Below are 71027 nucleotides of genomic sequence, written 5' to 3'. Positions count from 1 at the left end.
CTGCACTTCTGCTGTACCCAGCTTCCTTCTGGAACTGAGTGGCATTTTTGGGCAGGTCTTGGAGTTACTAACCCTCAGCAGCCCAGCTCTCCTGCTCTGTTCCCCTCTCGGTATCCCTTGCTGGTGAGGTCTGAGGGACACTGGTATAGCTGAGAGATATCTCTTTCCCCACTTTTCCTCTGCCAGCTGTCAATCATCCACCTGGCACCTAAAGTCAAACCTCCCCATACCAGGCTCTCCCTTTCTTCCTTTTCTGTCCCTCTATCTGCCTCCTTTAGCCACTGATGCGGCCACACCAGCCCTTGGAACATGCCAGCATGAAAATCAGCTCTTTGCACAGAGCTCCCTGCAAATGCAGAAAGCTGTCCAGCATTTTCATACGTGCCTGGCCCCTAGGCGGAAGTAGAGCAGGCTCAGCTAATCCTGAAGGGAAATGATTAGCAGCTGTAGACTTAGTGGCACAGGATTTGGGATTCATTTTCTTAAAAAGTGCAGAGCTGAAAGCTTCAGGGTGATCTGGGGCCACTGGAGAGCCCTAGAAAGGGGGCGATTCTGGACCTGCCCAATGTGCAGAGTGCTCCATTACACCAGGACTTTGCAGAAGGATCCACAAGATATTCCTTATTTAAAATGCAATTGGAGAAGGGAACGCTGCATTGGCAGACTCATCTAGCTCCACGTTGTCAGGATGTCAACAGCAGTGAAGCCACAGCAGTGTGGTCTAACTAGCTTGCTCAAGACCCTGATTAGACTTGACTGGCCTTCCTGGAAGTCTGTCTTGCTGTTACTTCATCCTTGTTAGAGTTTACATACAGTTGCTATGCTGGAGTTAAACACTGATGCTGTGGTAGGCATGCCCTAAGTGTGATGGCGCCTGAAAATTTGGGAAGCAAATTGACCTCAACTAACTAAACTGACTCCAAATAGAAAGCAATAAAAGACAGAAACCCCTTCCCTTCCCAGATACCTTATTTAAGAAAGAAAATCCAAATTCTTCTAACAGTCCCGTTATAGGAATGAACTGTACCAACGATGACAGGTCTTTAAAAAAAAAAACAAAAAAGATGGGCAAATATATTGTCTTCTCTCAGAGGGCTTATTTGCAAATATGGCTAACCAGTTCCCTTTCCTATAGTCTGCAGCAATATTTTTTTTCCCTCAGATCAAGGAATCAACACTCAAATACATCAGCTTATCTCAGACCCTGGAGGCAGACTAATGTACCATCTCTGCTAGAGCATTATCCCCACAGTCCACTGTTTTCAGGTTCCTGTTAAACATTAATAATCAAAGAGCAAACAGCTTTTGTTTTGACTCTAATACTGATTCCAGCCTGGATCTCTGTTTAAGCAAAAGCAAACCAAGCGAGTGTTCATTTGTTTTGAGAACTACTGGTTCCCAGGAAAGAGGACAAATTTCTCTTTCCATCTTCTGGATAGTTGGTGTGGGCAGCTCTGTGCCCAAAAGGCCTTCATGCCTCCATGGCACAGCAGCTGGGACCTGGAGCACGTAACCCTGTAAGACAGGTCCCTATCCTGCAAACTTAGAAGAAATTGTTAGGAAAAGAAGGCAAGGTGATTTTCCCATAAAGGGCACTAACCCATGGCTTTTCTGGCAACATAAGGCCCTATCTGTTCTTTACAATCATCCTCTGCAGGTTCCCAGACTGGGTATCTCTGAGCTGAGGATGAGAAGGGGAAAGGAGACCAGTACTGAAGCGCTTATTGCTCCACATTGGTTTCTGATATCTCCTACCCTTAGCTTCCACTGTTGCAAAGCAACATAAAAAGGGTATCTGGCAATGCATTCATGTACCTGACCTGTGCAGTGACTTGAAGAGGGAGATACAAACTGTTCTGTTACGGAAGACATGGCAGAGGTCCCCCTAAATGGAGGGCAAGTCACTGCTAGGAGACTGTTTTGTTTTTCCTGGCAGTTCCTTCCTGGCTTTGTAGGGTCCTTGCCCATAGGCTGTTTTCCTGGGAGAACTAGAGAGGTTCGTTTGATTTCATCATATCCTGTTTTCACTGGCTTCTAGAAAATAAAGCTGTTGTGAGTGTGAAAGAAAAAAATGGGTTGAGCCCTTGAACAGCAACCCGTGGAACAGCAATAGCTTCCACATCTATATGTGCTCCCCAGCCATGACAGACCCTCCCTGCTGCACAGACCCCGAGGAAGAAGGTGCAAGAATGTTCAGCATCCTCCCCCTAGCACAGAGACGGGGACGGGAAAAGGTGTCCAAATATCTGCTGTTGCGTCACCAATAGGTCACAGCCATCACTGGCTCCTGCCTCTTGGGTGCATGAGCAGGGCAGCAGCTCAGCTTTCCAGGTGTTTTCTCACTCTTTTACTTTAGCTGCAGGGTGCTGTTATCCCATCCTCTCCCCCTTTGACTTCAAGAGGAGGAAAATGTGTCCACCAAAGCAAAGACACACTGGCCAGAGTGAAATGCTGTTGGTATGGGAAATGTGGAAGCCAGCAGCCCCCTCTGCTTAGGGCCTCACACTTTATTCATCCTCCCTTGCTCTGAGTTTTGGGAATATAGATCCAGCCAGCTTTGTCTTACAGCTGGACACGGAGAAGGGTCATTTCATAATCCTTTGGAGCCACTCTGGGTTCGCTGGCCTCCAATATCTGTCCCATTGCGTATTCCTGACATCCCTTTTCCATCTGAACTGCTGTTCCATGTGTGATGCTGCCATCATTACTGATGCACGCCTTGTCCTGACTGCAGTGTGCTGTTGTGCAGAAGCTAGTGCCTCACTACTTCAGCTAAGTTCAGTTCCATGTACGTTCCTCTTGCTGGTGATTTCCTGGATGACAAACATTTGCATGAATCCTGGCCCTCATGTTTCAAAAGGCTCAGAGGTGGAAGGCAATTAATATTATCCTCCTGTGCTTCCTGACCTGGAGGAGCTGCATGGACGCCATCAAACACTAAGGCAGAAGGAAGTTATTTAGAGTTTCATACATTGTTTGGAGAGAAAAGCATCTCCCCTCCTGAAGTCTGTCTAAACCCTTTGTATCACAAGAAGCCTTGACACTCCAGGCTGCTGCCCTGGATGCTGCTTTGTGAGTTCCTTCAGCAGGGGATTAAATGGAGAAAGATGCCACAGAGTATCTGCGATGGCTTTTCTCAGCAGGAGACCATCTTTGGCTCTCTTCCCAGGGTCGCAGTGAACTTCTGGAGGCAGTGGTGGAAGCTGAGAAAGCACAAGGCCTTTGTGGAAGACCGTTAGTACATTATTCCCCTCTTTCCATTTCTCCTAATGCAACTGAGTATGTTTAATGGCATACACATGAGGTTAAAAGCATCTGTGGCTCCAGGCGAGCAGACCCTGCAGGTGCAGGCACTAACTATGTAACGGAGTGTGAGTGAAAGGAAGGCCTGGAGGTTGTCCTTGACAACCTTGTAATGTCATGCCCTTGACATGAACCCCTTGTAATCAAAACAACTGGAAGAAGTGACATGAAGGGGAACCAACTTGCAAGGTTCAGCCTCTTCCTGATGGGGTCCGGTGAGCCCTGGGAATCCTGCCGAGTCTGGCAGGGCAGGAGCAGCTGGGCCATCAGAAACACACTTGAGTCCATAGCTGGCACCATCTCCCAACACATCCCAGCCTCGGAGAGCTCTTCAGTCCCAGCAGCACTGCCTGCCTGAGGAACTGCTGCCCAGGAGAGCAGATGGGGGTGTGCCAGAGCATGCAACTCATTACGCACAAAAGCACTTCACCAAAACATAAAGGAACAAGAGATTAAAGGGGAACAGATGTTGGCTGATCTCGTCCACCCTGCTCCTGGGAGGCAGCCCAGTGCAGCTGCTGTCTGCCCCAGGCTCTGCTAGCTCAGGGTAGCAGGGCTGGGATCCCTGCAGCCTTGCACTGCTCTTCCGAGGACAGTACTGAATATGGCCCTGCTGGTACCCTTTTCTGCTGTGGCAGATTGTTTCATGGGGTGACCTTTCTGTAAAAATTCATTTAAATGAACCCCTGTGATCATAAGACATGAGCATTTAACTGCAAGATGCTGAGCCCCACTGAGGTGAACCGTCCAATCTATAATGGGAAAGGAGATCTGAACCACTGGGTCATTAGTCCCAAGCCACACTGAACCATCTGTGATGCAAAGCTTGCCTGCCTAATGCAGAGCAGAACATGCCAGTAAGCTCCGGCCAAATTCAAACCACTAGTTGTAATGCGCCTACCACTATAGTATCCGCAAATAGGTGTGAAATGCCAGAGAATTAAGCTTGAAGACTTAATGGCAGAAACCGGCCTCTTGATTTTTATTTGCATATAATAGCTCACTCACACGCGTTTTATAACTGAGGAACTGCGGCTGTAACTGTGCAGTGGAGCTCATTGCCTTCCAGCCCGTGACAGCACTTTCCCCACAAGTGTATCACTGGTCCTGCCTTCCCCATCTCCTATACATTCAGAAACAGGAGAGGGGCTCATGCTTGCTGGTGCATCCCTTGGACTGTCTTTCCCCACTCCTTGCCTCATGCTCCAGGCTGTCGCGCTCACAGGGCTCTGCTGAAAGCCCAGCGACACAGAGCTACAGCTCTGAAATTGCACCGTGCCTTCCCTGTGGGGTCACCTTAACAACTTGCCGCGTACCCCTGCTCGCAGCTGGGCCTTCCCCAGTGCCCATCGCCACCAATAGTGCCTTTCCTGTGTCTCTCCTGATACAGCATCGTATGCTACCTGATCCTTGCAAAAAAGAACATCGTTCTCTGCAGGTGTCCTGAGCCCCCCAGGAAGTGTTTGCTGTTCTCTGTTTACAGATCTCTTCTCATTTATCAGGCCAGCCTGGTCACTCATCACCTCCTGATGTTAATGCTGGAAGATTGGGCCACTGAGTGCAGGAGTGGCAAAGCTGTCATGCTCCAGCTGGGCAAAAGTGGAGCCTCACTCAGCAAATATTGACACGTCTGCAAGCAAACAGAAGGCAGCTTTCAGCAAGCAGCTCTCTGGCTCCCTGAGCTGATGCTGGACCAGAGACGCTTGGTGCTTTGTGGTTATGAGCTGCTGTTTACAGAGGGCAGGATGCAGGAATGGATCTCCAGCAGCTGTGATGACAGTAGCAAATTGATGGGCTCACAGGAGCCACCAGCTGCATGCCCACTGCCCACCTGCAATACAACAAGTGGCTGCAATCACTTTGTCCTCTGGAAAAACAAGCTGTCTTTTCCATCCCTCAGCAACATCCAGACAGCTTTTCTTCAAGAGGATATTCAAGACAGTCTCCATTAAAAATAGCACAAAACAGAGACTTGTTCCAAGCCTTTAGTTTCCCTGATTTCCTGTCCTAAAACACCTTAGTATTTAGGTGGTTATTGCACCTTCTGTAAATTGTCAGATTTAGGCAAGTCACCGGTGCAAGCAAGTATAAACACAGAAATAATCTGATCGAGTCCTTCTCGTGGATCCATGGAATTGAGTAGCCAGTCATTGGCAGCATCAGTTCTTACAGAAATCCCAAAGTTTAGTTCTTCTAAAACTACAACTTAACTTATATTATATATTATTTTATATATATATTATATTATATATAATCAGAGCCATGAAGATGATTAAGGGGGTGGAACATCTCCCTTATGAGGAGAGGCTGAGGGAGCTGGGTCTCTTTAGCTTGGAGAAGAGGAGACTGAGGGGTGACCTCATTAATGTTTATAAATATGTAAAGGGCAAGTGTCATGAGGATGGAGCCAGGCTCTTCTCAGTGACATCCGCTGACAGGACAAGGGGCAATGGGTGCAAGCTGGAACACAGGAGGTTCCACATAAATATGAGGAAAAACTTCTTTACGGTGAGGGTAACCGAACACTGGAACAGGCTGCCCAGAGAGGTTGTGGAGTCTCCTTCGCTGGAGACATTCAAAACCCACCTGGACGCGTTCCTGTGTGATATGATCTAGGTAATCCTGCTCCCCGGCAGGGGGATTGGACTAGATGATCTTTCGAGGTCCCTTCCAATCCCTAACATTCTGTGATTCTGTGATTCTGTGATTATATCCTAAAATGGGGGGTTTATGTTCCCTTTCAGCTACTGCCTGGTAGCTAAATGACCACATTCCCTGCACAAGTGGAGCAGTCCTTATGCAAAGAAGAGATGGGATTGCAAGCAAGGGGTCGTGACGGATTGGGTTCACTTCCTGGCCCACCCTCGCTATGACTTTGGGCAAGTTATTTGATCTCTTAATGCTCTGGTTCCCATCCATGAAAAGGAGGTGATAATGTTTTCTCTCTCCAGCCATTTCTTTTACCTACTTAGACTGAAAGTGACTTTGCTTTTTTCTGTGCTTCTGTGTTTGCTGTTTGTTTATATTCCTAGAACAATTAGATTCTGATCCACAGCAGAAGTTCCCTGGTACTGTTGTAAATGCAAGTAATTATCTGTTCTCATTTAGAGTCTGTGGGCACCAACAACAGCCAATAAACAAGAGGATGACTCAGATCCTTAACTGACACTGTATGGATCTTATAGAACTAAGGAGTGGGACAGTAAGTTCAGAAGTACATCCCAGGAGTCACCATGCGATTAGTTCCTTTCACCTCCTTTTCTGAACGTCCAAGTTCTTTCTTTACACGTTTTCCACTTTCTAGTTTGTTTCTACTACCTGCCTCCCACTTGCAGAGTAAAGACAACAGTTAATCTCCAGTTCCTTTCCCCTGCATGAAATAAACACCCTAAGTAATGTGTGTGCTTTGGAGAGAGGGCAGATCCCTGACACAGAGCATATCTTCTCTCTTCTTCCTTGCTGTCTCTTGCCATTCTTCATTTCTAAATCACACTGACAGTTTCTTACAGCACAGACGTTGTCTGTGTCAGGGAGCACTGTGTGCCCGTAGTACTGCAGGACGTTTGACAGGCTGTTGGTGTAGACTGTACTAGGAAGAGTTTCTTATTTATTAATTTCCTAGAGTCAATCAGTCAGTGAAAGTTTTCTGTCACACAGCTCCTTTGCTAAACCAGGTGTTGGGTGATGACAGGTACCAAAACCATGGAAGAGGAGGGTGGAAACGGCAGCCTAAGGACAGTGGAAGAGATTCCAAGGGTTTGGTTGGTGCAAGACCAAATGTCTCACTGCTACAACAGCTACGGCCCAAGCACCAAGCAGGGCCGGAAGGCACCTAAGTGCTGCTTCGACAGAACCAGTCTCCTGATCCAAACCTCAGCTTCTACAAAGCAACTGTTTGATAGTAAATAATTTCAGCTGTTCCTCTCTTTCGACCATCCCTGCTCTGTGGGGCCTCTGCAGAGCCCCGCAAGGAAACCCACAGCTCCAAGCTGGGGTCAGTTCTTTTGCCAAGATCACTGGAGATCACATCTAAGCCAGTGCCAGAACTGCTGTGTGCCTCCAGCACTGGCAAGTCTACCAGTACAACTGAATTGCAGGGAATGAACACAATAAGGCACATCATTGCTGGAAATCTGGGGGAGGGACACAGAGAGAAGAGGGAACACAGCAAAGGGCAAAAAGAAAAAGAAAGGGACATAGCAGACACAAAATGAACCTGAAGGTAAATTATAAGGACAAACTGGTGATACCTTTTGTTAAATATTCATTGAATTATGGTTTGCACAATCACAGCCAGAAGCAACATTACAGCAGGCACTGAAACTTCCCTGTGCTGGCAAGCTGTGTTCCTCTTCCAAAAGTCACCCATCTCGACCACTGCAACTGTATCAGTGTAGAGCTGTCAGTATATATGATGCTGAAAATTATGCCAGGCAAGTTTTTCCTACAAACTCTGCTTCCAGTATAAGAACATACAGGTAGAGAAGCTACACTGTATGTCACCTATGCATGGAACACAAAACAAAGAATCCTGTTATTTGGTGGCTGGTCGCCCCACTCGACACTGGGAAAAGCAGGCTTGGACTGCACCTCTGCCTTCTGTGCCTAGAAGAGGATGAGCAGTAAACAATTTATTTGGAGGCTTTTTCTGGCACAGACATATGTGTATAGACACAGAAAGGAAACATTGCTTGTGGAAAGGTCAGCATATATTGGTTATGAGCAGGGGAATGTTCTCACAGGAAACACTGAGGCTGTGCAGAAGTAAACATACCTCCAGTGTGGAGCAGCGTGGTGATCCAGCTGAGTCCCTCTCCGGGGACTAGCTTCCCAGGGATGATGCACAAGGCCCTGGAGGTATTTACACAGCCCGTTCTCTAAAGACCAGCTGCCACTCAGCACAGTTTATCTTCTTTTCCTGATTATTCAGTTTGTGTTTTCTTTGCTCCTCCTGGCTGCCTCTTCCTCCAGTTCCTGGAACTGCGAGGAGCTGAGGCCTCTGTAGCACCTGCGTGCGTGCGCCAGGCACAGCTGCTGCCGCGTCCCCGATGCCGAGTGCAGCCCATCCGCCGCACGCATTTCCACACCGCTGGGCAACGAGGCTACTTCCAGACCCTTCCCATGCAGGTTTGTTTCTAAGCCCAGAAACTTAGTATTTTCCTGCAGCAAAGAAATTCTTCCCTTAGCCTCTGGCACCTTCGTGTTTTGTGTTTCTTTCAAACAGGAGGGGTCCCCAAAAAGAGTCATCTTGTTGCTACCAAAATGAGGAGAGGAGAGACAGTTCCAGTTTGTGACAAGCCTGGCAGAGTATAATGAGCACGGGGAATATAATGAGTGAGGATCCCTGCATTTGGGTCCTGCAAAGGCTCCAAATTCCAAGAGCCTTTCAAAAGAAACAGCGCTTGAAGCAGATACAGTTCTGGTGCTCCTACAGAGGGTCAAAGACCCTCTTTATTTCTGCTGGCAAAGGCTTGCGTGTCCGTGTCTGCTAGATCTCCCTGCAGGGACACAAAAGTCTATGCTCAAATATTTGTTGCGGTCTCCACTTTGGGTTGGAGGAGCCTTGACTTGCACAGGATTTCCAAACGCACAAAGATTAAGCAGGCCAGGCTGAACGGCTGGCATCTCTTCAACATACTTAGCCAAAATTTTGCTTACTTCTTGCAAGGTTCAAAGGCATGCATTCTTCTTTGTGGAACAAAGAGGGCACTGTCTACCAAGCTTTTGCGACACAAAATCGATTCAGTGAAATCCACATTCGCTGCTTGCCCACTCCCTACTTTCACAGGCCTGCTGTCTCGACTACCTTCACTAGACCCATTATAACAATAAAAAAAAATCGACATGAGTTGCCCATAGAACACAATTCACATCTGTTTCTGGAACACAACACCTAAGAGAGGGACAGATTTCTTCACCCACCCTAGGTCTTTTCTGGAGTCATACACCTGCAGAGAAAGAATCCTTATAAAATATGATTTAAAAAAGAGAAGTACTTACTAAATGCACAAACAAAAGCTTCCTTTGCTACCTTCAGGTTCTATTAGTGTTAAATCTCTCAGTTTAAAATCAGTGGAGGAGAGGAGAAATGAGAATGTTACTATTTGTGAGTTGTTCTTAGCACCCAAGGAGATGCTGTTTAAACTAAACAGAGAAGACATTTCTTGCCTGCTGCCTTCTCCCAAACAAATTCTATTTGTAGAATAGTAGGGTAGGAATGAGTGACTTGATGTTCTTACTACAGACTGAGGGAGCAGGGGGGCTGCTCTGGTGGGTACGAAGTCTATGAATGTTTACAGGGTAGGAATTCTACAGCATACAAGGGAGCTAGTCATCAGCCAAGGTTACTTTTGCCTTAAGCAATCAGTTCAATGGACTTTAGCATTGTTATATAATTATAACCAGAAATCCTCTGGGAGTTTGAACTGTGCTGCTGTGCTCTCACAACAAGTAATTTGTGAGGCATCTCTCCCCTTAGGAGTCCACATTAGTCAGTAAAGTGGAGCAGCTGTGAGCTTTCTTTGGGACAGAGGTACTCCCAATGACCAGAGCCCAGGTCATGCTCTAATCATCTCTCATGATGTTATCTTACAGCTTTTCTTCAGAGCAAGCAGCCACCTCACAACCACTTTAACTTTCTCATCAAGTTCATATTGTAGGTTTGTAATTTTGTTTCTCCGTGCAAAACATCGAGCGTCATACCCAACCTTACCACAACTGTTATACTGCTGTTTCTGCTACTGCTTTTCCATTGGCTCCTCATTTGCACTCTACAGATGAGATCCTGATTCAGCAAAATCAATAAAAGCTTTGCCACTGACTTCTGCCAGACCTAAGCTTCAACCAGTAGCCTAGTTGTCGCTAAACCTGCATTTTAACCCAGATACCATTTCTGATTTCATTTTTTTTTTCACAGCACAATTCTTCCAACCACTCAGCAATACACACATCTAATAGCCTACCTGAGCTCCTATTTCTGCTTACATCAAGTAGATAATGTTTTGAAATAGGCTGCAGCTTTCACCTACTCTCAGCCAAATTCATACAGCTGTGGCCCATCATTTCAAAGATAAATGATCTCAAGCTGCCAAGATGTGATTCTGGGTTAACAGGGGCAAAAATAAAGCTGTGGTCAAATGAAGAGGAAATATTAAGTTGTTTTGTATTTTAAAACTGATTAAGCATTTATACACAGAGACCCACTGAAGTCCTAGAACTAGGCATCCAGATCAGTCAGTACTGACCCGGACAGCTCTCACCCAAAACAATCACACCTTAACTCATCCCTGCTGGCAGTGGGTAGCTGTAAAACAAACAGTGCTTGAGGTTGCCTCGTGGTGGTTCTCTGGGAAAGGAAATTTGGTTCAAAAGCACTGCTGTAGTCCAAATATGCATATCTCAGGTGCTCAGAAGTTGGCAACAGTCCATCCCACAGTGATTCTACTGTGCCAGGTCAAGCTTTGCAATGTGTTGTTATTAGTCTGAGGTGAACTCTAAGAAACAGTATGGCTGTCTAAACCAGAAGTCCACCACAGCAGCCACTCCCCTGCCCTCAATCCTAGTTTTATTTCCAATGGAGAGCAGGAAGCATGGCAGGGAGGAGAGGGAAGAGAGGGCAGATCCAGGCTGCATCCTGACAAGCAAGCCGGATGTGACTGCAGTGCACATCTGGGCCTCCGAGCTGGAAAACAGTCCCAGGCCTTGCCGTTCAGCTGCACCTCTATGCCTCAAAGGTTACTGTGAGCATGAAATTGCCCTGTGGCTGGGTATAATGCCCAAACTGCCTGTGTAAGACCCACCCTATTTTCCATTGGCACAGTGCTGTGCTGCTGCATTTACAAACTCACAGTGGGGGCTTGGGCATGTTGTTGAGGAAACTTCCCTGTCTCAGATCTGCAATCACCTCCAGACCTTGCTGGACAAGGACAAGGTCACTGTGCTGCAGGAAATTCTGAGGTAGGGGCTGGTAGATGCAAAGGCAAATATAACAGTTACTGCAGGAAAGCAAGCTGGTAGTCATTATTATCATTATTGTATGTGACACTACTTGTATTCCTGTACAGACTAAAGACCACAAGTGAGATTGAGAGGAAGATTAATTCTGCTAGGTGCTGAACAAACCCAGAGTGACCTTCCAGCCTTGCAGTTTACAGGTGTAAGCGGGGCTCACGTAAAGGAAAATCTCTAAAGTTGCAGCATTTACTTGTTCACTTTTTTGCTATAAATCTTTTCACTTATTTAAAGATCAGAGAACTGGAAAAGAGATCAAACCAAGAAAGGTTGGAGTCTGCAAGGAACAGTGTGGCTCAAGCCTACAAATTATGATTTTATAGAGTTAATCAGGTTTTGGGAGTGATGCAGACAATGATAAACAAATCAAGGCAAGAAGAAGAGAGGCAGGAAATAAATTTCGAAGTATTATGACTCTGGATCAGGTTATTAAGAAGAGTCTTCATGCATGCCTATGAAACCACAGACTGCATTCTCTCTTTAGATCAAGTAGGAGTCTCTAAGCAGACAAGAAGCAAAAATTTCTCCTACTGGAGCTCTGTCAATAAAGAAATGTCAATAAAGGTTCAGTTGATTAAAACAATTTCCCAACACAGAAGACAAAATACATTTTACAGGGTGGTCTATTACTTCTTTCAGTGACAACGCTTCTCCTCTCAGTTTCAAATGATTACTGAGCTTTTCAATAGCTACGTTGGAGGCACACATCCACTTAATATTTGGAATTTTTCACATACAATTCCCTTCTGAGTGGGCAGTGTGTGTTTAAGATTTTACTAAATGAATAGGGACAAATTCTGCTCTTTGAAAATTTGACATAAATCCGAAGCATCTGCCCTAATATAGACTTACACTTGTTAAATCAGAGTAAATGAGAGCACACTGGCCTCATCATATCCAGCACAGGGGCAGGAATGTAATACAAGAAAGGGTTACTTTCTAACTGCTTGTAAGATTTAAGGCAGATAAATAAATAATAATAAGTCTTTGTTTCTGAAAGGAGATATTCAGTCTACCCAAAGCACCATCCAAGTCATTAAAGGATTCCCAGGTGCCAGTATTTGGAAAGGGTATTAGCTATTCAAACAGTTTAGGCAGAGGTCTCTGCTGTTCTCTCTCCTGGGTCATCTCAGATTTCCTCAGTCCCTGCCCAGAACTGAGCACAGGCGGGAAAGAAAGGCTGGAAATTTTAGAGGAGTAACTCCTTCTCCAGAACTAGAAAGAACATATTTTTCAGTCTTGCAGTAAAAATGAGGAAAAGCCTCTTTTGTCAGCACAACTGCAAGGCTGTCTGGGCGAGGGCCACACACTGCATGTGGAGGGATAGACTCTGCAGCAGATGCTGTGGAAGGAGCCCTCTTTTCGTCCCTTTTTTGGATATAACTTACCTGGCTTCACTCTATTACTGGGAAAAGAAGCCACATAAAAGTGTCAGCACGACACAGCTGGGTTGTTCAAACAAAGTAATTCAGCAGCAGGTGGCAAGAGTGAATCCACACAAAGGCAAAAGGCTTGCTGAGGAGATGGCTGAGCTCTGCTGACAAGAGTCAGTGCCCCAGAGATGGGGATGCAAACACCTCTCTGGGTGTTTGATGCTTGAAGGGCACAGAGAGTCATCTGAAGCCAACTACTCCACCTGAGTTGGTCTCTGGCTTCTGCACATTTTTAAAGGTTAATAGTTCTAAACAGGTGCATGAGACCAAGCAGAAATTTCAAATTGGGAAGTATTTTCCTGAGGAAAAAAAAAAAGGTGTTGGAAATAGCAATCACTATAGAAAGTGACAAGAGAAAAGGCCAGTGGTGTCTGACTATCTGTCAAAGGGAGAGATGCAGATGTCTCCAACGGGAATAAGCTCAGCCTAGATAAAAGCAAAGCTTACTAGAAGAAGGATGTTTTCTGAAAACATCATCTTTAGTTAATGAGATCTGCCTTGTCAATTGTTCTGATCCCAGAGCTCCCCTGGATCCACTTCTTCATTTCTGCTCCGGGTTCTCAGGCAGTATGTCAGAAACGCTCATCCCACCATCAGCTTGCCACACGCTTTTCTCACACATCACCCAGGTCTTTGTTGCCCCTGTGCTTAAATGGTTTAGAGAGGTTCTGCCTGGAGCCACCTGCAAGCTGCAGACTTGTTGGGCTTTCTTCCAAGGACAAGTTGATTAAACCTTGTTACACCAAGGCTGTGCTTACTGATGTCTGCTGATTCATTCCTCTCTGCGATATGTAGTCTTGGTCATGGCTCTGAAAAGCCTAAATCATTCAGGTCCCTGCTGCTATAAGACATGCTCTTCCACCGTTTTGCTATAGCAACTGCAGCTTGTAGAGACAAGATGAATGCCAGTCCTAAAAATTCAACTCGTAAAGACCAGGGATCATTGTCAGTAAGCTGCATCCAGGGAATCACCAAAACAATTCGGCAGTCTTTCAAGCAGTGCCTATCCTTGCTTAGGATGTCTAGAAAAACCTGTATTAGTTATTTGTGAATATATTAACTCTTAGTGCCAAGACATGGGCAGCCTGAAATGTGGATAATACCTATACCAATGCATTAAAACCTCCTGAAGCCTAACCACAGTCAGGACTACACTTACATAGCAGTTTCTTACTGCGCTGTTTTGTCTTTCCCAGGGTTCCTCAACAGCATCCTACTACTCAGACTGTTGGCAGTTTGACTGGCAGCATGGTGGATGCAAGGTCAGAGGGCTGCATCTCACCCCTCTGGGTACCCGAAAAACACAAAGACAGGCGTGTGTGTTCAGTTGCCAGCTGGAAGAACCACAGCTACTTATGTGATGCCTAGGCAAGATGATATAATCAGCACACTGGTACTTCTTACCCCAGTAAACTCTTTATCTGCCCCCTGTGCCAAGAGCAGTCAGGGAGGTAGATGCTGTTAGGGGAGTGATGAAAGCATGAAATGAACCTTAAAGACATAGAAAACTTTATGTCACTAAGTGACAACGCTCTTTGGCTCTTGTGCCTGTCTTTTCCTGAGTAGGGCAGGATAACCACTTTTTTGGGCATATTGCCTGTCCAGGATTATGCCAAAGAGAATCTTCAGGGAAGGCTTGTCACAGCCATCCCGCAGATCTCTTCTTTATCTCAGCACAGCTGTTCCCATCCTGACCTACTAGCCTGGTTTCTTGCTGACTTGTTACTGAGAACGCTACTGCAGGGATTCCAGATGTGGAGGAGCCCAGCCCACAGCAGACATTGCACCTTCACCCCTTCCTCTCCGAGTCTCCCACTGAGTGCACACAGCTAGCTCAGGTCTCACTAATGGAGAAAACAGCACCGGTCCCGGACAAGCCAAAAGACCCACATCCTTTTTCTTTGAACAGTTTGCAGTCAAAGTATTCCCTGAGTTTTGCCACATCTAGTAGAATCTTCAAGATAGAGGAAAGTGCCTGTATTCTACCAGGTAGGGATATCCCTGGTTCCTTCTGTTGCTGTTAAACTGTTACTTGGCTCCAGTTCTTTACTTCATGCTCAGCATTGCTCAAGGCTTCACTTTGCAGTTCTTGAAGTTTGTTCAACTGTTTGTCATCCACAGTCTCCTCCCCTTCTGTCAAGCAGCCATCTATCATGCCTTCCTCATTGAGAAAAACCCTGTACTTTCCTTTCTTGTTTACTATCTTTTACTAGCCTATTCACCTTATACAGTAATGACCTACATATAGGAAAATGATTCAAAGCCGCAATGTTTCTGAAGCCAGAGACAGTCTGAACTTTTGAGATAATTGGGAGGAAAATCAGACTTTACATTCAACACACCTGGGAGGAATAACCCCTATCTATTTCTTGCTGCATCAGAACCAACTGCAGACTGTTACCACCACATGTAGAAGTGACCTGGATGATGGATAGCAGTATAACTTGTGTGCAGTGTCAGCCTAATGCATGCTAAGGACAGTGCTACAGTTGTCCTGCATGAGTATTTTGAGGGCAGACTTCTTAATCTGTACCAGTAGAAATGGTGACATGGATTAATAACGATTTTTCTTTCTCTTGAGATGAGGTATACTAAAGAACATGAAGGAAGATGAGCTCACTTCCTACTACCTCACTAAAGGTATTTTTAAATGTTTTATAAAGCTTTGCAAGGCATACAGGAGCCACTGTGCACTCAGTAGTAACTTACGTGTATTTCAAGATGTTTCGTGCTGCAAATTCCTCTGTAAGTGTCAGTACCTTGCCCAAGATGGGTGCAAGGGAAACCGAATTTGGTTTCTCATCTAAAAGGATGCTAGCTCTAAGGGGGTGGAGCTGAAGCCATTTGGCACACAGGTACATGCCTCTTTTGGGCAAAAGCAGGAGAGCTCAGTGCTCTGATGGGAGCTGCTGGGGCATGGCACCTTCCCTCCCTGAAGCAGGTCCCAGAGAAAAGCTGCCTAGCCAACGGCCAGCTGAATGATGCCTGATGTCTCTCTTCTTCCCGACTGCTGAGCAGATCCTTGTTTGAGCCTGGGATGGCAGTGGATGGGAGAAACTGCTTTCAAACTGTTTAATAACAGTGATGGTAACCTTTGACCTTGCTGAATAGCAGCGCTTTTGACCTTTCATTTGTTAAATAATGCAACCACTTACTTCCCGATCCTTATCAGTGTTTAGTAATTGGGGTCAAGACAAAGCAAGGCAGAGTACAGTTACCCACCAGACTTTAGTGAACCAGGAAGAATTTCCGTAAGCTATAGATTTCCTTTTTGATAATCTTCAGTCAAGACAGGCAAAGACTGGAGACTGGGTGGCTTAGGAGATCCATAACAGGCTAAGGAGCCTCTCAGCTGTTAGCATCTGGTTTGAATCCAGCTGTGGTTGACAGTGGCAGAAATTCATTACAGTCTCAGGTTGCCTCTCTGACTTGTATGAAATGAGTTTGGCTTGCAGTTCTACAGTTTACTGGCCAGACAACAGCCATAACATACAATATTAACAGACAGTTCTAGAGACATCAATGATTAAATGCGTTTACAAAGCCTGAAAATTCCTATTCCCCTAGAGAAAATCAGACTATGGCACAGTGGTAGGTGACAGTGTGGACAAAAATTTTGCGGTCACTTCTGCATGTTCTGCCTGATTCATGTCAAAGAGAGGTGGTTAACCTTCAGGAATCTGAGTTGCTTTTTGTGCGGCGTAAGTAAAACTAATGGGTCAGATTGTGTGCTGTACAGCTCATTAAATATCTCACTTGACAGACAAGCAGGTGATGACTGTTATAGGCAGTGGTCCCAGGATCAGTGTTTTCCTTAGAAGTGAGCAGGGAACAGATGAAAGAGAAATCCAAGAATTTATGATGTGACAATGGATTTAAATATAAGTGCATACACATATATTTATTTATATAATGCACACATATAAAAGCTTTAACTTCCTGAATACGTCAAACAGAAATTCTATTTGTCTAAGCAGCTGCACAATCTCATTACTTATTTATTGCATTTTGTATTAAGCCAGATTGCAATATTTCTAGGGCAGGAGCTGTTTCGTGGATGTCTGTCTGTATGTGATTCAGCAAAATGAGCCCCCAAAGAGTGATCCAAATGCTGTAATTTATAAATAAGCCATTTATTTATAGATGTACATGAGCAAGACAAGATCTGTAAAAATGACACTGTAAGTAGTGAGATTCAGAGGGGGTTTTTTTGCTGCTGTTCATGCAAGAAATGAAGAAAATGGAGCAGTTTGTGGTATCCCAGGCAATACAATTGTATGCCCTTCTGCTTTTTGGACTTACTTTTGGATTTAGGCCTCTCGAAATTGAGGAACACCAATGCAGGACAGCCACCCCTGACTGCAGTCTTAATGGGTTGCTGCTTGTCAGTGTCTCTGGGTCTCGGGACAGGGTTGGCTTTACACAGGGCTGGCACAGCCAGATCTGCCTGCACAGGCAGCTGCCTGCAGCCTCTCCAGGGCCCTGCTTTCTCCTTCGTTGCTCTAGAGGAAGCCTCCGGCTGACCCACGGACGGCGCACACCCCCTCGCCGTGACTGCCCTGCTCTCCTCAGCGCCCCGCGGAAGAAAGGTCCGGGCCGAGGCGGCGGTGGAACAGCAGGGGAGCTGCCGTCGCCCCGTGTCTGTTCAGGCGCTGAACTACTGAGGCCGCCGTCAGGCGCCCGCCCCAGCGGCACCCCTCCCGCCTCAGCCGCCGGGCCTGCCCGGCTGCGCCCTCAGCCCGGGCCTGGCTCCAGCCCCTCCGCCCGGCGCGGACTGCGGCGGCGGCAGCGAGGAGCTGCCGCCATTGTCCGCCTGCGCCCACCGGCGCTGTTTCTATGGCAGGGGAGAGGCGGGACCCGCCGCTGCCAGGGCGCTGACTTTGATTGACGCTTCGGGCCGTTCCCTGCAGCGGAAGCACGCCGTCACCTTTGACCCCAGCGCCGCGGCAACCGCCAGCCCCAACGACAGTTGCCCGGCAACGGCGACGCGGAGCCGCCATGGAGGCGGCGTCGCTGCCCGCCGCGCTGGAGCTGACGGCCGGCGGCGGCGCGGGGCTGAGCGCGGAGAAGCGGGCGGTGCTGGGGACCTCGCTGCTGCTCCTCCAGCGCGACTACCGCTTCGAGCGGGTCTGGTTCTGGGGCCGCATCCAGGGCGTGCGCGGCGCCTACTACATCGCCGAGGGGCTGGGCCCCGACCGCGCCGCGCCCCGCAGCCGCCTCTACAGGTGCGGAGGCCGGGCCGCACCGCCGCACCGTGCAGGGGACGGGCACCTCCCTGGGGACGTGGGACCTGGGAGGCCGGTTTTGGGGCTGAGGGGAGAAGAGAAGGGGCTGGGAAGCCGTGGGGGAGATGCCCAGCTCTCCCGGAGGGAGCCTCGCTGTGCCCTGAGGGGCCTGGAAAGGCTGTGTCGAGCCCTGTTCTTCAACGGGCTCGGGCCTGTGTTGTGCTTGTCGCTGGCAGCTTGAACTGCATGGAGTGGAGCCTCCTGCCACCAGCGACCAAGGAGATGGTTGCTCAGGCTGAGCAGCTGAAGGGCCGTTTCCAGGGGGATCCTTCTTTTGAGTACAAGTACAGTGAGGTAGATGCAGAAGATGCTGAAAGACCGATTGAAGATGGTAAGGAGGTAAATACAGCAATACACTTTCAAACTCTCTTCGCTACATTTGTGCACCTCACACTGGACAGGTGGTGGCTCCTCCTCCTTGTTTGTCAGAAGCAGCCTGAGCCTGTGCTCAGGCAGAAAACACACAATTTCCTCTTTGCTGTCATTGTGTAGCAATGGCTTCTTGATTGAACTCTTACTTCCGTTACTCCTGGAGTTAGACACAGCTTAGAAATATTCTCTCTTCTTTATGTTTTATTATGCACAATTGGTACAGATCCTCGCTGCTGTGTCTGAAGCTTTACATAGGACCTGCAGGTACCATTCTTTATAACTGAATAGACAGTCATAAGTAGCTTAACTGAGAGGGAGGAAAGGACGGATGAAGGGAGGGACAATTAACTCTCTGAGTCTAGACTATCAGGTCCTACCCACATTTTTATGAGAAGAATGTTCGATTTGTGGTCCTCCTTTTAGTGCCATCGGGCTCCAAGCTGATGAGTCTGTTGTGGTTTCTATTGTTACTTCGAGTTTATTTTCAGAAATGACAACAAGAAAAGCCCTGCCTTTAAAATTTGCCTATTTTTCTTTAAAGCCTATGATCAAGGAGGAGGCCCGCCTCGTAGCTACCATAGAACAGATAGACAGAGCAGTTGGTATCATCCCCCGAGGGGCATTTGTGAAGACTCCTCTTGGGCCTGTGCATGAAAACAGAAACTTTGAAGGTAAATTCTCATTGTCTTTATCAGGATCAACTGTACTTTGATGATAAAGGCTGTAAATTAAGATGACTTTTTCTCTAGCTGCTGTTTTGACTTTAGGTTTATTTCTTCCTTGGGTGAGATGAACAGGGAGGAGAGAATCCAATGCCACTAATGTTCAGGTGCATGATTCAGCTCTGGAAGGTGGGAGGAAAGTCAGTAATGGCTCTTGAGTCATTAAACCTCTAGTTTAATTTGTCTGTGTATAGTTTACATCAGTGTTTAGCAAGTATAGCTGCAGTGAATTCTCCATCCACATACGGGATATAACCAAATGGGCACAGAGAGTTGGTCTCAACTCATTGCTTACCTGGGACTGCAGTTAGCATGTCTGCAATGCACAGCATCAGGGAGTACTGCCACCCATTTCTGGCAAGTCTTTGGTCTTCTGTGTAGTCCACTGGAGAAAGATTGTGATTCTGTCCTATGCTGTGGGCGTTAGAGAAACAATATGACATTTGATGGTATAATGTATGTTAGCCCAGCTCACTGTATTAATGGTCACCAATGGATGTTCACAGGTCTTTCTTTGACGGAGGCAAAAAAGTTAAGTTCCTATTTCCATTTTACTGAGCCTGTTAACCTGAAGAATAAAACCCTGCTGGAAAAGGCTGACCTGGACCCATCCACTGACTTTCTAGACTCTCTGGAGCATGATATCCCACAAGGTAAAAGTAGTAGAATCAAGAGATGCAATGAGAGGAAAGGCAGTCTGAGTAGCCTGGGAAATGCCGAGGTGACAAGGTGTGGGCTACTGTGGAGTTGGTATGCTTGGGGGAAGCTCCTGCGAATCTGTAAAGGAACTTTATCTTTTACTACATATTGTACTTAATTCCTTTTTTTAGGTGATTATAAACGCTTAGAATGGTAAGATGTAACTGTACCAGGGCTGTCACATCCTCGTAACAGGTCTTCTGACCGTATCAGCAGTTACCCCCTCTGTCTGAGTGCCCTATTCCCTCCTGACTTCTGTAAAGCCTGTGACAGCTGATGTCCCTAGCAGGAGAGATAACTCCACCAGTGACAGAGGGAATTTATGTGGTCTGAAGTATTTCACACCTCTTCTCCTACCCATTATTGCTCTTCTTTATCTAAATGGGCTGTCATTAACACTAAGCTGATATATCTGAGAGGCTGAATTCAAACTTTCCCTTGATAAACTGTGTTAGAAATGCTGCAGTGTGGAGTAATCTGCACTCTAGTGGGATTACACACTGTGGAAGGAGAAAGGAAGATGTGCATACTGGAATGTATCTTCAGTTCACATCTCTACGGTTCTGCTGGACAACTGTTAAATATATTTAAAGCCTCTTCCAGGGATTCCTCTGGTGGGATATTTCTCTAAAGAGATGGGAATGACTTGTTATTTGTTTCTAACTGCTTTTTTGCTGATTTGCTGCATTTTTTGGATTGGGCCAAGCATTTCCACATCCTGCTGTCTAGTAAGATTCTTGGGACACAATCAGAACTTAGGTTTGCTATTTTATTCCTATCCTGGACTAGCAGGATAGGATAGTAGGAGTCCTGTGCCAGATCGAATTGGCTGGAAGGAGAGTGAATTGCCAGTGTTGTAAATAGCTTTTCAGATTTTGTCATATCTCTCCCCGCTCCCCCCCCGCCAGTCTTTCCTTTGGCAAAAAAGAACTGAGAATGAACTTAGTGAGCTCCTGCCTGAATTCTGAACATTTTTGACTTCTCAGAGCATAAACAGCGCTAAAGTCTAAACCATTGTTCAGCTTACTGGGAGTGTCCTTGCTACAGTCATTTTCCAGAGGTGTAGTCTGGAGAGACTGCACATTTTTACATACACTGGCTTATTGAGTTGGACCTTTTGACTCAAAAAGGAGTAATGCAGGGGGGGGTTAGGTCCTAGATACCTCCTAAGAAAATTTTAGCTGCAGTTTCCTATGGTAGTTCAGGCATTGCTATTGTTTGCATATTTTTTTTCCTCTCTTTTTTTCTAGGGCTTGTGGTAAGGAGACTTTTTAATTTTGTGAGGCCTGAAACCACAGAGCCACACTGCAGCAGGACATAAATCTGCCATGCTTTCTATGTTTCCACTAGAAAACTGGCTCTAAGGGCTAAGAGCCTGAAGGCTAGTTTACATCACAGAGTTGGTTTTAGCCACCTTCAGCTGTGACGGAGTATGGCACCTTTGAAAGATTACAGGTCTCATACTGCAGTGTTTCTCATCTAGTTCAAAGGACCAGGCAACTGGCAGGTCATGCTGTATGTTAGATATGAACATGGCAGTTTTGTGGAAGTCTTCAAATCAAAATTGACTTGTAGCTGTATTTTACCCAGTGGCAGATAGAAGGTGGGGCTCAGCTGTGCCACTGTCATGTTTGTCTTCCTGTGGCAACCTGAGGTCTGTGTAAGCATGAACCTTTGCCCCTTTCCTGGGAGGTTTTTGCTGTTAGTGCAGATCTCAGTCTCCTCAAAAAAAGTTACCTCTCAAAGACTACCTGAGCTCAAGTGCAGCTGAGTGTTTCTTAATGGAAGAGGAGAAGATTCATCATGGTGCCTGTGCAACTCTGGCCGTATTGTCCTGCTCTTTCTTGGACTGAACCTAGGGATTGATGGAATGAGCTTGTCAGGCAAAGGAAGTAAGACAGGAACTGGTTACAGGATCAGCAAGGCATGTAGCCTTTCTAATTGCACTCTATCACATGCAGATAGGAACTCTGACATTAAAGAGAGATCAACCCATCCCCCTTTAACAAGCATTCAGGTTGGCTAAAGTACTGGTTCCTTGTGAAAATGTGGGGGAAAAAAGAACAGAGGGCAGACACAGGCTTTCTGCTGATTTTATCAGCATGGGTCTGTCAAAGTCACTTACTCCTGGTTGCAAGGCACTCAAACTCTGGTTCCTGGATTACCTTGCTTCAGCTCTGCCAGTGCATGTTGGTCCTGACACAGAGCAGACAGTGCTTTTTCTGTTTCCTGACATGTTGTTCATAGCTCTGGCAAATCCTCTCATTTTGACCTGAAGCTTTTCTTGCCTTTCCTGGCTAGATGCTCTCTTGAATAGTTATTGTCAGAGCAGAAGTAGGAATTCCTACATCTATTGCATCTAGAATTGTGACTGAAGCCAGAATTGTCTCTGCCCTCAACAAATACACAAAAAGTGGACCGAGGGTGAGTGACATCTGAGTGATGCTCCCAGCCAGCGTTGGCTTGAATTTCCCAAGTACCTTAAAAGAACTGAAGAATGGGACTGAGAGATTAAGGGCTGATTTAAACCTGTCTAAAAGTAACAACTCTGTTGGAATAGTTCTCGTTATTAATTGGAGACTAAGCATCTGTGACGGCTGTCAAGGGGGTAACTGTCATAAAATGTATGGTGTGTCATTATAGGAGAGCAGAGGTGTCTTACAGAATGGCAAGTTGGAGGCAAAGAAAAGATTTTATATGACAACTGAGAGGTGGGAAGAAAGGAAGTTAAAACTGGGTTGAATTGAAAGGAAACAATGATAAAAGCAGAGTGTTTAGTGCAAGATTGGAAAACTTGGAGTTTTGTAACAAAACTGTCTGCTACCCTTATCTTTACCAGTGATACTTGTGGTGATTGCAGGTTCCAGATTCAGTCTGTGTGTCTATCTATCAGGTTATCTGTGCATTTTAAGAGTTCAGAATATGTTGCTGCTCTTCCCCTAACCATACTGTGAGTCTGTCTGTTTTTTCTTGGTGTCTCAGCTCCCAGAGGCAAGTGACTGTGTGACTTAGCTTTTATGAAAAAAATAATTCTTTTTAGCGATTGTAGAGAAAAGCGGGAGAATGTGAACCTTGTCTCAAAAGCAAACTCAAAAAAAGTTTGTCTGCTTTAAAATCTCCAGCTCTCTGAGCCAAACTCATGAATTTGAGTCGCCTGACTCATGATTTTTGAACATGGAGGGGTTGCGATACTGATCTTCTGTCACCGCAGTATCAGATCATGTAATGCTTCATTCTGATCCAAATGGCCAGCTGGCCCGAATGTTGCATGCTGGGATCTGTAGGTTTTGCTGGCCATATGTCTGCACTAAAGATAAGCTTGTTTGCTCTAGTCTAAGCAGACAATCTGCTCGACTTTATGCACAATTAGATGTAGCCTTTCAGCTGCTGGCACATTGCCAGTGTGGTCCTTTCTGCTGCATGGAGTTTGGCACCCTGGATGATAGCATTTCAGGAACTAGAGTTGTGGCAGTTTTACATGTGCTTATAGATAATGGAATGGCAACGCAAATATCAAGAATTCCTAGCATGCCTACAGTATTTTCTCTTGATGACCTAATGTTGTCTAGATACGAAATAATAGTCACTTTTCAGGCATTGGCATGATGGGGAAAGTGAAAATGGAGGGGGAAGGATTATCTTACTGTGACCATGGTATCAGATCAAGCAATGGTACATTCTGCAAGGATAAAGGAAGGGGATGGGAGAAAGCCTAAGGTACTAGTGTAGAATGGAACGCTTGGGAGGAAGTAAAATAGGGGATGGAGAATTCAGTTTTTTGGTGCTTTCAAACTACAGTTCAGAAAAGCAGTAACTTGACTCTGAAGGTTTGTTACAGATTACTGACTCAGATCACATACGGAGATAAGGGACACCAACAGGGCACTGATAAAAACTGATGCAAGAGGGGAGGTATGTCAGAGGCAAAGGGAAAGAAAAATGTAGATAGGAAAAGATACGAGTGGAAACAGGATTTCTATGAGAAGAGTTTATTCAAAAGTCATGACTCGCAGTCAAGAAATAGCTGCTTTTGGCTGAAAGCCTACCACAGTTCACTGGTGGAGTAAAAGTAGGAATTAGAATTTTAAAAAAAAGCAATATAAAAGGAAATGCAGAAAGTTATGAACAATTAATGATTGATATAAATTGGAATTGATAATGAGTAGAAAATGCCAAAGGAAGCCAGGATAACCTGGAGTAATCCATGACAACTGTAAGGAGGATTTTTTCAAGTATATTGAGAGGAAAAGAAAGCATAATGATGGTACTGGAAACTGTCACTAAATGGTGATGGTAAAAAGGCTGATAAGAATGTGGAAGGGCAGATATGCTCAATAATCTGGTTTGTTTTTGGAAAGAATATGGACTCACATCAAATGAAGACAATAAAATACTGTTTCAGACAGTTTTCAGGCTATTTGCTACAGGAGGGTAGAGTTAGGCAATCTTTTCTGTTCGTCAAAAAATGAAAATGGCAGAACCAGATAAGTTACTCTTGAAATCATTATCTCAGGAGACTTGTGGCATACTTACGATGCTAACCTTTAATAAATCCCAGCGTTGCAGAGGTATTCCCCTAAACTGATTTTGAGTAGTAGTTGTGATTTAGAAATCACTGAATGGATGTATTTCTGGAAGGGGTCAGAAGGGGCTTCAGCTGGGACCAGTGCCAGTACTAATATTCTTCAACTTATTTATAAATGATCTAGAAGTAAAGGATGGGTAGAGAGACAAATAATGACAAGGGCAAGAGAGCTACAGAGATCTGGCAAACTCGGCTTACTTAAAGTACATTTTGATGTAGCTACCTGCAAAATCACATATCTAAGAACAGGGACTGGAAGCCAGACTTGTATTCTGGAAGCTGTGGCTCTGAAAGGAAATCCAGGCAAACCCACTGAACATGAGCTCCCAGTCTGATTCTGAGACTTAAAAGGCTAATTTGATCTGTAGATGTATAAACAAGGGCGTAGCAAATAGGAACAGGGAGGTGACTTTACTTTTGCGTATACTGTTAGTGGAATCAGAACTGGATTACTGCACATTGCAAAACTGGAGAGTTGCAGAAAAGAGCCACAAAATGATTCAAGGGCTGGTAAGAGACATAAACAGTTCAATCCATTTATCTTACGGAAAAGAACATGAGAATGACTGTATTACACTGTGTAAATACTCTATGGAGTTTAAGTATTCAGTACTGAAGGTCTAGTTAGTACAGCAGAGAAAGGCATAACAGGAACCAGCAGCTGAAAATTAGAGCCAGAAAAAGTAAAACGAAAAATAAGGTACAAATTTTAACAGTGAAATGATTACCAGCTAGCAAGGGCAATGGATGAGTCTGTGTCTCTTGACATCTTAGCATCATGCTGGATGTCTTCCTGGGAACTGTGTTTTAGCCAAATGCAAATATAAGTTGCTAGTCCCAGACGTAAGTAACTAAGTTCAATTAACGGGCAGTGGTATGCAGGAGTCCAGAACAGATGATTTCCTGGTATGCCTGGCTGTAAGCTTGATGACAGCTGTGGAGGGTGATATTTAGCTCAGGCTGCTTCATTGGCAGTGACAATAACACAAAAGTGACAATGCGTTCCTGAGCCAGTGACTCTAAGCGCAGGACTCGCAGTACAGCTGGCTTTGTTTCCTGAGCTATGATGCATAGGGTCTCAAAAGAGGACTCAGGAGATTCCTGACTTATCGTTATCCATTGTGGAGGGTGAACTGAGGAGCCAAGACCCCTCAGATGTAGTTGGTGACTCTCTAATGCTGGGAGAGATTTTATAGCATCAGTCTAAATGGGCAGACAGTGGCAGGGTGGATCATAGTGAGTCTTGTCCACTTGATGTTTCAAGATTCAGCTAGAGGAAGGGGAGAAGTGCCTAGACAGAAGATCATTTCTGCTCCTTTACCATTTTGACTGTGGAGGAGATGACAGTCACTCAGCCTCTAGCTCTATTTCTTCACTCAAATGTGCAGTGTTTTTGGAGCATTTCTTATATGGCATTACAGACAAAGCGATTTATGGCTATTTCCCTGCCTGAATACTTTGGGCACTAGCCTTTCTGTAAACTTGCTGAACAGTAGCATGGGTTAGAACACTAACCTCCTGTCCTCTGAGCTTCATTAGCACGCTCTTTATCAGTTTAGCAAAAGCTGGTGCTTAATAGGCCATTGAAGATGGAGATGTTGCATTTCTAAGTGGGAGATACTTTCCTTTGGCCACTCTCAAGGGCCATTTTGGTAGCTCCATCTTGGTTGCCCCAAAAGCCCAGATGCTGGAAGGAAGAAGGCTAGGAGCCACAAACCTGCTTTATCTCCATGCATTAACACAGCTAATTAACTCCCTTTCGACCCCCGCCCCCCCACCTCCAGGCGATTAATCCCCTATCAGCCTCGGTCTCCAGCCATTTGAAGAGTCTGTGTCTGCAGAGGTATTTACAACCCCCAGCTAGCCAGCAGAGAGCAAGTTGATCCGTTATCAGGGCTCTAAGACAAATGGCTGCCTATCTCCCCAGTGGCCTTGCAAAATCCAGCAAAGTGCTATGCTGTGCTGGCCACCTACTTTCACCCAGCCTCCCTTCTCTGCTAACATTTCACAGATGTGACCTGAGCCCTCCCCTTTCATTGCTTAACAATAAGCAGCACCTCCCCAGCTCTGTGAAAGCTGAGAGCAAGAGCACTTTACTTCTTAGCCTGCCAAGAGCCACACAGGGACAAGGGTTTTCAAGCTGTCTCACTGAAATCCAAACTAAAAGACCCATAATGAATGAGAGGGCAGTACTTCGTGTTAGCAAGGATAAAAAGAGGTAGCCAAAATGTAGACCAAAATATCTAGAGTGGCTCACAGCTATCCTCATTCCTAGTTAGGAGAGGTGATCCTTAGGCTTGGTAAATATGTGGAACCGAACTGGAGTATCCCATGGAGTCACCTGACATTTACACAAGCAGTTTTGACAAACGAGCTTTATAACCCAGTGGTACAGAAGGAGTAAAACAGATTAGTGCGCATCAGAACAGTTGGCTTTCAGATGTGGGAACTGAACCGAATAGCTGGCTGGGTTGTTAAAGCATTGGTACCTGAATTTCTCTGTTAAAACTGAAGTCAGCCATCCCTAGAAAGAATTCTAGGATGGTCGTAGCTGCTACCTTCCAGCAGGGCGCACTATGGTGCCAGCATTGTCAGCGCTGGGCACAGGAAAGGAAACCACAGAAAAGTAAAATGATAAAGCACGAAAAAGAGCATCAGATTGAGGAGAAGGTAAGGCCTGAGTTCCCAGACTGTGTGTGGTATACTGACCTCCTGAACTGTAGGTATGGAGAAGAGACTGTCCGTTCCAAGCTTAGGCAATTTCTGGAATGGTCACTGGACTTCACAATAGCTTTCTTAGCATCCTTAGCGATCACAGGCATGCAATGGACATACACAAATACATAAGCATGTCTCCTACATCCTTCAAAAGTAGAGACAATTTTTGCTAGTGATGTGTGGACTGTGGAGCTTTTAGAGGCTGTTAAGGCTGCTCCTGCAATGACCCAGGAGAGCTGCCTGGGAGCAATACAAGACGTTGTCCCTCCTACAGCTGGGGCTCTGCCAGCTCAGGAGTTCAAGATCAGACTGGAACCCCTCACGTGGCAGCACAGCAGGAAGATTCCAGAGCCAGCTCGTGTTACAGCTTTTGACTGGCTGTCCATGGTCTGCCTTGATATCTGGAAAAGAGTCTGTTTTCCTTGGGCTCTGTGTAATAAAGCAGTGCGTTCACTGCTTTTGGGTCCTAGGTCTGTATCACCTCAGGGGTCTTGTTTAGTCAGAGGTCTTGGATGAGTTTATACTGGAGCAGGGCTTCCCATCAACTGAGAGCTGTGGTGGAGTCCTTCGCCCTCCTAACTGCTGCAGTGAAGGAATGAGGACAGAAGCAGAGTCTTCATAGCAGCTTTCCAGGGATTGTATTTAAAGTTTTTTCCTCCTCAGTAAAAGAAATCATTGCCCACCCTGTCTCCATTTCAGCTCCTGGTTCATTGGACATGAAAGGGAGATGAACTTCGTGCTGAACTGATGGGAAATGCTGGTAAAGCCTCTTAGAACCAGAAGCTGTAGTTTTATCACCACATCAGTCAGCCTTGGCCTAACCCTTTCTCTAGGGAATGACGAAAAATTACTTGCAGGGAAAAGCCTAGGGCAGTCTGTGTGTGACTGATGTCAGAACAAGGTCAGCTTTTGCTAGGAGTAATCTGTTTCTGAAGGGGCTCCACATAAGTAGTGACAAGCTTCTGCCCGTGCAGCAGTTGGCATTGGTGCCAACCCTGCATTTGCTGTTTGCTGACCCTTTGGCCATAGAGATTTTGCAGGGAGGAAGTCAACGAGCATTGTCTTGTTTTACTGTACACAAATACCACATAGATTGAAATTCTGCATGCTGAAGGGGTGTGTGGCTGTGTGTAGAGGGAAAAGGACAGTTCATCTATGGGTATATTTGTACAGCACTTGTGCTGTGCAGAGATAGCTAGGCTATCCCAGGCATTGGAAGATGCTTAGCCATCTTTAGTGTTCAGAATTAGCTTGAATATCAACACAACGGCACTGTGCTGTGTGGATATGCTCAGTGTGACAGCCTTCTCAGAAACTGGTAAACTCTTCAGGTAATTTGGGCCAGAATTCATATATAGTTTAGTATGAAAACATCTGACAGTTTATAATCCACGCCGTCTGTTCCTCGTCCTAAGCCTTTTTAACTAGTCCTGCTAATCTGATGAGGTAAGAAGTACAACTGGGGGACTGACAGGGCTTGTAGCCATGCCCCTTCTGCAGGAGAGTGAATCGGATGTGCTCTAAGCATTCGGTGGGTTTTGAATCCCAGCATCGACTGCTTTGTGTTCTCTCAGAATTCAGAGATCAATGTGAGGTTCTTTGCCCCTAATCCAGCCCCTGTTCATCATTATCTCCTCCTCAAAGTGGCCAGTGCTTTGTTATCAGGAGAGGCAAAATCTTACAAGGTGGCCATAATCTCCTCTGAGAGTCAGACAGATATTCTCCCGTGGGTAAGAAAGTGACAGTGACCGAAAGCTCTAGGGGGAAGCAGGCTAGAACAAAGCTGTCCGTTACATCCTTTCATCAAACTGTTAATCTTTCTTTCAAAGACATCACATTTGTTTGGTGACAAAAGCCGCAAAGAAGCTGAATTGAGCCTGAAATCCTGTAGCAAGATTTAGAGGAAAGCGTCTTTCATTCAGAGTGGGGAGGGGTGAGAGACTCCTTCTTTTTTCTTCCTACCAACCAATGGGCTCCCAGAAGCCCACGAAGGTGACGGATTAATGCAGGGGCTCCCCAGGTAGATGCTACGTGACTCCTGGCACGCTCCAAAAACGTTTCCACAGTGACCAGCTGAATGAGAAATATGGAGTGTGACAGGATCCAGCATAAACCTGTGCTTTGGAAAGAGGGTGCTTTGCCACTCTGAGAGATTTCTAAATTTACTACAGAAAACCCAAGATACAATGATCTGTATTGTAGCTGTCATAATCCAAATGGCAGGGATTTTAATCAGTTGTGCCTACTCCTTGTAAGTTTTGATTGCATGTTGTCTTGCTGCTTCCTCTAGTGCACAGCCCCATTCCAAATCTTTGTTCTGGATGCTTTCTGTGCAAAGTCTGCATTTTTTTCTTAACACACAAAAAAAAAGTAAAAAGGATTCTCACTCTATTCTAATTATCAGTCGGATTTAGGACTAAAGGGCAAACTAACTGGGCTATAAGGGAAACTGCAATTGGACGTGTATTACTTCTGTGCTAGCTTTTTCAGCCCTTCCCATCCTCTGCTGCTCATTTATGTCTGTGTATTGTCCCTTCTTTTGTGTTGGCATTGCTGGCTGTGCAGCCAGATTCCAGCTAGAAAAATAACTTTATTTTTGGCTAGACTATTTTTCAGCCAGATCATTTCCCTGACCTGGTTCACTGAACAGTAAATAAACACTTTTGTGGTCTCTATGATGGAAGTGATGAGGGAGGGAATAAGGGTTTGAGGGCAAAGGCTGCTTCAACTGGATTAAGCAGCGCTGTTGTCAGATGTCTAAGTATGGCCTGAATTTCACCCAGTACTCGGAGACACCTGAATACTGTGCATCTGGGACAACACTGCAATCCATGAGTCTTCCTTGTCAGCAGGAAACAGGTACTTTGTGTGTAAACGAAAGGCCCAGGCCTGTCTTAATCATTTGTGCTACAGAGGCGTCCCCAGTGGGAGAGGATAATGGAGAGAAAAAGCCTCTGAAGTAAGATCATTTTACTTTGAGGTTTGGGCATGGTTGTATTTGTGTGTCAAAGATGTGGCAGGCATTAGGACCATGCAAGAGATGCTTGGCAGCATCTGACTGTTTGTAAGCTGTGCTTTCCTGGCTCTGGTGGCTTTTTAAAATAGTACTGAACCTGCAACCAGTCTGTGTTTTTATTTAATTATTATTAAATAGTTATACGGGGAATTGGAAATATTGACAGCAGTGTTAACATATGGGGTGCAGGTGGTGTGTCAAGCAAATGAGATTTAGTTTGCAGCCAGTAAGTGGCATGAAGGAGTTTGAGCCCCACGTAAGAGTGTTTGGATGTGTCCTTATGGCTGGTAGGTTGTGTGTGAAATGTCCGTGTGACAAAATTTGTTGAGAGCCAGAGCACAGTGACCATTCCTTACAGCTGCTCTGCTTTGCAATTTGTCTTTGTTCCCTACAGACAGCAAATTAGAGTAGGAAGCTCTTCCCAGTGTAGGGTTTTCTGTTGGAGGGAAATGGAAGCTAAATCCCATGGGTGTAGTGTAGCTTTGTCAGAGCTGAGTGCTTCGGGTCACACAGCCAAGCAGCGGCTGCTTTTGCAAAGGGAAATGGTTTTGTTGCCCCTCTCTGGGTGTTAATATTTGTCCTATAACTCAGTACTTCACTCTCACTCAGGACTGACTGCAGCAAGATCTGTTATAACCCGCTCTTGTGGCAGCATATTGTGTTAATGGTAAGTGCAACCATGCTGTAGCTGCTTTTCCCTTGAGACATTTCCTCCTTTGAAGAGGAATTGGTAATGTCACTTTTATGACCCTCTGTGAGCGTTTGTGACATGGAGTCTCTATCAGGCTGTCTAGCTGTTAAAGCTGTTTCTTCTCAAGCTTGCACTGAAATGAGGCATTGCTGAATCACCTCCAAAGCAGCAATGTTATGAGAGGTCATACTGAAAGTGGACCAGTTATGGCAGGAAAGTTCTTCTGCAAACAGCCCGCTTAAAAGGCTTTTGTTCAAAAGCTAATGTCTTGTGCACCCTATTGCCTCTGTGAATTACAAGCTTCAGCCCGTAGCAGAGACAGACATGGGGGATGAGACAGGGATTTCTATTGGCGACTGGAAAGGAAGAAGAAGCTGAGAAGGAGGTTGACTTTTGAAATTCAGCCCTGGTGTCCTGGCAGCTGTTGAAGGGCCATAAAAAAGGCAGTGGTTTAACACTGGGTGAGCATCAGGATCTTCAAAGCACTTTCTTGTTTGGGAAAGATGTAAGGAACTCCTCAGAATTCCTGCCTGTGTTTCGAGGGGTGGAGGCTGCAGCCTGATCCAAAGAGGGAATAGGAAGCTCCAGATCTTCATCCAGCGGATATTTTTCCCATGCTCTTTCCTCCCACACAGCAGCTCCCTCCCTTCCCTTCTGGAGCAGCAACAGGCAATAGTTTCAGCACAGACAGTGCTTGGCTTCCTTAGGTTTGCTGGGTGCAGCTTAAGAATTAACTTGCTCTTTTAAAAAAAATGTATTTTGAAGAATGGAAACTTCACCAGAGCAGTGTTACTGTGAGAAACCTCTAGTGTGAGAGCAATGACCTCCAGTTCCCCGCACCTCAGCGAGCTTTGCATGATGAGTGAGTTAACTCTGCTGCCTGATTTAGGGACAATATAGGCTACAGCTCACACGTAGATGGAAGTTAAAATCAGTATTTAACTCTAGGAAAGCCAGCTTTTAATTGCTGTCTCTTAGTTCTAGTTGTATTCCCTCCAATGCAAAGAATAGTTTTAAATTTTTTTTCCTGACAACTTTTATCTAGGAGTCTTGGTGTACCTTACAGACTGATGCTCTGAGCTTCCCAGCCGCCCAGTAAGAGACATGTTGTCTGACACAGGGGTGATGACGAGCACAGGGACTGCCATGGCATATTCTGAGACAATGTTAGAAAGGATTTGAACCCAGCATCCTGCTTCTGCATTTTTATAGTAATACAGACCTACACCTACCTATGCAATGGTTTTACTCCAAGAACCATTTGTAATAGCAGGGAAGTTTAAAAAAAAAAAAAGAAGAAAATATAAAAGCAGCATTTAATTTTCATAATTCTCCTCATTCCTTCTTATATTGTATTATTAAATGCATTTCTAAGGCTTTCTCTTGAAGGAGGAAAGAAGGCATATTCATTTTAAGTTTTTATTTCATACTGTTCATTAGCTACTGATTAAAGTACTTTTGGTGATTTATGACATCATTATTTCAAACTCCTACAAGAAAGATGGGCCTGAAAAAGCATCTTGTTGTTTGAAGATTGTGAGATTTGAGTTGTGATGGAAGAGAATACAATTGTCTTGGATCTTTCAAGGAGAACAACTTTCTCCATGTCTCATGAGTTCAAATACTAATTTTGTTTTCTGGACCATTTCCTCAAATGCTGCTAATGTGGTGAGGTATGGAAAAAAATAAGTACTGAGATAATGGGCCCCAATTTATTCCTTTAAAGAAAACGACCAAAATAAGCAGATAGGTTCCGGAACTTTAATGTGGTATCTTCTTAGCAGGTAGATACCAGCATTGTGTATCAAATGCAATTTCTGAATGGGTTTTGTGTGTTGCAAAAGTCCAGTCTGGAAAAGTATGCTGAATAAATCACCTTTGATAGCTGGGTTAGAAAAATGTCCCCAGTGATCAGGTTAGTAAAAGATGGAAGGTGGCAGGCACTGCTGCTGTTTGGCTCTGCAGAATAAAGAGCAGCTCTGTAAGAATCATCGTTGTGGCTGAAAACAGGATCTGAGTGAAAATGACATTACAGTTTCAGGCAGTCTCTTATAATTTTTCCTGTCCTCAACCTATGTTGCATTGGTCCAGCTGGGATTGCCATTAAGTAACCTGCTTGTTTTGTTCAGGTTCTCATTTCACAGGAAGACTTATGCAGCGTCAGCAAAACTGTATTGTCCGTATTTGCACAGAACTAGATACAGAATCAAGGATCAGAGAGGAGCTGGAAAGTATAACAACTTAATATTCCTCAAAGGCCTCACACTTATGAAATTACAAATTTGAAACCTTTGAGAGTTTGCAGCTTGGACAGACGGTAGGGAAATGAAGCAGCTGCACATCACAGCCTTCAGAGATCTAGCATAAAAGTGAATGGAGCTGTCTTCAATTACATCTGTCCATGTCTGCCAGGTGTGAAGGTGCATGGGAAGTTCCTTTGATCAGCAGAGTTAACTGCTGATGAGTACTCCGCAGAGATTGATAAGCCTGTGTGACACTGGGTAAATGTTCTGAGGGGATCATGGATCCATGTACTATATTGCCTCAGAGCATAGATATGGGGATTTAATCAAGTTGAACTTGATTTACTCTACCTTCTCTGCGGATTTGTCCAACAAAAAGAAGTCCGAATCCAGATGTAGTTCCTGAGAGCATTAATATCCCTGTTTTCCCTCTCACCTTTCCCACTTGTCACGCTCCAGGCATTTCTTTTTTTTCTTTGTAAATAGTTTGGGGCAGAGGGTTCATCTATGTTACATGAAGGTATATATACAAGCTATCACATGTACCCAGGCTGCTGGATGCTTCCAGTATGTTGGGAGGCATTAGCAAACTAGATAATCCCTAAAGGCTTTCACCACCCAGCAAGGCAAGGCACAGTCCTATCCTTGACAGACTTGCTTCTCAGAGGACTGGTCCTAAATCAAAGACAATGAGAACTCCTCATTCCATTAACTTTTTGTCAGAGAAACTCTTCCAAAAGTTTACAGTCCCCCCCTGCAAACCAATGTGTAAAGCTGCAGCAAGAACCACTGGTATTTGGATGAAGGGCTTGCAGATCATTTCTGCAAGTTCAAGCTGCAAGAACCCTGCACTGAAAGCAAAGTCAGTTCAGTGTTCAAAGGAGAAATGGAAAAAGTTGTCACAACGACATTCAGAACCTATTTGCTTGCCACTTGTTGCTCAACACCTCTATGCATAGTTTAGCTACTGCCACTAGCAAATGCTGAAAGCTTGTAGAGGCAAAGTTCAAGAAACTGTTTGAAAGCTTGTCCTTTGACAGCACATGGCTGTAGTGCTTCAGCCACTGGATCATCTGCCTTGTAGTGAAGTGTTCTTCATCTAGGTTTCCATGCTATCCAAGTAGTGAAGTTTCTTAAGAACATGCATATTTTGTCAGGGACCCAGTCAGTCAGTCAGAATCTGTAATCCCAGTGGCTGAACCATAGTATGTGTTTTTACTCCAGGTATGACAAAGATCCAGTCCAGTTTGTGTCCATATGAGTGGCACCGGAGAGACTGCATGGAAGATTGGGGTTGCCTTGTGTGTGAAACCACTGCTTGTGAAGACACTAGCTCATGTTTTAACTAGGACCTGCACAAAGAATGTCACAGTGCAAGGAAGGTGAAAAGATGGCACACATCTGTACTATCCTGCCCTGTATTAAGTAGGGCTTTGCTTTACTGTGATTCCAGCTGTTTGTCGTTAGTGGAAACATGGAGCTGAATGAGTCAGAAGTAAGCTCTCCAGTGCAGAAATCTCCCGAGTCTTTAAAGACTGTCAATGTCTCTTTTGTACTTCTATCCTGCAGCGAGAGACAGTTTGTCAGAAAGTTCAGTGACTGTCATGGAAGGTAGCTGTTCTTGCTGTTCATTTAATTCCATGTTTGGACATAAATGAAGAGGGTACTTTGAAAGGTAACAGATCAAAGATGACACGGGACTTATGTTGTGCATACTGTGGTATAACAAACCTGTGGAACTTGCTACTGAAGGGGACAGTGGAAACAATGGTGTCCAAGAAACTTTTGAAAAGTACAGAAATACAAAGAGTACAGACAGGTAACAGGCGAGCAGCACAACTCGCGACACCTGGTTTTACAAGGCTTTGAACTGTCCTTTTCCTTTCTGATTCTGCAGCCACCATATACACATTTCCCCTCAACTTCCCTCCTCCCTCAAGCCCTCAGCTACGTTTGCCATGAACTGCATAAGAGACTACATGCACTGCAAGCGAGCGTGCAAAAGCCTAACGCTAGGCAAACACCAATTGCCCAGCTAGCTGCTGCCTTTCGGCTGCCAGGCAAGCCAAACAGCCTGTGCTTCCTTGCAGCTGCTGGCAGACCAAACAAACAGCTTCAGGAGCTGCAGTCAACCCCTGGGCCACGTCCTGTGGTGACCTATTGTAGGAACTTGTGGTGTTAAAGCCATTCAGCCCTTGGTCGGATGTGACTAAAATTGGCCACGAGTGAGAAGTTAGTGGGAGGGGGAGGACAGGCAGCTGACAGCAATCACAGAAGCCCTTCCCCAGGCTAACCATGACATGAGTAAGCATGAGTCATAGCATAAATTGATGAACCTAAAATTATCTACAAGGATGAATACCATCTAACTGGCCCAACACATTATGGGCTTTCTGCTTACTCTGAAATTGGCAGATTTTGGCTTTGGGTGCAGATAGGCTGAGTGCTTGACTCTAGGCCAGTAGGAGCCTGACAGCTCCAACTGCATTTTTTTATTTGGGCCTGCAGCTTTTGCTTTTAGATGGAGATTCAGCAGGAACCTTCTTCCCTACATTGTAGCCTCTAGGCATTACTGTTTGGTGCTGAAGCTGATATTTTCTTCCGGCAGCTCCTTGCCCTCCGGCATTGAATCCAAGCTGATGCTCCAGCCCCCTCCCCTCCGGCATTGTTCCCAGGCTGTCGTGTCAGACGCAAAACAAATACTCAGTGGCTCAGAGCTCCTTGCATCCAGGAGAAACTGCATTTTCATACTGGCTCTGAACCTCCTCTACAGAGCCAAAGCAAAATTAATGTGGAAACTAATCCCTTTGCCCCTACCATGTATATCCTCTTCAATGGTGGAGCCAAGAAAGACTGAAGAGAATTAACCTTTTCTGTAAATTTCTCTGAGATAGGAAATACCCTGCTTTTCACTTTATCTTCTTCCTCTTTCCTAGTCACTGCATCAGGGAAACCAGTCCTCCCTGGAGCAGGAAAGCACCTTCTTCTTCTTCCCACTACTAATGCTATGAGTTCATTTTAAGAAGAAATTTCATACCTATGCAGGATTACTACAGCTAGTCTTGGCTCTCTATAGCTATTAGTTAGACCAAGTAGGTGGCAGAGCTTGTTAGAGTAACTGCTGCCCACTCAGAAGCAGCCAAGAATAGCTGTAGCCTCTCCTAGGGATCAAGTATACAAGTCTCAAGCTCCAGGGGTCCCTTCCTGTAACGTAGATGACATTACCATCATAGCCATGGGAATATGCTACTGTGTGAAACTAGACGCAGGCATGTGGAAATGAGGACAGCCCGTAATGCTGAACTGACAAAAGAATGAAGGGCATCAAGGTTTCTGGTCTCCCCGACTTCCCTCTTTTCAGGTGTTGCAAACTCAAATGCAGCCTTATCCACTGTTAACTGGTTAGGCAGAACCCACCACAATCCTTCTCCCAGCTTAGGGACAGCTTGCTCCAGGAATGCTGCCTCTTTCTCCTTTGCAGTGTCTCATTAGCACATGTTCTCGCACAGGCTCCTGGACTGTCCAGCTAGAGAAGGGAGGCACTGTGGTGGTGCTGCGGAGCCTGCTTTGGCTGGGACTGACATTCTACCACATCCCAATGACCAAGCAATATGGCTACGTCTACTTTGGCACTGGCGAGAAGAACTTAGATCTGCCCTTCATGCTGTGACTCTCCTGTCTGGGACGAGGACTCGAGAACATGTAGATTTTGTACTTAGGAGATTTTTGTTTACTGCTTGTTCTAATAAAAGTGTGAAACCTCTGCAGGAAACCTTTCAGCGGGATTCTTTTGTACCTGGACTTTGGCCCTGATTCTTTTCCTAGGACTTCACTGTGTGCAATCTTCCCTCAACTCCAGACTGAAGACACATCTGTAATGTGTCACTGCAGATCCTTTAGATAGTAACAAATGGCATTTTCTTCCATGACGGGCAAAGCCCTAGGTCAGAAATCAAACCTAGGCCATCTATCTGATTACAAAGGCACCACGCTTGCTCACACAAAAACTCATTTGGAGACAACATGAATGAGTGCCTGCTGTCACCCATGAATGACAAACAAAAATAGAGTTTCTGCCTTGAAGTCAGAGTAGAAAGCTGATGCATACTGTAAGGGATCTCTACTAAACCCTGAACTCCAGAAAGGCATACTGAAAAGAGGAGAGTATTTTGTTTTTCAGATGTTAGGTTTCACCAAAATTAGAGGGGTCTTTCCAGCTCATGCCACTAAACTGTAGAAAAAAATTAACTGGCATCACCTGGTCTTTTGCAAAATGTGCTCATTCAGGTTCATCTCAAGGCAATGGTTTAATCCAGTGACTTTTCCATTAGTAAAGCTCACTGAGCAGAGCTACCTGGGCTAGAAGACATAGTAACTTCCATATGTAGAAGAAAGAAAAATCTTTTCCTTTCTGAGGGCTGTAGGTTTCAAAGCTTCATAAAATAGAGATGATCCGCCAGAGATTTTATCTCAGTATAGTTAATGAAGTCTTGGCTCTGTCTTCCAAAGCAAAAGATCTTGGCCAGCTCAACGGGCTGAATGTAGGGCTTCCCTTTCACAAAGTAAGGCTAAAAAGAACCATTATAATCTAATTTGATTTCCTGGGTAATACGGGTTTATCCTTACCCTTTGTTCCTGTCCATGCTGATAGGTATTAGTAGATGATTCTGATGAAAGCACTACAAGGTTAAGGGGCATAAGGGGCATAAAAAAGCTGTGTTGATTTGTAGCCCCCAGATAAATATCAAAGAAATGGAGCCAAAGCAATAATGACCCTGATAAATTTAATAAGCCTGTCATACCAGGCCCATATGTAGCACTTGTCAAGTAGCAGTGGTCAGTAGGTGGAAGGTGCATACATGTACCATACAGGGAGAGACGTGGTGCCACCTTTTAGTTACAGGATGGAAAATTATGCACATCAGCCCCAAACTATCCCAGGAAGCAGCCATATCACCGACACGGAAGACTTGTGGCAAATGTATTTGCAAGGGGAAAAAACAAGCCAAGTCATCAAGGATGTCAACATTCTGTATTTGCTAGATCCAGGAGTGAAGAACAAGCCTGGAATCCTTAAGGGGACATGCAAGATGCACACATGCCTGTCTGCCACTGCCACAGGTGTTCTGCTGCAAATTATGGATAGTACAGATTATAAAAAAAATGAATTTCAGTAGTCATTAACAATTTCTGTTACTGCCAAGGAATCATAGTGCTGCAGGAAACTTTTTCTTCCATCAGTGTCACAGGTACAAAAGCCCAAATGAGGCAAATCTGAGTTGAAACACATGTTAAGGGGGAATCACCATTCATTGCTGGAAAAAGAAGAAACTTTTTCAAAACCCAGTCATGGACTATAATGAAACAAAAGCCTTCAGATCCTTTCTGGCTTTGAGGTAAAAGTCTTTGCCCCCTGCTTTCTCCAAATCATTCTGCACATTGAACTTTGCTTTGCTGAATCTTATATTGTCCTAGAGCAGCAGATCACAGCTTATTCACTGGAGACAATATAGAGTACTAATGACAGTTTTGGAATAAGAAAATCTGAGATACTGACAAACTTGCAAAAAAAGCAGAACGGTGGAAAAGAGCTGTGCTTGCTGACTACGTCAGTTCTGGCCACTAGTGGTTTAAATAGAGAGGCTTGTGTGTATATTTGATGTTATCCTTCAGCAAGGGGTGTCCGATTGGCATGGGTTTTTTGGACCACTTAGGGCCCCTCTTCCAGATGGGCTTTGCAGATCTGACGGACCAGCGAGTCAGATACCTGTCAAAACAACACAAACGCATTTCAGTTTGATCACTGAGAAAAGGTTCCGACTGAAGCAGGAGCAGGCACTGTAGCCTTTGCCTCCCCCACATGCCTCTTTTATAAAAGCAATAACCGTGAGCAGAGCTCCCTCGATTCAGAAGGGACCAGTGGAAAGGAATTTTTGCTTGTTTTGGAACTTCTAAGCTGCACTTCTATACTGAACGCACTGGCACCTGCTTGACTTCCAGTCTCACAAAACAAACCAGGTGTAGTCTCCAGGCTACTGGCAAGTTGTCCACCTGTAGTTAAACTGGAGTGCCAAATCCCTTCATTGCAACTAAGTCCAAGACTGAATGCATCCAGCCTGTATGGGAGGTGTTATTTCAACAGCTGGCCTCAATAAGGTAAACTAATTACAAAGGCTAACCTCTGTGAGAAATAAAGTCTCTAGAAAGGAATTCCTTTACTTTGAGAGGATAATCAGTTACTTCTTATGCATGGAATGGGTTTCTGGCCTAGTCTTGTAGTTTCATATGTCCAAATTTTCTTTAGTATTCTCTGTACAATACTACTGCAGCTTGCTGGTGCAGGAAGTCAGAACCTACACTGTAAGAGGTACTAGAACAGAATTATCACACTACAAATCTCTGTGAAGAGCAATGTCTGGCAAATATCCTCTGCTTTTTACCATTTGAAGTTTTAGACTTGGCTTTGCAAGCAGGCGGGGGATTTCAGATCCAGAATCAGTTACTGGAAATCTTACCCTGTGGCTGGGTGGCCTGGAGTTTTGTTAGGCTTTAAATCTTTTGCTACCAGTAGAGAGGGGAATAGAGGTCCTTAGAGAAAGAGGAGTCTTTTCAGACAATAAAGATCCAAAGTAAAACCCTAGCATAATCTGCACAAACAATGCTCCAACAAATTAGAATTTGGAACAGACTGATAAACTTTGTCCAGCGATGTTTGCATGCCTCCGTTGAGTAATCCCATGGTCTTAATGTAACCTCAATCAGGCATCCTCTCCCCAAACAGCTTTGTTACCTTTTATTTGCATCGTGCAAATTTGATATATTAAGAACTTTGGACAGAGACCATGTAATGCATTTGTTTGAAGGCATGTGGCACATTCCTGAGAACTACAAAGCAAGCTTGCTATGCCAGGAACCTAGAGACTGTGGAACAGCAGCCCATTTTCCTAGCACTTTTCTTCCTCAGCAATCCTGAACAGGACAAATTGAAAAATGAATTGCATTTGGAGGTTCCTGCCACTGAAATGAAGCAATTTCCAAAATGCTTTGCTTTTGCTTTGAGTTAGAAAACCTATTCAGTGTAGAGCAAGATCCAGCCACTTGTTCTCCTATGCGTGCATTAAATTAATCCCTTTTGACCTCTAATGTTATGCTAGTGCATTAGTGGAACCCCTTACATAACAACATCAGAACAGGAAGCAGGAGAGACTCTCCTGTCTCTAATTTCTCATGCAAGGGGAGTTCAGAGAGTGCAAACGCAGGTCCCCAGTTTGGAATCTGGCAAAGAACCATAGCAATGCAGCTCTTTTGGGAGAAGCTATAGGGTATTTGACAGGCACACAGGGCTAGGTCCTTCTTTTCACATTCCCCCTTGCTGCAGGGGAAGGTGTGTAGCACAAGTTTTGATACTGCAAGACTGCACTTACAGTGAAGGAGGGAAAAAAATCCCAACTGTTTTCATCCATCAGTGTGCCAAGTGCAGTTCTGGTCACGTGTCCACATGCTTACAGGAAAGTGCTCCCGTGATAATAAATGACCTCACCGGGAGAGAAGTCAATGTGTGAATGTGAGATACACATCAATACTGTGTGCAGGTTTAGACAGACAGTGGCTTTTTAAGAAATCCCTCTGTTTCTGTGTGGGGGCTGGAAGTGCACACCCCAATTCGGCATAGGAAGGAGGATTTAGTAATGGCCTGATTTTAAAGCTTTTGTTATTTCTCTTTTGAGCAGGTCTAATCCAGCCCTCTGGTCCAGGCTTTTGGCTTCCTTTGGGGACTGCAGGCTGGGACTTTTCATTATTAGCTGAAACAGACATTTGGACGCTTTCCCTTCCTGGAGCACATTTGCTTTTAGCGCTTTTAATACTTGCTTTGTCCCAAACTCAAAACTTGTCCTATATTGTTTGCTGCCTCTTTTTCTTTTATTTTTTTTTACCTTGATTCAGCAGTGGCAAAAGCCTGATGCCTGGGAGCAGTCAGTCTACAAAGTTCCTTTTCCTCTTTGACTAACCCCAGTTCCTGTTTCACAAACAGATTTTTTTTTTTTCCTGAGAGTAAAAACAATCCGCAAAACTCACACATGAGACCTTCAAAGCGCAGCACACGGGACTTTTCTGCAAACTCTGCTGTCCATGTAAGGTAGTGTACCCCCTTTTCTGGCCAAGTCACCCAACTTTCCATTGTATCCAACCACACAGTTTATCTTGGGGAGTTTTTACAATAACCTACAAACACACACTGGCAGATGGTCTGAATTTTCTCAACCAGCTGAGGGTTGACAGGACAGAGCCTCCATGTGGATGCCAAATGCAGCTCATCTGCAGCCTCCTAACCTGTTATCTCAGTGTGCAGAGCTCTCACTCTGGGCAAAGGGGGACAGCACTGCCAATCTTGGGGACCAGCAACCTGCCTTGGGGCTCTGCTTGCCCCCTTGAGTACAGCAGGATCCTGGGGAACAACCAGAATCTTTAGACTCCAGCTGCACAAATGAGTAGTTTGGGTAAAGTGTGATGGGAATCCTGGTGGCATTTCCCTGATGGGAAAAGGCAAGACATAAACAGGATGGAAATGTGTTGTTAGTCACCTGCAGTCATTGCATTTGCCTAAAATGTCTGTGGCACGTGTTAAGTCCGTTTCCATGGATTTTATTCCATGAGCAGGAGGGCCCCAAAGCCTTCCCACTCAGGGGCTGCTGCTTAACAACACTTAGGAGTGTAGGCACAGGGCTTTCATGTGCTGGGTAAGGGAAATGACCTACCCATGGGGCAACTGCAGTCCTGCACGCAGCCCAAGCAAAGGCCATGCTGGTGCAGTTCAAGGCTGAACTTCTGAACCTTCACTGAACTTTTTCAATCTGGCTTTTGTTTGGATTAAGAGCAGAAGGCAGAGGGCTACAGACTGCAGGAAGCACTCGATCAAAGTGCTGGCAAGACTGCCTCCTCCCTGCCACATCCCTTCCCATGACACCTCTTGGCTTTGCTCACCTGCAGCCGCTCTGGCTCTTTGCTTTTGAATTCACATGCTATGCACAGCACAGTTTCTATGCAGATGAGAGAAACCACATGCTGCTGGAGTGAAACGCTGATAGCAGTGAAACCAGATTCTACTCCCAGGGATGAGAGGTGTCCACAGAGCCTGAGAACTTTGTAATTCATGAGGAGTTCATATGGAACCTGCCTCTTTCCTAACATATAGCAACTTCTCCAGTTCAGGTGGGGGGGGGGGATTGACTTGGATATTATCTGTGCCAAGTTCTGTTCTTCCAGTAGGAAGCTAAAAAAGGGAGTGGCAGCTGAGCATTCAAAATCAAGTACTCCATAATCTACAGCACCTCTTGCTGACAGAGCCCAGACTCAGGGAACATGTGACATCCCTTAGTCCATCTGGAAAGGGAACAACTTTACAGTGTTGTGCTTTAACCAATATTTTGGACCTGCCAGAAGAAAATGAGTGCTATATTCACATTAAGAGAGCATCTAGATGCTGGCCTGAACTCAGTGACTGTTCTGGATAGAGTGTTAGTCCACACTATCCATGCGACAACTTTCATTCTGGAAAGAAAACTGCTGAGCTATTCAGGTTTCCATTCCTGAAAGTAAGGAGAGAAGTTTGACCTGCAGCTGTGCTTGACCGTTTCCCAAATGGTTCTAGTGTGTGGTGGCCTTACACACATGACTCTGAAATATGAGAACAATCTGTCACTCTGCACAGTGCTGGTGAAATCCCTGAGAACTTCCTCAGCCCCACGGGCTAGTGAAAATATTTTGTTTCTGCAGCACTTAACTGGAAAATGCCAGGCTGGAGCACAAATGGACACAGAAATAACAGCAGGAAGTTATGAAAGGGAGAATTCAGGCTGAGGATGAGGGAACAATCCTTGGCTGCACGACAAATTTGCTTGTGGAATCATCACTTGGAAACAGTGAAAGCCCCAGACTGGGCCAAACATGAGAAAAAGAACTGTAGGAGTAATTCTGTACTGACAGGGGTAAACTTCATTGGCTTTCCACGTCCAAGTTCTGCAGCCAAATTATATGGAAGAGAGGGGGAGGATGGTAGACTCAAGAGTTTATGGAAAATGTAGGTACTGCAATAGCCCATTTTTTTCTGCAAAAGTGCCCATAGCTAGTAAAGCAGTTAAGTGATAACATTCATGAGCTATTGCTGTTAAGAACATATCAGGAAGAAAGCAAAAAGGCAAACAACTAAAGTCCAAGAAATGAGAAATACCATGGTAAGTCTCACCTGGACAGTGTCCCAACTGCAGGGGGTAGAAGAGAGAGCTGTGGAGCGCTCCCCAGTTCAGTTCTGACCATAAGGTGTTCTCGTATGTCTCCTACTACCCCCAGGACCACACAGCTTGGTTCAAACTGGCATTTCACTTTCATGTTATACCTTCTTCTGCAATTCCAGTCTCCTCCTCTATGTTACATTACATCCTGTTTGGATGATCCCATACTGTACTGGCAGCAGCAACAGAGGACACGTGACTGGGAATGGACTAAATTCTCAGTATACTGGATACTACTAGCCCACCTGTGAGAACTATCCATCTCAGTTTGCAGCCCTGATACAAGTTTGTCTCCATCTCTGTTTGCTGGCTTGCTTCCATGTGACTATCTTTTTTTGACCAAGGAGGATCAGACTGCTGCAGAGCCAAGCAAGTGATGCCTCTTTCACCTTTGCAAGCATCAGTGCACAGCAGTGGGCAAGCTCCTGTGCCAGGATCCCTGCTTCCTTCACAGATCAGGTTAAAGGTCCCTCAGGCAGCTGGTGGCAATTCAATAGCTCCAGCACCTACAATATGGGCACTTCAGTCTGCTCCTGAAGTGTGGCTGGTGAGGGTTATTTTGGAGGGGATGGGGTGCAGAAGAGCATATTTCAACACTACATTCAGAGTAGACCCACTGGTGGAGCACAGAAAAAGCCATCACTGCAGGCAGAGCTGGAGAGCACAAGGGCTGGTTAAACTGATGTTAAGGAATGTGCATTACCTGTGTTCCTATCTTGGAAAAGCTTTAACAAGGGGCCCAAGCATATTATTGGGGCACCTCAGTTTCTCTCCATTGGCATTCCCAGGGCTACAGCAGCAGTGCAAAAAGGCACTGTTACCTCTCATTTAAGTAGAGAGGTGAAGACGACTAGAGCAGCCAATACAGTGATCTCAAGAAGAGCTGAAGCTCAAGGATTTGGAAAATACATCACTTAACTGTGCAATGTACTGGGTGCTATGATAAGCTCTCTGTACATCCTGTTCATCCCTTCATGGACTGACACTTAAAAACCCAGCAGCCACAAAGGCAGTGAAGAGACAGGCCAAGTTAGGTGTGCAGCCCTGCTATTACACCAGACAGGATTAGAGAATGACCTGGTCATGTTCTCATGGCACTGAACAAGGCAGCTTGTTCCCCTCAAAAATCCCAGCTCAATTGTGCCCCTCTCCTCCCTTACCAGCTCACTTGCATTTGGCAGCACCACTGGTTGAGTGTTTCCCAAATTACTGTGGACTTACAGAAAACTTTAGAAACAAGTACAGAAGCAAAGACAAGGTAAGCTTGGACAAGTCATTTCTGTGGAAACTTTTGATAAGAGCTCTGGCTTAATTCCCAAAATAAGTACTGGTTGAATGTCTTCAGCATGTGGGTACCCTTCGGTCCTCCCTTCAGGCTAGAGGAAGGAAGGAATTTATATCTCCTGCCTTATGTGGTGCCAGCTACAGTTTCAGAGAGCAATGCGGGAAGCGCAGGTGGGGGTACACACAGTCAAAACTTTCACAGAACCGCAACGGCCAACACACAGAGCTTTCCTCTTCCAGCAGGCTGAGAAGACAGTATCATGAGGGACCAGGAGAGCACTCCTGAAGTAGCCCTGCACTCTATCCTGGCTCTGGGACTCATTTGTTTAGTTCCAGCCCCACCACCAAAACTGGTGAAATCAATCTGATTTCTTGATCCTATTCTCTCGTCTCCACCCAGACCCCAAAGCTGCCTATTTCAATGCTGTTTTATCTCCTTAAGAGACAGTTCTGCTCTCTTTTTCTGAACTCTGCTTCCACCCTGCTTGCTATGTTCCCTTGCTGGGAGGAGAAAAACAAGGGTGGTGTAGGATGGGACTAGCAATGCAATAGGGAGGGCTTGGATACTAATCTCCAATTTAAATCTTGTAACTGTAGAGGTGTAACACACCTAATTGCATGTAGAACATATCTGGAGGTATCCGTTCTTTGTTCTCACTAAAAATCTATGGAAGAATTTATAAGAGTCAGGGCATTAGATCTGGAGTCCTGGTATGATTCCAGCAAGATACAGGATTTACCATTTCCTGTCTCAACCTGCTATGCAAGGTTGCTATGTGAATGCTAACTAGATAATGTGCTCCACCCCACAGCTGCTAGATAGACACAACTACTGAAGAATCCCAAAGACTTGTAAGACACAGGAAAGAAGTTTTCAGAGTTGAAGTATCTGATGGCTACAGGGCTGCATCAAATTTAGAGTCCTCTAATTTGATCCTCACTGATACCCAGTGCACAGCCTACCAGCATCCAAGGTACATTTCCAAGAGCTTGCCTCAAATCTCTAACTGCAGAGTCAGACCTGAAATGCAGGAGTCTCTGGCCGCCCCCAGCTCTGCAGCCTAAGCTCTCCCAGCAACAGCCCCATGGCCTCTGGTAACCCCACTGCTTGCTAATGCGAGGTTCATAAACCGCTCTGACATCCCCATGGAAACAGAGTGCGAGGTCATAAACAGGGGATTAGCACCTCTGAGCGCCCAGCACAGTGCAGGAGGCCGCTGCAGGCTTTCCTTCGCCCACTGAAGGCCAGGGGCCATTCAGGCCATGTAGGGGGAAGAGACCCTGTTGCACAGGAAGGGCAGGCAGAGGGAAAATTGCTGACTAAGGGCAACAGGGATGGGGCAGAGTGGAATAGGCTTGTGATGAGCCCTTGCTGGCTGCTTAGGCCCCCACTCTCTGCTGGTACCCCTTCCTGTGCACCCTCCTGCTGTTGGGGGCCAGGCACTGAAAGGCTGAGAGAGAAGGAACTGCTCAGCCTGGAGAAAAGGCGGCTCAGGGGGGTCTTACCAATGTTTATAAATACCTGAAGAGAGGGTGTAAAGAAGACTGAGCCAGGCTCTTCCCAGTGGTGCCTGGTGACAGGACAAGAGGCAATGGGCACAAATTGAAACATGAGAAATTCTGTCTGAATGTAAGAAAACACTGTCTCACTACGAGGGCGGTTTTCTGGAACAAGCTGCCCAGAGAAACTGTGGAAGTTCCATCCTTGGAGATATTCAAAACCTGACTGGGCATAGTCCTAGGTAACCTGCTCTAGGTGACCTGGCTTGAGCAGAGGGCTTGGACTAGCTGATCTCCAGAGGACCCTTCCAACTTCAACTACTCTGTGATGCTGTGACTCCATCTCTGTGGCATCATCCTGTGACTGCCCTACTGAGTGTTAGCTACGAGGAGGTGAATGCAGCTGAGGGCAGACTCTAACATGTGTGGCAGTTTTAATCCTGTGTGGATAAATGGTTTGAATGAGATGTGGTTTGTCCTTAAAAGCCTGACAAGAGAATATCGTGACAGACCTTCCTTCTCCGAAATGCTGTGAGTACTCTTCATGAGCCCTGTTGCCTGAGGCGTGTTTTACCCAGTTATAAGGAACTGCTTTTCCTCTTCCAATCTATTCCTGAAAAAGAGAAGTGGAAAGACAAGACTATTCACCTGTTGAGCTTGGGTTTCTTGGGAATATGCCCTTCAGGAAGTGGAGGCCTGTGGTTTGGCAACAAACCTGAAACAGAAAAAGAAAGGCATAAGAATGTTTTGCAGTGCCTCCTTGCCTCTATAGCATCCAGAAGTTACATTACACCTCATAAGCCAGGCAACCCAGGTCCCTGCTGGGACAGCACAGCAAAAACTCAAGTACAGTAGAAAGGGTATTTTATCTTTAGTCATTGCTGAACCTGCACCTCAGCCAAAGAGAAGCTCGGAGGTTCTGCTGGGTATAGAGAGGAAATGCACACCAAAGACACAGCCACTTGGGCTCATCGAAGAGGCTTTTTGAGAGGACAGAGGGCACTGGTGTCCAATCAGATTCCATCTCCAGGATGAAAATCTGACTATTAAAATTCTCAGTCCATTTAACTTGGATACAACTCAGGTACCAGGCATAAAGATCAGGACAATACTCTGACTATGTCAACCTGGGGCCCACTCCCAGGGTAAAGAAAAAAAGTTCACATGGCAGATGTTACACAGGTCCATGTTATTAACAGGGCAGGTCAAGCTTACACTAAATCAAGTAATTTCACAAGCTGGTATTTAATCATTAGTTACTAGAGACTGAGCCTCTTCCCGGATCTTTCTGCAACAGTAGACTCATCTACAGGGATAAACTGTCTGCTGCCAAGGCAGGAGCCAAGACACATAGAAAGCAGAACAAGTAGTCTCTGGTCCATCATCCTGCCCCAGCACTTGGACCATAACGAGTTTGCTGGGTCACTGGACAATGACATCTCATGGAGCTATACTAATTGGGCGGGAGACCCCTCTCAAGGGGTCTTATGGGTACCCCACAGTAAGAGGTTGTCTCAGGAGGAGGCTAGGTACCTGCACGGTGAGCCATCTGCACACAGACAGCAATCTTCTTGTGCTCCTCCAAACAGAGGCCTGTCACCCTTCGTGGCAGCATCCCTCCATCAGAACGGATAAACTGACTCAGCAGCAAGACATCCTGAGAGAGCAAGAAAAGGGCAAATCCATCAGTGCTACAGCTACTTTAACTGCTGTGATTCTTAGGTGTTGGGCTGACCTTCACACTGTGTACAGAACTCAATCCAAAGCAAAATAAAACAATGATTCCTTCCTATGCATTTTGGCTGCAGCCTGACAACAAGTCTCTTTTGCTTGCTGTCACTCCGCCTGCCAGCTTAGCTCAGTAAGGTCACTCAGATGGTCAGAGTCTTCCCCTGACTTCACTAGTGTAAACACATGATGTCAGCTGCAATCCCTGCTACTTCACTGTCGCTTGCTCCAAGATTCTAGCTAAGATAATGTGTCCTAGGTACTCAGGCACAGTTACACAAGACCTACAGATGGATAGTGTTTACATAACTTGAAATGCCATCACAGCTGCTATCCTAAAGGTCACAGATATGTTAGATCACCTCTGGCCCCCTCCTTGTTCCATCAGAGCAGGATTGTTCTCTGCTATCTACTCCTCAAACTTTTATCCAGTTTCCCATGGTGAAACTTCCCTCATGTCTCTCTGGAGGGGTGGAGAGCAGGGAAATGGTCCAAGATCTCGCACGAAGAAGGTTTTTGTAAGAAAAGAACGTCTGCTGATGAGAAAGACCTATTGGGATAAATTCCTGCCTTCAGTCCTTCGACTATGCGTGCATGAGGTGGGGCTGTTCCAGCCATGCGGGATGGAAGGAGCACTCAGAGCATGCCGAGGGTTTGTCTGTGATTCAAGAATCATTTAGATTACACTGCTTTTGACCTTTCCAATTACGAGCTCTAGAAATATAAAGCACTCTTAATATAAACAAAATTAAAGGGATCTCTAGGATCAGGTAGTATCACAGAGCTGGGATGACAAATTCTTAAACACAGCAGCGACAGCTGTTGCATGAGTGTCCCATTAACTGTACACAGTACAACAGCCCAGTACTTAAGATACGTGCCTTCCATTTCCACACACAGCACCACTGCAAATGTACCCCTCAGGCCAATACAGGCAGGTCCCCTTGACATGCTGACATCAGCATAAGTTGGCCCAAAGGGCCTCTGGAGACTCTGTGCTTGTTTTTTTCCCCATCTGTTGATAGACTTGTTGCTGGCTGAGGGTTTACTTCTCCACTGCTGTTGTAAACATGTTCATAGTTGAGGTAGCTGGACCATGCGGAGGCTGCCTGCAGGCTGGAAGGGACCTGTCAGCGAGCACCCTGACAGAACGAGAATTCAAACCAGGTACATCAGCACTTTACACTCCCCCATCTAGGGCAACAGGCAAGAACAAAGAGTACTTGTTGCTTTTCACATTGGGTGACCCTGACTCTGCCTATTGTTCACAGATTCGTAGACCTGCTCCCACCCCCAAATCTTTCCTCTTTTACAAAGAGCTCCCTGGAGCATTCCTGGCTTCATTTACTGCCCTTGCAAAAGTAAACAATCACAAGTGGATGTAAAATGAATATTCAGAAAACCTAGCTATCTAGGAATTGTACATCCACCCTCACTGCACAAGACCAGCTCAGCTCTGATGGGGGCTGCTGGAATTCAGTCTGGCTTTCTGGTAATGACTGATTCTGACAAATGCTGTCATACAAGTGTTGCAGTCAAAACTTCGAGGTTTTTTGTTTGTTTTGGGTTTTTGTCCTTCCCCCTCCCTGCTTTCAATCCCACCCTCACTAATATCATCACGACACACAATTTCCCTCTCCCCTTCTCTGGCTTCCTTTCTACCTCCACTTGTCTACAACGAGTATGTTCAGACCGATTTTCAGATCCAGCGCCTTTGAGAACATGGCAGGTTAGGCAACTTTTCACTGATACAAAATGACTGATCAACCACCATACAGAGTGATGTTGTATCCGAAGAACAAGAAAAGCACAGCTGAGCAACTAGCAGCAAGCTCCTGAGTGCCCATCTATGGTTAAAACAGAAGCGAAGTGTCCTCAGCCCAGCTAACACATGGCCTTGCCAATGAGAACAGTTACCAGGGGACCAGTGGGTGCCAGCTGCATTGATGGAAACTGGACAGAGGCCAGCCAAACGGTCCAAGGGTGATGACTTTCAGCCACTCCTGAAATGCACTGGATTCAATTCAGGAAACCAGAGAAAAACTCGTACCCTTTTTTCCTCTTTACCCATGCAGTTCTCCAAATCACCAACACCTCAATTTGCCATTTAGCACAAACGTATCATTTCCTTAAGTGAAAAAGGGCTGTCCAGCTCCAAGTGCCTAGAAAGAGAAAAACTTTCTATACTCTTCCACTAGCCCGCTGCATTACTCTGGGGGGAAGAAGAAAAAGGGAGCTGAAGGCAAGTTTGAGGCTGTTCCAGTCTTAGCAGCCATGAAAGCTTAAGTAGGCCACAGGCTCTTGTGAAGGGTGTGTGTGGTCCAACTGATTTCTCATATTACCACCACGCCTCACGGAGTCACAGGGTTGTTATCAAGTGTTTCCATGCAAAGGGGGGAGGTGGGAAGTAAAGGGAGATAGTGTTTCTCCTTGTGGGAAAAAAAAAAAAATCAGGAAAATCCGTTCTCTGTTATCATCTCTGACCAACAGAGTCACCAATTGACCAACACCCTTGTGTGGCAGTCATTTTTTAACTGAAATCATCTATGTCCCGGCCGCTGCAGCTCCGAATTACACGCACGCCGTTTGGCTTATAATGCTACACACTCGGCAGAAGGTTTGTCCATTTCTGAAGATCCCCACAGTTAACAGGCCAGGTGCCTTTCCCAGAGTACTTGCACAGATGCATCTTACCACAGGGAGAAAGCAGACAGGTACAGCCAACTTCATGGGGCAGCTGTGGAGGGAAGCGAACAAGTATGTGGAGCGGTCAAAGAAAAAAACGTCTGGCAAGTTCTCATGGTGCCGTCATGTTCCATGAAATTCACATTTTGTGCTAGTGGACAGCCAAGCCTGTAACCACAGATTTGCTTTAATCACTGGACAGCTCCCACGGGGCTGGACCCAGATTCCCACCCCGGTAATCTGCAGCATTTGATGAAAACAACTTGGATTGAATTAATATAGGGCTAATAGGCAAAGCTTGCAGTTTGGTTTCCCCTAATTGCTGCCAAAGCAAGATGACATATTTACTGCCTACTCAGACTAATGATGTTTGAAGTGGATAAGGGGGAAAACGAAAAACAAGTTTAGCTTTCACCTCTAAAAGGGCTGGATAAACTTGCTAAACGCAACACTACGTACAGCACATTCTTGTGAAGAATGGATGGCAACCAAAATGCAGAGGCATCTCTGCATTCTAATATCTGCAGACGCTTTGAAAAGCAGGATCCTTGGCTGGTTACATGTGATTCATTAAAACCTTCATTTACCGCAAGAAGAGTTCTGTCTGTGTAGCCAAATTACTACTGGGTTGTATCAGACAAGTCTGCTAGTCATATTTCCAGTTACACAAGAGTCTAGTTTTTCCTTTCTCCCTTACTCCTGGGAGCTGTACACCATTCTCCAGGCATTTCATAACAGGATTGCAGGTTTCAATACAGTTGCATCCTGACAATGACCAAAATATTTTATCTCCAATGGATATGAAAAAAACTCAACTGAGGTCTCAGTTTCAATGGACAGACACATGCAGACCACAAACCGTGTGAATTTATACCTTAGGCTCTGTTATCCTGGGCCTCAGCAGAGACTAAGGACTGAACTGGCAAAGACAACTGCAGCCCTCCACACCACAGCTGAGGCAGGTTGGAATCATGACCTGCTAGTGCTCACAATGCCTGTTCAGTTGATTAATTACTCTGGAGACATTGGTCCCCCAGTTCTCTGACAGCCAAAGTAACTCATTATGCCACTGCTTTAGACTGTGCTAGTTGCATATGACAAAAGGAAAGTCCTATGAGGTCATATTACTCAGCTCCCTCAGGGGCTAATTCAACACTTCCCTTTTCATAGTGCCTCATTCAGCCCAATTACAAGCATCCCAAGCAAAAAAAGCTCACACTTTCCCTTCTGTGCAACTGACTGATCTCAGATTATCAATCTCAAAGGAACCACTGTGATCCATCTATTCTGATCTCTTACCAAGCACAGATTACAGGTTATGCTGTATGAGCTAGGCTATATCTTTAACAAAAATAGCTGTTCTCAATTTTCAGACATTAGGACAGTTAACCACCAGTGAGTAAACTGTGCCACTGTTTAATTACCCACACAGTTAAATGCCTGCACTTCTATTATTTAAGCATTTCAAGATTCTGCTGTTCATCACTGCTCCAGCAAAGAAAAATAGCAGAAAGTGCTTTTGTGCAGAAAAGGGAGATTTTATTCACCTTAACATTTAAAAGCCTGAAAATCCATGACTGGTACAAAGCATTCAAACATATAAAGGACTTACTCAACCAGAAGAGGTGGTCTACTCCAGAACTGAAATTTCTCCTAGTTCTCATCAGCCCCACAGAGGAATGTTTCTAAATACTGAAGTAAGAAACTTCTACAGTTCTGAAATACCAGTTCACACTGCCCTCTTTAGCCTTTTGTCCAGGTTCTCCTCTGCTCTACAGCAGGAGTACTGGATATATATAGACCAGATGCATATGCATTCAAAAAGTACATGACAGCCAGGATGGACATGTTCCTAGTTTGTCTCTTAGGACCACAGTTTCTTAGGAACGATCTCAGTAATGATTCTCAAGACTGTGGCTGCAGGATCTCTCCTCACAACATTTGATTTTCTCTTGCTTCCACACTGAACAGCAGAAATCAGGATCTAAGAATCAAACTGAACTGAAGTGTGGAAGAAAACTTGCAGCCTTAGTTCACTCTACAAACACAGCTAAGACTCATGCTTTACATTGTTGGGACCAACAGCCTACTTCTAATCCTGGAACTCAGGCTCTACAGCACCACATTGTCTAAAACTGTTTCTTTGGTTCTTGATGGCACTGTTACCTCTACCTGCAACAGAGTCTTCTACCACAGACAACTATATTAATTTCACAGAATCGCAGAATCAACTAAGTTGGAAGACACTTCTGGAATCATCAAGTCCACCCTTAGACCTAACACCACTGTGTCAACCAGACCATGGCACTAAGTGCCACACTTCCAAAATTCAGTCTGCTCCCATGGCTCATTTCATCCCTGAGCATCAGTTTATAGTTTCTCTGGAGTTGTTAATGTGTGAATCATGGAATGCTCTCTGGAAATCTGTAGAACCATCCATTACAACTATCCAGTTTAATGATGCTGTTGACTCCTCGCATTTAGAAGTAATGTAAAACTATATTAACATTAAGAAAGTATTTTCCAGTGTAAGTGCTTGGTCTGTTTTGATCACAACACAATTCAGCAACCACGAAGAAGAAAAGAGTTGCAAGAAATCTTTGCATTCAAACATGGGCAACACAAAACAAATGTGATCTGTTTTTGTAGTACTTTCCATACCTTAATGGTATTTGCCATTTCTCCTAATTTATTATCATCTGCGAATTCACTGTATTTTTAGCTTTCCCAGATTGTTGAGAGCACTAAATACTACCCGCCCCCAACTTATTCACTGTTTAATATTGCATCCAGCCCAAGTCAGAATCACTGACAACACTCAGATCCTAGATTTCTGCAACACAGGCCTTGAAAGATACTAAACTGATACTTCATTTACATCTCACACCTCGTTTCACCTGCCTGGAGTCATTGCAAGTATTTTGTCTGGCACTATTTCTGTACTCATGTTCTTTGTAATTCACGAGTCATAATTAGCCCTGTCCTACAGGTTATTTGTTTTTACTCCTAGCTGATACCATTTTACTTGGAATTTGCAGCGTTTGATTTACCAACTGGTAATCATCAGCATCATTCTCCTTCCTCTCTCAACTACTTAGTATTTCACTTGCTATTTTCAAACCATTTGGTGATTCCTTAGGATTTTTTTCATGCTTTAAAAAAATCCTGCAAATGAAGTAATATATTTGTTAGCTAATTCCCTTAAGATCTTGGTGGTACATGCAATCCAGGCCCACTGGTCTGTACCTAATTCAGTGCTTAAGTTATTTCTGTACCTGTTTTTCCCTGTTGTTTTACATTTGCAAGATTGCCATTACTACCTAGATATTAAAACGTAGTTTTTCTTTTGTGTGTGCATGCTAGGACTGCATGCGAGCAGCTCAGTCATTCTGCAGCCAACGTGGCTTTCAGTCCCCTTCTCCTCTCATTAATGGGCTTTCTTTCTCACGAAGATTTCTTTTCCTCCAGATGCATTTGTATCTCTCTTGCCCTAATCCTATTGACATTAACTTATTCTGAGTTTTCTGATGCTTTATCTTAGTAACAGCATGTTCCTGTGTGGTTTTCTTCTTTTTTAATTCCAGCACTGGGCTTTTTGCGTGCAAGGGGGGCACTTAGTCCTTTTGTAAACTGTGTTTGAGTGACCTCTTGTGAAGTTACATTCCGCATCTTCTATATCACACTTCTTATTCTGAAGTGTTCTTGACTGTTGTGCTTTTGTTTTAAAGCATTACAGGATTTCCCTCCCATCTTCTACATTTGGTGTTAGTAATCCTCTCATTAGTTAATAAACTTCTCATTAGCATTTCCTGCAAAAAGCTTGAATCAAACCTATTTTTTCTGTTGCAAGGGATATAAACATGTATGCTCTCCTTCATACCCATCAAGAGTTTTAAAGTGACATCCACTGACAGGACAAGGGGCAATGGGTGCAAGTTGGAACACAGGAGGTTCCACATAAATATGAGTAAAAACTTCTTTACAGTGAGGGTGACTGAACACTGGAACAGGCTGCCCAGAGAGGTTGTGGAGTCTCCTTCTCTGGAGACATTCAAAACCCACCTGGATGTGTTCCTGTGTGACATGATCTAGGTAATCCTGCTCCGGCAGGGGGATTGGACTAGATGATCTTTCGAGGTCCCTTCCAATCCCTAACATTCTGTGATTCTGTGATAAAACAGTTATTACCTTAGTGGACAATGACCCAATGAAAAACTGTAGTGCTTGAAGACATATAATTGATATAGTCAAGTCTTTTGGCCTCTCTGGACTTAGAACAGGACTGAATCATTTGACTAAATGTTGTATTCCCGTTTGATTCTCCTGGAAGTGCTATGCTGAAAGGCAGCTGGGCACAAGAGATATATGGCCTTCTCAGATCAGATGGACATGCGTATAATTCCAAACCTCCTATGTGATATGAGCTCATCCTTCTTTTTCCCAGGAAAACCATCAGCCAAGGCAAACAGTTACTATGTAGGAAGCTCTTGTTACACTCAAGAGAAGCAGAGATGGAGTTAACAATCTTTACTACACCCAGCAAAAGATGAGAGGGGCAGGTTGTGCAGTATGTAGATCTGAGAGCAATATCTTCTAGCTATGAAGATGGGGAACTCTCCTTCATTAAACTTACCACATAATCATACTTATGCTTCAGGTTCCAGCGACAGATGGGACACTGGCCAGAGGGGTTTGGAGGAGTTGGTGTTTCAGCATCCTCTATAATTCTCCCTTCAATCTAGGAAACAATTCAAAGGATATAATGATCAGGCATAGTTTAGACTTCTGCCTGCACCTGTGACTTGAAGAATACTTTTCATCAAGTCCACAACATGTTGACCAGTATTGCGCAGACATAAGGGGAATGGTATCTGCATTATTCAACTTGCTTATATATAGATATACCAAGCACTTTAGATATACACAGACTATGGGGAGAAGAACAAATCCAAGGGGCACAGAGAACCATTCGGTAAATTCTTGTATATGTTTTACTAAATGTAAACTAGTTCACAGTCAGTGTGAAGTTCTCATATTTGCCTGAATCCCATTTATTGCAGTACTCCTTTGAACCATCATGCCTTGAAATTGTAGCAGCCCTTTAGTCAGAAGCTTTAAAACACATTTTTTTTCTGGGAATATGAGAATGCCACAGAATAGCAGATGCACGTTGTGAACAAAAACGTGCAGGGGCTTGCTGGATTATAAAACACCAACAGGGAAAATTCTGAGCAAAAGTTAAATTTAAGGACTGTTAGGAGATGTCTGTGATTTTTTTTTTTGTTTGTTTGTTTTGTTTTGGTTTTTTTTTTCCTGTTTTAAATACACCAATATTTTATCCAGTTTAATTCCCTGAACAATTCCTTTAGGAGATCATTTAATAATCTTTTCTATATCACTACAAAGTGGTGACATCAAACACTCAAGTTTTCTCAAAACTAACATGCAAAGAGATGCAGAAGGTGTGTGTGGGAAGAACTTGAGAAATTTGTTTTCTAAATGTAGATATGTTAGGGATATTAAGTCTATCTACATATGCGCTTGTCTTTTTTTGAGGACTTATGAATAGAAGCAAGAGCTATCCCAAACTGCAGCTGAACGGACAGGAAAGACAATAAAAGTAAGCCATTTTTTTTCTCCAAAATATTTTGGAAGTTTCCTCTGGTCAAATTAAGATTAAAGCCAGATTTTGAACACCAACTGACAGCCTCAAATAGCACAAGCACCAGAGAGTTTAAAAAGAAACTCTGGGCGGAATGCAATGCTATTTACAAGAAAAAAGCTGACTGATTTAGACTGAACCGTCAGGTTATGTGCCTGAAAACCTGGGAAAAGCAAAGCATGACATTTTCTCTAAGTGTGCATGGGACACTGGCATCCAGCTGAACTGTCAGAACTATTTTATACCATGGATTTGTGTCTTTCTTGTCTAGTGATGGCAAAATGGAAACGGGTAAGTTATTTGTAGTTCAGGCATCTTGGTACCTCAAAGAGAGAGAATATTGTCAATTTTTAAGTAAGGTTCCTCCCCCTACAAGTAGAACAGACAATTTTACAAAACCAAAAAAGTAACTATGAATATAAAATATAAGCCAGTATCCAATTTTCTATTCATCGGTAAAGTTATTTCCTGGAAAGCCAGTGTATCTGGTCTTGATTCTTGCCAGTCTGGCTTCAGACTGTACTTTGACTGTAATTCCATCTTAGAAATGAATAAAGATTCAGAATGCTACGTCAATATCAATTTTTCTTGAGATAAATTTCAGTGTACAGTTTTTGACAATTATTCCCCAACTACTGAGGACTTTCATATTGTTAACCCACTCAGTTATTATTCTTCTGTTAGAGAACTAAGAGGGAATATAGGGGCTCTACATTCTCAGTATGCTGATGAAATCCACATTTCTCTGGGATTCATTTGTCTGCTTCATGTCAAACACTGCCTTCAACACTGATAAAAGCAAGGACACACAGAAAGATGAGCATAGAAAGATGGATTCAGAAAAGACTGACGCAGAGTTGGTAGGATAAATGGAGTGACCAGAGAATATGCTGAGCAATGTATTAGCCCTTTGGTTGGTCAATTTACATCATTTGTTACAAGATTTTCCTCATCTAGGGGCACTGATGGATCCTAGATTGATGCTAGGATATTATACAGTAGAAATATCCAAATCTCCCTTATGCTTCTACAATGGGCCAGGAAGAATTATTTTTCTAAAGGGCTCTGCTACTGCAACACATACCTTTTTCACTTCAAGCCTCAGGTAATGTATCGGGACTTTGTGGTTATAATTTATATGCCCTTTGAAACTGAGTGCAAATTACAGCAATCCACTGTGTGTGTTGTGTTGGTGTGCACACTACCCCCCATTGTTTTGGTTAAAACAACTTCAGGGCATGCTTGCAAGCTCTTCTCTTCAGGTCTGCGCAAAGACTAGTAGTCTGGCACTTGAAGAGAAGAAAAAGAGGCTTTCCATCTCACCTACTGTCACACTTTGCACTTATTTTTGTTGATGGTCTTAAGAGATCTTGCTAACTGCCATATTCTATTTGATATTAGATATCTAAAATATAAGTAACCTGCTCCATTCAGGTTTCAAACATGACAATGTCCACTAAAACAAATACAAAAAGAAGGAAACTCAGACTTTCAAAGGCATGAACGACCAGGTTTTCTCTGTTTCGTTAGCGAGCAAAAAAGTCTCTCCCCTCCTTATTATTTATGTATACATAGATTAGCATTTAGGTGCACTGTCTTCTATCTATTCCCAAATAATTCCTGCTCCACTCTCCTTATCGTATTTACACATTTCAAAATATCTGTGCTACCTGTTCCCAGCCAAGGCATAGATTGCTACTGGCATATGTAATGTAATCAGAATAACACAATCTCTTTTCCCCTCGCAATAATTTCAGTGCTGCTTCTAAAAAAATGACAATTCTCTTGATAAAGTGCAACAGATCAGATGGTGTTAATTACGTAAAATTCTAATTCTACTGCTTTGGTCTTTTCCTTCCTGTCCTAAACTGTAGCTGAGAAAATGCTCTTCTTTATCAGTTACTTCAGAACTTCTATTTCCAGAAGCAGTTTTCCTTCAGTATTTAAGGTCTTCCTTTGGTGATGCCCTTTTCACTAAAGATTTTTTCTTACTAAGTGCGTTACAAGATGCAAGGTTTGTATCACCTGCAGTCACTATGGCGCACACAGTGATCAACAAACACAACACAGATCAAAGGCAAGCGACGTGCAGGGCGCGCAGCCGGTACAGAGCCATCCTGCAATGCCACACCGGGTTGCCAGCCCAGGGTGAAGCAACAAAGCCACAGGACAAACCTCCCTCCTTCCTGCCCACAAGTGAGACGATGTGCCAAGTGTCACCACGTTAAGAAATGAACCCATCTGAAGAACTGCCTCTTGTGTTTTTGGGTCCCAAATGCCTCTGGTCAGGGCTTCCAACTTTACCCGGGGTGCGGTGAGGGGTTTGGTGCTCATGGATGGCTCTGACTGGAGCCACCTGTCACCAGCAACAGGGTGACGATCCTGATCTTCAGCTGCCAAACCCTTCATCGCTTACCTACACTCGCAACACACTCCTACCTTGGTTTTACCTTCACACCCAGAGATGTCTTTCAGGAAGAAAAGGGACCCTTTTGCCCTTTTTTTCTGTCGTTGCGGCGCGGGGTGAGGGGGACACGGACACACAACGGGAGGCTGAAGGAGGGAGAAGCGACAGTAAGGGCAGCTACTGAGGAAAAGGGGTGTAGGGACTTACTGTGGTCGTGTTGCCTTCAGTCACCTCCACGACTGAAAAAAAATAAAAAAAAAAGAGAAGGGAGGGCAAAATGAGACTCATTCAGCCTAAAAGAAACAGTAGTTTTGGGGACAGAGGGTGAAATACAGCGAACGCAACCGCCTCTCTCGGCCACGGCGAGGCAGCAGGGCGCGCGGCAGCCCCCGGACTCACCTTCCCGGAGGGCTCGGGCCGGCGGCGAAGCCCAAGTGTTTCCGAAGAGCCCGGTGAACAACCGCCTCAACCCCCCGCGCAGCAGGCTGGGCACCGCCATCTTGCCGTCGCCGGCGCTGCCGTCACTCCCGCTTCCGCCGGCGGGAAGGCGGGCTCTGTCGGCGCCATTTTGATGCGCGTCTGTCCGCAGCCTCTGACACCTGAGGGGAGGGAGAGGGCGGGAAGGTGTTCTTCCCCTGCCCAGCATTTTCCCCCTGGGGTGGTCTTCCTTATTTTTTCGTTTGTTTGTCTGTTTGTTTTAAGTTTTGTTGTAGGTTTTGGTTTTTGGTTTGTTTTTTTTTTTTTTTGAGCTTGTATCAGCTTGGCTGGAGGTGAATCTAGAGGTAGTGCTGGCTTCATATTATGGAGGCCTGAGCTACACACCTGCCACTGGTCCTAAGTTTTTCTTGGCTCTCCAGTGAGGAAGAGCAAGGGGTGGTTTAGCTTAAAACTATGTGGTGGAGAGGCTGCTCTGTTTGGATGGTCTGTGGGGTGACTCCTGCATCAGGGGGTGTTTTAGGCCAGTTGTGGGGTGCAGGGAAGGGTCTTGTTTCAAATCTGCCTGTTTCATATGTGTATCTAGCAGGGTTGCTGAGGTCAGTGCATGTTCCTGCACTGGCTCATGTAATTTGGCAGATGAAGATTTGAAGCTGCATGTTGCCAGGCTGTAAACTTACTCTTGTAACCAATTGGTCCAGTTTAGATGCTTTCCATTTTTGTTTTAATATCACTTGCCTTTGGCAGGTCTCGGGCAGCATGTAGGCTGCTGAGGGTTCAATTTTCCCATCATGTTTCTTAGCATGCCTTATCTCTTAGCTTATTTCTGCCTTTGGTGGAAGGTAGCCTAGAGGTGCCAGTTGAGGGGATGTGTCAGATAGCTGGGACTTCAGATACCAACAAGCCATTTGTTTTAGATGGTAGTGCTGTGTCTTCACAAAGAGCCTACTTAAGGTCGAGTTAACTCTACTCAGTAGCAAAGGTCATTCATGGGGTTTCCCCAAGTGCTTGTTGGCTTTCTCTGTGTCATTTCAACTCTTCAAAAAAATGCAGGAAGCAAAACAAACAGTGAGATAAAATCCCTTGGAAGTCATGTGCATTGATGGACATTCATGCTGTGCTATTCCATCAGTGGTCAACAGTGCTCATGCAAGATGTTCTGTACGTTTTTCTGAGTTTCTAGCTAAAAATGTGGTGTAAAATATAAATTGTGGCATAATGTAAAATTTAATGTGAAATAAAATTTGATCCTCCGGCCTCAGGAGGTCTTCCACCTCCTTTCTCTTGTGTGTTATGCTTGCTTCTTGTTACAGTCCAGTTTGTAAATCTCTTCACGTGGCAGATCTAAGCACTCAACTCCAGGGCTTTCTGAAGAAGTGGGAATGAAGGCAGGGCTTCTGTCCAGACTCTTGTGTTCTATGCCAAGCAATGAAAACAGGGCCATCCCAGTTATTCAGAGAACAAATTGAGTAAGAATGCTTGCAGGAAGAGACCTCTTCCTTTCTCGACACTAATGCTATACAATGATTTCTAGAAGCAGGGTGATCTTTAGTTTGTCCAAAAGCTTAAACAGAAGAGCCAAACAAAATATTTACTGCCATACAGTCTAGGGATAACTTCCTTATGAGGAGAAGGAATATTGCTAGGCACAGTGGTGTAGTGATGTCACATTTTTATGATTTTTTTTCTTCTTTTTTTCTTTATATAGAGAGTTTTATCCTAGTGGAAGGAGTTTGGCTGCAACAACCTGACAGGAGAGTTTATTCAATGGCTTAAATTAAATGCAATTTCTTCTGCTGGCTTTCTTACCTCTTGTGATGGGGAAGACTAAAGGGGTGACTCTCTTTATGGGATAGAAACCAACAGTTGGTAAGCACGGTGCTGGCTCGCCATGGTAAAGGTATGCAGACAGAGGGTTAGGGGCTGTTAAAGAGTTTCTCCGTGTCATAGGACTTTTGATGAAGATACTTAAGAAGCACTACGGCTTTTGGTCGGACAGAAAGAGGCCAGCAACATGGTGGTAGTTCACACACAGTAAGTACTCCACTTGCTTGCCTCACCTTCAAACAAACACTGTCTCTAAAGGAATTGAAGTGACACATAATTTAATGCAAAGGAGGAGAATATTTGCTGTCTTAAAAACCTGCAGTCCCTGTGTTGTGTGAATTGTCTCTTCTCCAGAGATGTTTTCGTTGTCTTCTGAGTATTTTCTGCAACTGTTAGCAATGCAGACCATCGAGTCCCAAGGAGACAAACAAAGCATGTGCCAATTTGAGTTGATGCCCATAATTTCTTTCCAAGTTTGGAAATTCAACATATTTCTGATTTCTTGCGGATAATTTTTGAATGTGTTTATTTCATCAAGCCCTTGTATTCAGGGGAAAAGAAAAATAGTCCTGAATACCATGCCCGTGTACACGAGAGAAAAGAAAGCGATTTTCTTCTGTAAGTTGGTTCAGCCATGGTCTGTGATTTGTCAACGCTGCGGAGGGTCATCCAGTTTAGATAGAGCTGGACGTTTTCAAGGAACAGAACAGGATGTCACTGGCCATTGAAGAATGACTCCTTTTCCTTTTGAATTAAAATTAAACCTGCTCTCCCAAATGTGGGTCTGGTCAGAAGCAAAGGAGTATCGTATTTTAGATGAGAAACTTGTGTCCTAATTGCTTACAGCCTCTAGAGATTTTATGTGACTGTTCTCAAAGAAATGGTAATCCCTTGTTTGAACTGCTTTGGGATTAGACATTGTAGATGTTCAGTAAGGCTCCGTTTTTCTTTTCATACTGACTTGTTTTCTGTTCTTGTCTGAAATACTGAATATGTTTTGCTATTTTTCTTATTTCCTATAACGTATTACTATTTTCTGTTTCCAACTACAAAGAAACTTTTCTGGTCCTTTGGGCCTTTTCTGGTCCATTGAATGCTAATGGATGACATGTATGTCCGCTCCAGAGCCTTACCCGTGCAAATAGCTTATGAAGGCTGAGGCTGTTCCAACCAAACATGATTAAAAGTCATATAAATCGAGATGGAAAAAGCTATTAGGTCACGTAGTTCCCACACGCACCCCCCGGACCAGTACAGGTTTGTTTCCAGTGGTACATTTTTGGTGCTTTCCAGAAGGGGTCAGTGCAGGTCAGTGTTCACTTTGCATCCAACAGCCTTCCTCCCTTCCCCCTTCTTGAAAAATTAGGAAACTACCTTAATATGGTGATGAGTATGTTGCAAAATGTCTAGAATTTTTATTATAGCTTGTAGTTTGATGGTGGCTGATCAAAAGCAGAAGAAATGTGTTCAAGTCCAACAATTCACCATCCATGATATTAAATGAGGAAATTTAGTGAATTCTTCAAAATTACTTGTTGGCTATGCATGTACATTAAATGCTACAGATCCTGAGAACTGTTCTGGGGACGCCCAGTTGTAGCGAGAAAAACACAGATTCACAGGTTTATCCTGTTGGGTAGTCCATACTTAGAAAGAGCAGATTACAATAATATTTTATAGTTGCATAAAAAGTGTCTGGACAATTCAAATAAAATTTCTGATTGTAAAAAAGCAAAAGTGACAAAACTGCTTTAAGTCTGAATAAGAGAAGGGAAGAATGATCATGTTGCACCAAAAATGCAGTTCATCCTACTCAACCAGTGCCATACAGAAACCTTTCTGAAGATTGCCCAGATTGGGCATGGAGGCTCCTGCAGGGTTCATGTCACATATGTGAATCAGGTGTCCTGGTCGAGAGTGGCCACATGCTTGTCAGCAGGAAAGGCCTGCCCATTCCACACAACAGCAGCTTACCCCAAATGCCTGTGTCCGTGAAGAAGTGACAACCAGCTTCTGGAACAGACTTTAGACGGTGGAGGAGAATGATATTGGGACAGAAATTAATAATTCAAAGTGCGGAGGGGGATGAAAAGGTGGCTGGAGATGGTAAGAAGGAAATGCTGCAAAGAGAGCAGGGAGAGCTGGCACTCTGATAGGAGAATGAGCGACTCACTTGAAAATAACTTGTTTATATTTTTAAGGTTTTCTTATTTTCCCAGTGGATACGGTTATTTTTCAAAGTAAAATAACCAAGTAATAATTTCATTACGTTTCCTTCCAAGATTTCAAGCTAAGTGTAAACAAGAAAAATCCAGTGGGAAAAGTAATCCAACTTCCTTTTTCAAGAGCACTTCAGTTCTGTTTCTCCCCCTGCCCCTCTCCTTATATATTTTCACTGCTGCTGTTCTTATACCCAGTATCTGTGGCATTGCTGACACCAGCTGAAATACCTCAGTGATGGCATTTGTTAGAGGGAGGAACCTTTAGGATCACTGAAAATCACTTCTGATACAGAAATGATAAGTTCTGAGATTTTCAGTGTTTAAAAAATATTAATGACTTTTGACACTTTGGGAATGTTCCATATGGGCAAGTCAAAATGATGGAAAACAACTGCACCACTTGCACTGAGATTTGATCTCTGGCAATTAATATTTGGGCTGCATGGGAGAATCATAAGGAACAAAAACTCGGTAACAACACCGTGGCAATCAGACCGGCAAACTTCCAAAGCTTTAATTTTTCCAGATGTTTAGTGCCTTTTTTTTTTTCCAACCCAGGTGAAGGAGGGACTTCAGAAAAACAGACAATGAAAAACATTGAATTTGTAAGGGTGCTTGGCATAAAGACTAGCACATCGTTGAATGTTCAGATACCAGTGTGCTGAAACACAACCGGTGTTAATTTGTGTTAACTGAAGTCAGAGGGTTTATCTGGGCCATAAAAATAAAATATGATTTATATATTTAAAAACATATTTATATGTTTTTATAATAAAAATGTTGTGTCTTCAGATGTTTCCAGGCTGGATTGTAACGAATGCTGAGTTTGTCTTCAACAACAGACGTGCTTGCAAATGGCAAGGATGAGCAGGAGGAGACCTAGAATCCTCTGGTTCGTTCACACGAGGAGAGCCCTGGGGTGGTCTTTCACTGGGGAGTCACGAAAGCCTGAAGCCAGCTGTCTCCGTCAAGTGTTTTGTGCTGTTGGCTGCAGCACGTATCGCCTCGACTCAGTTTCTCTCTTGTTGCTGCCAAAGCCTGAGGTTTACCAGAGAGGCCTTGGGACAATGTAGGCAAAACCAGTGATGCCCAGTCCTTCCGTCTGGCAAACTGATGTATTGCTGTAGAAACTGCTTCATTTTGTATTTAGTGTGGACGTCTGTAAGCTTCACATCCCTGTCTCTGAGTGCAGGAGGATCCCCAAGCTCAGCCTCTGATCACTCCAGTCAAAATTTACATGAGGCTGTATGAGCGCAGAGCAGGCTCTGCAGCCTGTTCCAGCCAGGAATCAAACACCTAGACTTTAAGTGAAGTGGGGTTTTTGTAACAAGGCATAGAGTCAAGACTGAAATAGTTTGCAGGAAAGAGTGCCAGCTGGGTTTATACTTTGTGAGAAGAATAGAGGCTCTGTCATAAAGATGAACTTTGCAGTCCTCCTCTTGCTCTTCTTCCCATATTTAGCTCCATGAGATTGGAGTGGGGGAAGCCCGTGCTGTGCTCTGATGTTGGACCATGATGGGATGTGATGGAGAGATCTCCAGCAGGGTTTTCCTCTTATGGCTCCTCCAGCCAGATGGCTTCAATCTACTGACCAGTTCTCTGTGCTTTGTGTGAGGTCTGTATGCAATTTAAATGGAGCCTGTTCTCAGCTAGTTTTGCATTTTCTTTGCCCCCCTCCCCCACAAGCACATATATTCCCAACTGACCCTTTTCATGCTTCCCCTTTTCTCTAGCCATTCAGGGAAATTATGCTGGCACCATATAACAAATATATCAGCTGGATTCACCTCAAAGCCTTTCACTTCTCGAGGCTTTCAGTCATCTAACTCCTCTGAGTATTTCTGAGAAGAGCACTCACTTAGGCAACTGTGCTGTTGATGTAGCTCTCAGAGTGGTATTTCTTTGTGATGCTGCTGTTTTCCAGCTGGTTAGAAGTTCAGAACGTGGCACTTCTTGTGCACACCTATGTGTGCTACCACCCTGACTCCTGGCAGATTAGTCTAATCAACAGAGCACAGTTAGCTGAGCCTCGATTTGTCTTTGCATTTTGCAAATCTGGAAAGAACGTATTTGCTCTCTAGGTTATTTTTTTTGCATTTTCTGATACTCTTCAGCATGAAAAGCCTCAAATATCATGACAAATAAAAGCAGGGAATGCCCTTCTCACTGCATTTTTATCACTTAGCACCAAAGTTACACTGAGTAGGAGACAATAGGAGACAGTCTTATTAGTCAGTCTTCTAAATAGAAGACAGTAGAAGACAATAGAAGAGTGATAACAGTACAAGACAGTAGGACATCTCTGTTTTGTTTCAGTCATCATCAAGCTTGCTTCCCAAACTGGCACGTTGGAAAAAAAGATCAGATGGGCTGGAGTGATGGTTGTTGCTCTATTAAAATCAGTTTTACTTCATCCCTAACTGTATGTGCTTTCTGCTTTGCAATCTGTTGCATTGCATTTTTAGTGAATTCTTTACTTTCATTAAGCAGTGGTCTGGAAGAGACTTGGAGGCTGCTGGAAAATAGTAGTGTTGGCCTCCTTGCCAGTCAGGTGAAAACACAATATGCTCTTGCATTTCTTGTGGCTTCCTAATATGAGTCACAGCCGGGTGGATACCTTATCTGTTTAGAGACAGATAAGGGAAAAGGGAATTTCCCTTGGGGAAAGAAAGGCACGGGAGTACTTTTATGACACTTTCAAATTCTCCTGGTACGTTGGACTGTAGAGTGTACATGGGCCTCTGTCACGTTGTGCAGCTCAAAGAGCTATTCCACCGATGAGGATTTCCAAAGTGTATTGCAGTGCAGCGCTTCTCTTTTCATTGCATTTTCATTTCATTTTTGTCAGTTCTTTCTGGGAAAGGCATTCAGTGTCTGTTTGTGTGAGTGATAATGACAAGTAATTCCCATTTTGATATCTGAGACATGGAAATAAACTCCCTTCTGACCCCAAAGATACTTCTGGTACCCTGCAGATCTAGTATATAAACAAGAAGAACTCTGCCTTCTTTCCCCCCACAAAACAACAAAACTGTTAACTGTAATCTCACTGAGTGAATCAGAGAAGAATATCAGCTTGGCATGCAACAAGAAAGCTGAGACAGTGCTCGGCAGAGATGAAAGTGAGATACTGATGGCCAGAGTTTAATTGGGTTTTCATAAAACATGCTGTTCTTCATAATTTGGCTAGTGCTTGATAGTTTCTTTTTATGAGTCTGGCAAGACAATGAAACTTCAAACCATTTGCTTTGCAACTGAAAAAATGAACCAGAGAGATATTCAGAAGAGCACTAGGACTCTTTGTTTCTTGTATTGAGAAGTCTGCAATTCAGCAGCGAAGGAACGAGAGCCTCTTACAGCCACACAAGCACAGTTTAGCAGTAAATCAGCTCAGCTGCAGTCCTCACCGCATGCTATTCTTTAGTTGCCACTGGGGAGAATTCTGCTCATCTCCAGACAAGATTTTGCCTTGAGTTAATATTTATTTCCGTTTTTACAGATGTGCTGTCCAGTGATGGATGGGGTGTGTTAACCTTCTACTTTTTCACACCTGTTCCACACCTGTTTGGGATCTCATTCCCTGCCCTACTGGGCAGCAGCTCTTGAACTTTGCTGGATCTCGGATCTCAAGCCAGCTGAGGGTGGTGAACAACTATGAAACTCTTGTCCAGAGGGATTTTTGGTTTTAAAGTCAGAGAGGTTGATAGGTTTTGTTTTGTTCTTGAGTGAATATTCATTCTCATGACAAAAACATTTCACAATAAGCTGTTTCCATTTGACAGCTCTTTGGCAGCACATGTGTGAAATAAGTTGTTTTTTTGTAGTCCAGTTCATAGTGGGCGAGTTTTTTTGTAGTCCAGTTCAAAATAGCATTGGATTTTCATTGCGCTCATTGATAGTTTAATCAAAGAAGTTGTGGCCTAAATATTCCTCAGAGTCTAAACTTGCTAGGGAACGTAGAAGTTGATCCTCCAGCACACCATGAAGAAGCTTGTTCTTGTCTTGCATGGGCATCTCCTTTCGGGTAAGAAGGCGGCTTTGGTCTCCAGGGCTGTGGATTCAAGAGCGTGAAATTCAATACAAAAATTTTAAAATAAAAAACAAATGGCATTGTTTAGAATCCTGTTATAGCATGTTTTTTTCATTTGCACTGCGGGAGCTTTAAATATTAGTATGTGAGCACTAGCCAAATTTAAGTTGGTCAAGACTAGAGAGGAACTGTGAGGAAGTTCAGAGAGACCCAGCTAAGCTGAAAGGCAGCTAGTTAGACACAGCTAACTGAAAAGGCAGCTCAATGGCAAATTAAATTCCCTGTAGAATGCCAGAAGATAATGCAGGTTTGGGGGAAAACTCATTTGCTCAGACATCTTGAAGTGCTCTAATTTAATTCTTTTAGCTTAGGAAAAGACCTGAGCAACACTACTCAGTGTGCTCATCAATATTACTGAGAATATACTTGATTGGACCGTCTGTGAATGACAAGTATGTGGACAGTCACTGTAGTTATTAACAACATAATTGAAAGCCAGAATAAAGATCATGTTTCAGGCTTTTAAACAAATATCAGTTTGAATTTGGATGGTGGACAGGTTACTAAGTGGATTTTACATCCTCCCCTGACTTGTCTGGTAGCTTTTTCTAGAGGTGAAATGCTGAACTATAGAGATGTTGAGACTGATACAGCAGAGCGACACACATGTTCCACATCTGCTGGTTTGTGTCTCTATGGGCTAAAGGAGGTGGTGAGCCAGGACTGAGGTGCTTGGAAGGAGCTGTGCTGAGAATCTGGGACAAGAACTGTTCGGGTGTCATAAGCGAAGGCCAAGGTGTGCCAGCAGAAATGCATTATGGGATCACAGACCTGAGCTGTGATTAACTTGTGAGTAGACAAGCATGTCACTGTGGTATTGGGGGCTATTGATCAAGGCTCAAAGACAACTACTGGCAATATGTTGTGGTCCCAGGGCTGCAATAGTAGGAGAGCTGCAGGTCAGTATGAGGAGCATCCACAGAGTTTGTTGTGGTGACACCAGGGAACAATAGAGAAAGGAGAGGAGTTGCCAGTCAGGAATGAGGGATGTTGGCAAAGCTCAGTATTTGGAGTAACTGGTTAGCGCTAAGGTGCTTTCTTCTTAGATGCCACTATGTGTCAACCTTTCCTGTTTTTTTTTTTGCAATTTTCCTTTAAGAATCTGAATCCCCCTGAGCAGTAGGTGATCTTAAGTATAACGTAGCGGAATAAGCTTGGGAAAGTTTTGTTAAAAGAGAGTGGGTTATAAAAACAACCCTCTCTGCACGGCTTGAACCTGTCAGCATGACGTTGCCGACGACGCAGCTGGAGGGGAACACGGCAGGCTCGTCAGCCCTGAAGCAGAGCAGCCCACACAGCCTGCAAATGTTATGGGCCCGGCGTGGGCTTGGGGGAGGTGTGCCTGCCTTGCCAGGTGGGCCATGCATGGAAGTCAGATGCTTAAGTGGCTGTAAGCCTCTAACCAAAATGATCGTTTTGAATCCCAGTTCTGCCAAGGGCTTGAGAGGGGTGAGGAAAGTGCATGCTAGGCTTATCTCCAATGTACAGGGTGCTTCTGAGCATGCTCTTCAGGACTAAATTATTGACCCCTTGCAAGATGAAATAACTCTTCATAAGGATACTTCTCCCTGCAAGTGGCTGCAGCATGAAGTTGTGCTGGTGTCCAGGCCTGGAGCAGTCAAAAAACGCTAGAAAGAAGTGGCTGAGGGGCTGGAGAAGCTTGTGTCACTGAGGCCCGGGATGCTGGTGTGGTGTCCTGCTTGGGGTCAGTAGCCCTAGAGCAGGGGTTGCTGCATCCAAATTGACTCTGTTCCTGTTGGCTTTGCTCCGGTCTCCTTTGTGTTCCAGATGCAGGGCTTACATGCAATTTTCCTGGAGTTTGCACAGTCAGCCAAATCAGCAGGAGATTTTTGGAAATGACAGGAGCCAGCTGAGGTCAGTTTTGATCCAGTACGAACTTTACAAAACCAGTCTTGATTAGGAATCACTTTCATTAGGCCAAGTCAGTAGGAGCTGCAGAGAGCTGGCTGAAAAGGTGGAATTCCTGGTGAGGAGCTCTTGGATGGAAGTCACCTCCTAGATGAAGGAGTCAGGGCCATGCTGAGTTATTTGCTGCTAGAAGGGACTTTGTTCTCGACCAGCTGAACTACACTAGGCTCTTCAAGATTTTTGCAACTTTCCTCATTGTATAATAAGACCCTTTTCAAACAAGCAGCAATGGACCTATAGCTTTTGCGTAAGGAGTAGCAGAATTCACTGTGCTCTTTGTGGGTGCCCTGAGGCCAGTCTGGAACTTTCTCTGCTCACAGCTGCTGTCCAGTTCCACTGTGTAGTCCTCATGCCAGCTGTATGGAGGCTTCTCTTGATCTTCAGAGATACTGCAGGAAACTATTTCCTCTTGTTGTCCTCAGAGCCATCTGTTTGGAGAAGAGATGTCATATCATAGCATGACATGCAAATGTATATCGTGCTATGTTGTGGGATATTCAGCATGCCATGTGTCTAGCCATGCAATAGCATATGTGACCATGCCCTTGTGTTTATCTGTCAAGGCAGCTCACCCTTTTTCCCAGGATTATTTTGCTCCCTGTTTTCTGGGTTGTGACATCCTGATGATGGCATAAATTTTCTGGGGATGCTTCCAGGCTGTCCTGCTTCTAATGCAGCATCTGGTCTGTGTTCTTAGGTGACTAGCTGAGGATGCAGGCCACCTGCGTTCAATTCTCTACTTTGCCACAGACTTTCTGCATGACCTTGGCAAGTCATGAAGTGATTTTTCCAACACGTTTTTCTTGTGACCAATCAAATGATACATTTTTAGAAGCAAAAGTCAAACTCCAAGAGAATATCAAGAATAAGCTTTTGCATGCTGGCCGTTCATGAAGTCCAGAGTACCTACATGTGGTCTATGTGGTTGTGCTTGAGAAATAATAGCTTAGAGTAATTACAGAATGATCAAGAGCATAGATACATTGGCAGAGCCACCTAGTGGGAATATGGTCTGCATGTCTAGAAGTCTTTCTGCTGGACTGGGCATCATTTACTGCCTCCTCTCTTCTCTTCCCAGCCTGGGGCCATTCCCTTGTTTACCTAGTGACAAAAATGAGGATAGGGTTGCATCAGTTTAAATGCATCTACATGAGGGTTTTTTCTGGCACAGTTACATCAGCAGCCCTCTTTGGCAGGATGAGCTTTGCAGTGTGGGACAAGCCTTAGCCTTTGAGTTCCTCAGGGTCTTAACCATACTAGAACATAATTGTGCCTTTCTTCCCTGTAGGTCTGTATGAGGATGAACACATTAAAATTAAGAGTTGCACAAGCTGTAGCTGAGGGGACTATTGAAAAACTTTGATAGATACAGTATCCTTCAACCACGATTTCATAAGATGTTCAGTTCATAAGATGACTTGAAACGTGCACTTGATAAGTGGAAGTGAAAGCAGGCACGAAGTGGAGAGGTAGATCAGTTCAACATTTCCTTATTTCTAAATATCTTCTGCAATGCTACTAAAGATACCCTTGTTTATATAGAAGGAAGGAAAAGGTAAAACAGGAGAGCATTAAGGTGATCTGTTTACTTTTAGCTACTCACCTGGCTTGAACAGTGTTTTAGTCGTTGGTTCTTGGTCTTGTCTCTCAAATGGAGTAAAATCATTGAATTGGGGATTCTCGAGGGGCAAGTGTGGATAATGGCACTCTATTGTAAATTTGGGGCCTTTCAGCTGATCTTTGTTAATCTCTGCTACAGGGCCAGTAGTTCTGAGACTGCGCAATTAGGTCGGTTTCAAAATAAAATTGTGAAATGGATCCAACTCTATCCTTGAAAGCTTCTGCTGGTGGAAGCTCTGTGACCTGATCCATTCCTCCATAGGAGCTTTTTC

General features: G+C 44.6%; 2 protein-coding genes across 3 annotated transcripts; one reads left to right on the top strand and one right to left on the bottom strand.

The window, feature by feature from the left end:
* Window positions 1-17744: 17744 nt before the first annotated feature.
* RSPH9 (radial spoke head component 9) lies at window positions 17745-36786 on the top strand. Of its 2 annotated transcripts, none has more exons than XM_068398126.1 (5): window positions 17745-17971; window positions 18208-18370; window positions 18990-19074; window positions 19632-19778; window positions 36587-36786. In XM_068398126.1, the coding sequence occupies exons 1-5, from the start codon at window positions 17745-17747 to the stop codon at window positions 36745-36747; spliced, it is 783 nt and encodes a 260-aa protein (XP_068254227.1). In that variant the 3' UTR covers window positions 36748-36786. The 2 variants fall into 2 exon arrangements, with proteins under 2 accessions (XP_068254227.1, XP_068254217.1); XM_068398116.1 differs by having other exon boundaries at window positions 18945-19074.
* A 1304-nt stretch (window positions 36787-38090) lies between these two features.
* On the bottom strand, window positions 38091-59151 carry MRPS18A (mitochondrial ribosomal protein S18A). Its single transcript, XM_068414077.1, has 6 exons — window positions 59032-59151; window positions 58840-58871; window positions 55197-55301; window positions 47684-47807; window positions 46799-46865; window positions 38091-38844 (listed from the first exon to the last, which is right to left on the bottom strand). Exons 1-6 carry the CDS (start codon window positions 59129-59131, stop codon window positions 38700-38702), a joined length of 573 nt encoding a protein of 190 aa, XP_068270178.1. The 5' UTR covers window positions 59132-59151; the 3' UTR covers window positions 38091-38699.
* Between the last annotated feature and the right edge of the window lie 11876 nt (window positions 59152-71027).

This window comes from Nyctibius grandis, chromosome 1, assembly GCF_013368605.1.
Source record: "Nyctibius grandis isolate bNycGra1 chromosome 1, bNycGra1.pri, whole genome shotgun sequence".
In the NCBI taxonomy this organism is placed as follows: Eukaryota; Metazoa; Chordata; class Aves; order Nyctibiiformes; family Nyctibiidae; genus Nyctibius; species Nyctibius grandis.
This window is presented reverse-complemented; position numbering and strand designations above follow the sequence as displayed.

Coding starts and splice junctions, on each gene's coding strand:
- RSPH9 (XM_068398116.1), top strand. CDS start 17,745: ATGGAGGCGGCGTCGCTGCCCGCCGCGCTGGAGCTGACGGCCGGCGGC. Junction 19,075..19,631: donor TGAAAACAGAAACTTTGAAG/GTAAATTCTCAT, acceptor GGATGTTCACAG/GTCTTTCTTTGACGGAGGCA. Junction 19,779..36,586: donor GGAGCATGATATCCCACAAG/GTAAAAGTAGTA, acceptor GTTCTCGCACAG/GCTCCTGGACTGTCCAGCTA.
- MRPS18A (XM_068414077.1), bottom strand. CDS start 59,131: ATGGCGGTGCCCAGCCTGCTGCGCGGGGGGTTGAGGCGGTTGTTCACC. Junction 58,872..59,031: donor GGCCCGAGCCCTCCGGGAAG/GTGAGTCCGGGG, acceptor ATTTTTTTTCAG/TCGTGGAGGTGACTGAAGGC. Junction 38,845..46,798: donor AAGAAACCCAAGCTCAACAG/GTGAATAGTCTT, acceptor TTGTTTTGACAG/GTATCTGACTCGCTGGTCCG.